The following is a 71731-nucleotide window of genomic DNA, read 5'->3' as shown; positions in this document are numbered from 1 at the left end:
AGCTTTGAATCCCTAACGCCTACAACAGGAGAACTCAACTAGTGTTCAAAATGTGTTTGTACTATTTAATCATCAGATGATAGTCAATATGATTCATTCTTAAGGCTGTGCCAGGTATTAAAATTTCTCTATAGGAACTTAAAATTAAGGTAATTTCTATGGGTTTCTAAAAATGCAGGCAGAAACAGTTTTTTGCAATATATTTTGGGACCATGAAAGTTTACTGTAGGTAAATGGAATAATATGAGAAAAGTTATATAGAGAGAAAACCATAGACTTGTTTTTTTTCTAGAGACAGGCAGTTCTCTCAATTGGATTATTATGTATGTAAAAGCAAAAGTAAGAGACAAGATTGGAAAGTTTGGTTGAGAACCTTGATTGGCTCAGAGCAAACCACTGCCAGTTTGAAGCAAGTGAGCAGTTCGAGTCCCTGCGATTCCACATATCAGGGAGAGCCCAGCCTGGCAGAATATTGCGTGCGTGTCCGTATGCGTCTTAGAGATGGGGAAGGGGGTGGCAATCACGAAGGTAGTTGTGTCTCTAATCTCTGAGTGCAGTGGGACCAGAAATGGTGGGGGAAGGTAAGGAGAGTTTGGAGGGTGGAAAATGAGAGGATATAGCTGCTGACTCAGCGCAGACAACAAGCTCAAGCAAAGAGGCTGAGAGGACTTTGAGGTCTCAACCCTGAGAATAAAGGTACCACCATCAGGAATTAGAAGGTCATAAGGGGGAGTGATTCTGGGGGAGGTGAGAAATTTCCTGGTGGAAATGGTGAGTTTGTTAGACCTCTGCCTTTTTAAAATTAGTAACACTACAACCCACTGTTGGAGGCCGGTTATCATAAAGCTGAAGGCTTGAACCTATGAGATAAATCTCTCCTCAACTTAGGAAGCAGAGTACCTAACATCTTATGAGCCAATACAAGGGACCAGAGCAAAGGGAGAGGGCTTCAAAAACCTCACTTGGAGCTAGTGGACACAGCCTGGCTCAGAATAGCTCTAGCTTAAGGCTTATGAGTGTTCCATGGCCCATAGGATCTATAACTCCATCTGCTCTATAGACAGGCTGGTTGAGAAGAGGGGAATAATTCAGGGAAAGTGTGTTTAGGGAGCTACATAGTAGATCAAAAGGTAACAGGATTTTCACTCATTTATTTATTCAGTATACATTAAGCACCAAGTATTGTTGTGGGCATAGGAGTTATATATAAGGTCTTTGCTTGTGTGCACTTTTTATTCTAATTATTTATTAGAATTTTTATTCTAAATATAATTCTAATGGTAAATACATAAATGGATAAATAACATAATTTTAGAGAGTGATAAGGTCTTCTTGAAGTGCCTCTTCATTCTTAGAAATGACTAGAACTCACCTGGCAATACTCATAACTGAGTTCTCGTCCTTCAGGTGTTACTTTAAGAGAAGCCTTCTTTGCCCCCCACTAAGCAGGGCACCACCGCTGTTCTCCATCCCAGTAATGATCACCCTCTGTAATGACTGATTGTTTATTTTTTCCCTTGTTTAATGTCTGTCTTGCCCACCTGAATGGTATCCCATGACAGCAAGAACCTTGTCTATTTTGTTCTCATTGGGTTCCCGATGCCCTTTCTAGGGCCTAGCCCACAGTAGGTTCTCAGTAAATATCTGTGGAATTAGGGTGGCCAACCATTTCAGTTGGCCAGGAACTGAGGGCTTGCCCAAGACATAGGGCTTTCAGTGCTAAAACCAGGACAGTCCTGGGCAAATTGGGATGGTTGGTCACCATATATGGAATGCGTATCTGTTGGATAAGAAATTAGTCCCAGAAGTAGGCCTTTCGTCATCACAGTTAAATCTCAAGTCTCATTAACCAAACCCAGAGCAGAGGTATCACTACGCCATGGTACACTTAGTTGTAGCCACTACCTCTATTGTAGGCCAAGCCTTAGGGAAGAGTGAAAGCAGATCCCCAGGGACTCTTGCAAGCATCATGATCACGATAGTAAGGCAGACTTTAAACTGCAGGAAAGGGTATGCCAATAATCATAAAATCAGTGGGGTTGGGTCAAGTCTATCACTTCTGGGTTTCCTCAAGCCTCTTGGCTCATTTCTAAGGTATCCAGATGGAACTGGTCTAAAAATTAACAATTTAAACAGTCTTAATATGAAGTAGTAATTGACAGCTAGAAGACACCTCTGAAATCATGTAATCCAATCCACCCTAAATTTTACACTGGAGGAAACTAAGAATCTGAGATGTTAACTTCTCCAAAGGAGAGCCACACTTTATAGGATCCTTTATTGTTCCTACACTGACCAGAGTCCCTTTGCAATACTGGCCAGTTGCTCTTTTTCTGGTCCCCGCTACTCTTTGCTCTGACAGGCTGTCCTGTTTTGCATTTCCTTCCTCATTTTGTGTGCTCTCCAACACGTTCTGCCAGCTTTTTTGCAAATGACTTTTTAAAAAATTATACTGGTTGTTTCTCCCTAAAAGAATGCTTGTTTAACAGGTTTAGACATTCCTTCTTCCTTGAAGGTGGGTTGATGACTCTGAGATTTGGAGTGAAAAAATTTCACCATCTACATAGTTGCCGATCTGAAAGGCAGGCAGGCAGGAAGGGAGCGGGGAAGGAAGGAAGGAAGGGAGGGAGGGAGGGAGGGAGGAAGGAAGGAAGGAAGGAAGGAAGGAAGGAAGGAAGGAAGGAAGGAAGGAAGGAAGGAAGGAAGGAAGGAAGGAAGGAAAGGGAGGGAGGGAGGGAGGGAGGGAGGAAAAGAAAGGGAGGGAGGGAGGGGGGAGGGAGAAAACTGTAGAAATTGTAAAAATTTATGAAGCTTAATAGGCACCTTACTTGTCAGGTGAGATGTTCCTGGAGTTTATGCCATTGTGATATACTCTATTTTTAAAATTTTAAACAATTAATTTTAAAAAATATGTCTTTATTGATTTCAAAGAGAGGAAGGGAGAGGGAGAGAGATAGAAACATCAGTGATGAGAGGGTCATTGAGTGGCTGCCTCCTGCACACCCCTGACTAGGGATGAAGCCCGCAACCTGGGCATGTGCCCTGACTGGGAATCGAACCGCGATCTCCTAGATCATAGATTGATGCTCAACTGCTAAGCCACACCGGCCAGGCAGTATACTTTAAAAGATTGGTTCTGAAAAAATATATATATATTTTCCTCACTAATAGAAAGGCACAGAACAAAATTCACATTCATTTTTTATTTTGTTGTGTGTTCTGAATCAAAAAATGATATGGGTCTGCCATTAGCCTTAATGTAAGAACAGGAGTAGGGCTAACAAGAATTGCACCTATTTAGAGATATTTTCAAAACAGTATGTCCTAGTTTAACTATTTTTGGGGACATATACAGCTTGTTGTTAGCATTTTGGAAGTTAGAAAGGTTGGGTCCATGACTGCCTTTTGTGACAGTTGGTGCTCAGCTTTTGACTTAGGAAGACTGAACTTTAAAAAAGTTTTTAATGAGTTCTTTTAAAAAAAGAAAAAATGGAATTTGAGATGAACGTTTTATTTAGTTGGGAAACTTTATCTAAAGTGAGACATTTCATTTTACCCTTTGTTATGAACTTCATCCCATGAGAGGTGTTAAATCCATACCTCTGTAGAAAGGCCTTGGTCTTTCTTAGGCCTGTTTCTTTATATATGTTTTCTTAGGGGAAAATCCCTTTAAAAATCATTGAGCAATCGCCTGGGCCAGAAAATTCCTCTACTCCTCTTCCAGCTCTTTCCAAACTCTACCTCTACAAGCAACAGCCGCATCCTTCCACCCCACTGACTCATCCATACACATCTCGAAACACACAGCTTGACCCTCTCAACAGACCTGAAAGAAATGGACCATTCCACTAACAGGGACCTTTTATCCATATATTCAACCTCCATTTGCCTCTAGCTCTTGACCACTCTTCAGAGAGAGCTAATTAGAGACAATTACGTGAATAATTGTAGATTCTAAAATTATCACCAGTTAATTCCAGGGCCTAGAAACACTAATCATATGCTCTCGGTGCTGGCCTGTGGGAGATCTGACTTTAAAGCCGGCCTCAGTCAGGAATCAAAGCGCTTTCGTGCATTATTCACAGTACACGTCGCTGTCTCAGGGGGGATACGCAGTCACATCGAAAAGCAAGAGGGGGCTGATGTTGAGAAACTATGTGAGATGCATTATTTTCTTCAATAAACTTTTCACATATAATTTTGTACAGTGGGACCAAATAAAATTCTCTGTACTTTTGATTGACAGTTATACTTTATAAATGTGACTAATCACTAAGCAGCAAAAGGTAAGACAATAACTTTACCAGAATTTATTGCCTTAAAATGTAAGCTTTAAATATAGTGTAAGATTATGCAGTGTAGCTCTATGAAAATATCTAATTTTTATTATAAAATTCTTCTTTTTGAAGAAATTTACAAAATATAAAAGTATAAACACCCGTGTCCCCACCATGCACAGATGATACTAATGAACATTTTGTCACATCTGCTTTATGTTTTGCTTTATGAAAGAGATCAAACACTACACATAAAGTTGAAGTTTCCTTTGTCTTCTGTCCCGTCTCACCTCCACCCCTTCCCAGAGACAGCCATTCTCTCCAATTCTCTAGAGAAATAAAAGTTAAACTATACGATCTGCTCCATGTGTTTTTGTGCAGAAAATATATTTAGCATTATATTTTCCAATAACAATATCTAGCTAAATATATTGTATAGAAATTCTGGTTTTACTATGGAAATAATGATTTCTATGTGCCCAAATGAATGTTTGGACATTTTACAAAATTAACCTTCCCAGAATCATCTAGAAATCACAATGATGTTCTAATACTATTGAAAAATGATAGATTCTTGTGAAAATAAATTATTTTTTAATATATTTTTATCGATTTTAGAAAAAGGAAGGGAGAGGGAGAGAGAGAGAAAGAAACATCAGTGATGAAAGAGTCATCGATCAGCTGCCTCCTGCACGCCCCCGACTGGGGATGGGCATGTGTCCCGACTGGGAATCGAACCCCGATCGCCTGGATCCTAGGTCGACGCTCAACTGCTGAGTCACGCCGGCTGGGCAAAATAAATTATTTTATTATATGGAAGAGAAATACCTTAAGTATGTTTTCATGATGAAAATAGTAAAAGCTTACTAGGTAAGCTTTCTCGGTCAACATAATTTCTTCAATATACTTTATGCAGTCTGGTTAATAGTCCAGACCATGTTACTTTAATGATAAAGCAACCAAGAATTTACTATTTTACTATCTTAAATATTACATAAGATAAATGGTATTAATAATATTTAGAGAATTCTAGCAACATCTAGAGAATACTTTATCATTTTATCAAGAAGTGTTTAATAGAGAATATTTGTCACCAATATTTGAAAACAAATTGTACTTCTATAGTGTCAAAGTAGCTCCATAGATTTCACCCCTGCAGGAATAATTAGGAAGTAAAATCATGTCATGTTTGAAGTCTTGGGCTTATCACCCAGGCTCTTTGACTCATGTAACTTTGCTATTATCTTGTTCGACGGCCATGGAGAGAGATCATTTAATCTCCCTAGGATTCAATTTCCTCATCTCAAAAATGCCTTTTAAGAAAACTGCCTTGGTAGGTGGCATGGGGGTGAGGAAAGATGAAAAGAGATGATCATTAATATTTCTTCCAGCTCTAAAATTTCATTATTCTATTATTCATTTTATCCCTTCTCCCTTCCCACTCAATGTTCTAAGACATAGATTGGTAATTAGTCAACAATGAGGGGATCTTCTAGCAAAATAATCAGGCTTAATATTAAGGTTATAAGAATTTGAAACAGAAAAACCTTTTCTTAATTCATTATAAAATCAATTCATTCATAAGAAATGACAAAAATTGCTAGAAAGGGACATTAGAAATAAAGAAATATATTAATATTCATGATAAACTATATTTTATAGGATGAAGAATATTTATCTAAAAATACTCATGTTAAACATTCTTGAATTTCTAAAACAGTAGGTATGTATGTATCTTATCAAGATGATGCATGTTTAAGGTTATGAATATTTCTTTGTCAGTGCAGAAATAATAATTCACTATGCATTATATAATCAATGAAGATGATGAGACTGTCAAGTTATATTTAATTTCTCAATATCTCTCTTGAGTATATTGCAAATAATTATTTTGTAAGAGTATATAAGAATTGACAAATTAGTGAAATAATAAGGCTTATACAGGGAAAATAGTATATTTGCCTTTCAATAGCTCTTCTATAGATAAAAATATAGTAATTTCTTATATCTTCTTAGGGGACTTTGAAAACCTACCCTGTCTGCTGTGGAATTTTCCAGGCAGCCATTGCATTCTCCTGTACAACTTTAAGGTCTGGGAGATAAAATGTGACAGTGATAAAGGATCAGAGGGACATGGTGGAAGAGAAGACTTCCCTGGAGTTATCTTTTCCTGTCAGTTCCTTCTATTTAGGAGTGTTTTCTTAGCAAATTTAAATGAATGGCTATCTATGATATTTTTAGTGACCCAGGAAAGGAAAATGGATGCCTCTGTTAATGATCACTATTCTAACTGATTGACCCTCACACACCCAATGTTCTCCCTATGAGATAATGGATGTGAAAAAACACTGTAAACTATAACAAATGTTGGGAATTATTATTAAGATGACCATCCCAAGGCTGACCCAATCGTATGTTTCATCACAAAAGTTTCTTCTAAGTGGCAGGACTCATTTTCTAGTTCTGAAGGGATTGATGTGACCTGGCAGGGACCCGGGATCTTAAATATCTAACCTTCCTGTCCTGCCTTCATCATTCTTCTCTCGGGCTCCAGGGAAACGTATGCACAGAGGCCATGCCGAATATACAAACATGCATGTGGTTTTCATGGCCAGGAAACTGCGCTGGGCCGCCCGGGGGCAGCCCCTGGCGCTCAGGCTGGCCGCGGGGAGGGGGCATGAACCAGAGCCGCCAGGCAGCCTCCTCGCCGGCCCCAGGCCCTCCGGCGGTGGCACAGGGACATCAAGAAGCCATGACGAAAGGGGCAAGTAAGGGCTTTCTCCAGGGTCTGTCTGTGCAGGGGCTGGGGCAGGACTGGAATCATTATATTCTTCCTTTTCCTATTCTCTGTGCAATAGACGTCAATGTTTTTCTTTATATAAACACACACTTTGGTGTCTGTGCCATGCTGTAGGTGTTATGGGGTTTTGTTTATTTCCTACCATTAAAAAACAAGATCATGTGTTCCAGAGAGCTGTGATTAGATCAGAGATGCTACGAGACAAGCTAGCCAGCTGCAAAGTCAGATTAACACCTTGCTGACCGGTCACGAGGATACAGTGTTTCTGTGTCCGAACGTTGCTGACCGGTCACAACCTAACTCGTGTCTGCACTGACATTAATTTAAGTAATTTTAAACATCTTGCTGACCAAAGTAGCCAGCTGCACGGGCGAATTCTGGCCTGAAATAGCCAGTCAGTAAGATTAACATACCTTGCTTAGTAACTGTTAAGTGATTTTCTCGAAAATTCATTCTTCATGTTTTTGCTCTATAATTACTCATAATCTTTTGTCAACATATAAGAGTAGCACTTTGCAGCACAGTTATCAGAAATGGGCTTGGCTTCCCTGGCTTTGAAAGTGAGAAGGTGTAGGCTGTGACCTAGGTTGACTGTTGAGTTGTGTGACTAATGCCTTTGTTTTTTCTCGTAAACAAGATTCCATATCCTTGGAGTGTTCATCTCCATACTCAAGAGTGATTCTGAGAAAATAAATGCAAGAAAATGTGGATGTGTTTTGGAGAGTTACTTGGCCATTTCACAAGGTCCTCCCTTTGAGATCCAGAGAGGGAGTTTGACGCTGAAAAAGGCTGTTACCCCACTTTGGACATCTTTAATGTTTTTCTTACACTGAAGCTGTGATCCAATCCCTTACACTTTTTCCTCTTAGGTCCTATCTCGTCTTTCTGAGTCTCATTCCTTTTTCACATGACAAATTTTAAATATTTGAAGGCAGTGATGCTTTGTGAGATTTTCATTTCAAGTTCAAGTGTTTTAAGAATATCATAAGCCACAAAAATGATATTAAACTTGTGTCTGAGACAAATAATAAACATTGCTTTGCAATGCAAACAACTGGTTTTTAGTTTAATTAAATAAACCTATCTACTAGATTTTATTTTACAAAATAAACTTATATTTTGGAATGATTTTCAGTTTACAGAGAAGTTGCCAAAATAGTAGAGAGTTCCCATGTACTCGGCCCCCAGCCTACCCCGAGTCAGCATCTTATACCTTACATGGTATATTTGTCAAAACTAAGAGACTCATCATGGTATGTTATTAAATAAAGTCCAGGCCTTATTCAGAGTTCCAGATTTTCCATTAATGTCCTTTTATTGTTGTTTCAAGATCCAATCCAGGGCATCATACTGCATTTAGAACTATATTCCTTTTAAATTCTATCAGTCACCTCAGTCATTTTTCCCTGGGACAGGGAATGGGTGGGAGACCTATTGTCTTCATTACTGAGCTGGAGAAACTGAGGCTTGAAAACACCAGGAGACTAAGATCCCTGAGCAGGGCAGGGAGAACAAGGTCCGCCTCACTTTGCACCCTTCCTCTACATTTTCCCTCTCCCCAGGACTCGTGGTTTTCAGAGGCCCCTTTGGAATGTCCCACCTGGCCTACCCCACCCCACCAGTGCAGACAATGAGAAATTCCTCTACTAGAGTGGGCCCACCCTTGCTCCATCATTTCTTCCCCTAGATTTGAGGGCCAGAACAATGTTTTAGTGACTTCAGCCTGGGCAGAAGGAGTCTGAGAGAGAGAGAGAAGAGAGGGAGAGAGGGAGAGGGAAACACTGTTATTTGCCTATGCAAATCATTTGTGATAGATGAAATATGACACAAATTATTTTCAGTTTCTCTGAGAGGAATAGTCTGTTTTCTCACCCACTAAATCTGGGCCAGCCTTATGATTTGGTCTGACCCAAAGAACGTAGAAGTGATGTTGTACCATTTCTGGGTTTAGAACTCAAGAAGCCTTGCAGCTGCTGCTCTCATTTTCTTGGAATCTTGAGGTTGTCATGTGATGAAGCCTGAGCTAACCTGCTGGAGAGTCCACATGGAGAAGAATCAAGTCACCCAGCCAATAGCCAGACAAGTGAGTTAGACCATCATAGACCATCTGGCCTCATCTGAGGTGGCAGGTGATTGAATGCAGTCCCTGGAGTGACCCTAGGTGACACCAGCAGAACTGTTCAGACGAGCCCACCCAAATTGCCCACGTACAGCATTGTGGGCAAATAAATGACTCGTTTTTAGCTGCTAAGTTTGGGGATGTTTGTTACACAGCACAGGCTAACGGATGATACACAATTTCTCATTTCTCTCTTGGTAATGATATTCCAATTTTATTTCAGGAGGTAGTGTGCCGGTCCAGGAGATAGGATATGATTGGCTCACTCAATTGTGACAATTCTGTTCCCTGTTGTCTTAGCTTTCTTTGCAGCTTGGGGTGGCAATGGTAGCTGGTTTGGGCCAAGGAGACCTTAGTGGAACTATGCAAGGGAGGGAGTAAGACACAGGCCTCTGACAAAGGTTTGACTTTATGCCAGAAGTTGATAGGTTCAGCTGGCTTGGCTCTTATCCCCCCCCCACACACACACACCCTCCTTTCTTCCTTGAACATAGCTATGATTCCTGGAGGTGCCGCAGTCATCTTATGACCATGACGTAACAAGCAATGAGGGAAAGGCTGGAAGGATCACAGAGAGGGGCATGCTACCTTCGTTGAGTTGTTGAGCCAGTACTATTAGTCACCCATCTCTAAGATTAATGCTATGTGGAAAAACAACCTTCTCTTTGTTTAAACCACTGCCACCTAGGTTTTCTTCATTTACAGCCAGCTGCATTCCACATAATAGGATATACAAAGACAAAAATGCATGGGGAGCCTTGTCCTTGGGAATCCGGAGCCAGCCGCATGTGGCTCTCCAAACCCGTGTCCCTTCTCATTTCATATTTTCAATACTCCCTTGCGAGCAAAGATACGACCCATTTTCACAGTGGTGGGAACTGGGCCTCCCACACTGTTCAGTAGCGAGTCCAAGGTCTTTCAGCCAGCAAACCAAATACTTAGAGTCAGGTCCTCCTTCCAGGTGCAAAGAGAACGTGCCCCTGCTACACCTTCTGCATGGCCCAGCCCTTTGGCGGTCAGGTGTGCCTTCTGGGCTTTGGGGAGTGGTGACAGGTACCAAGGAGACACCTATTGTAAGTCCTGCACGAAGCACCCAGGTATATACCACTAGGGATGGTCTCTCGCTGCAGCTCCTGGTAGGCCGAATAGCAGTGGCAGCCCGAAGGAGTAGAAGTAGTCAGCACCCTGGGGCTCTTTGATCCAGAGGACAGCGATGGGGGCACGCTGTCTGGGTCCTCCAGGATCATGTCCCTGAGGATCTGCACCTTGGCTGGCTTCCAGCGCCGACGGCAGTGGCGGCATGAGCATGCTCAGCAGCGCGCTGGGCGCCGTGGTGAAGCCGCTCTGCCCAGGGCCCGCCGGGCGCTCCCGCGGGCAGCCCACGGTGCTGCGGCCCACGTACCTACTAGTTTTAGCAGCAATGTCTTAGACACACAAATTGAATCCAGTTAATGGTAGAGGAGTTTTTCAGGAATTATTTCATAAATCTTCAGTAAGTAACTATATCCAATTTATAGAGTGGAATATGGGAGCACTGGAATCAGAGATAGGAGTCTAATTCATAGCTTCTCCAGCCGAATGGCCTTGGCAAGTTACTTACCTTCCTAAGCCTCAGCCCTTCCTCTCGGAAATGGAGAGTCGTACCTATATCTCAGGGGTTTGGTGAGGCTAAAAGATAAAGTAAGTAAAGAAACGTAACACAGATATGGTGAAATACTCAACCAGGAGTAAAGGGAGGGAAGGACATAAACATGTCGACATGGATAGATGATCCAAATAGAAAGCTAGAGGGAAACCAGTCAGTGGCAGGACAAGATGGATTACACAGTAACATTTAGGCAAATACACTCATGTGAACTCACACAAAACAATACCATCATTGTTCATGAAAGGTGGACTGTAAAACACACCGAATACAGTGTGAAAGAGTAAGCACTGTTGGGATGGTGAAAACTGGGACTGTAGATGGGAAATGAAAGAGACTGAAGTAGGCTGCAGAGTGTTGGACATGGGTCAGTCCTGATCTTGCTCTAATTGTGTGCACCCGAGGTCCAAGAGGAACGGAAAAGGAAAACAATGTTTCACACAAAGCCTGCCATTTAGCAGAAGCTCAATACAGGCGGCTATTCCTGTTACTCAAGCAAAGTCCTACTCAACAGGGCTTTATTTGCGTCAATTTGACTAGTATTATTGAGCTTACCAACATTTACAGAGATAAGAGTTGAGTTAATGGAGTCAAAAGACCAGAAAGAAACTATTAGAAGTAGAGAAGGTAAAGAAGATCTTTTCATGATAGAGAATAATTGATACATAATCATATTATTTATTGAGTGCTTACCATGTGCTAGGCATTAATTAATTCAACCAACATATATTTATTGAGTGCTCATAATGTGTGAGACACTGTTCTAGACATTGGAAGTACAGCAGGGAAACAACTACAATGTCAACAAACCTGGTTCTTATCAAGCTTATATCATAATATATCAGGTTTGTTGTCATAATATAAGCTTGATAAGGGGGAGGGAGGCAATAGTAAGTAAAATAAACAGTATGTTAAATGGTGGTAAGTTCTATGGAGGAAACAACAAAGAAATAGGGATGGACACCATGGAGTGGTGGTGGTGGGGGGGGGGGGTGACTGTAGTGTTCAATGGAGGGGCCAGGAAAGGCTTCATTGAATGGCATGGTTCCAAACCCATTTCATGTATTATCTCTTTTAATCTTCTTGGCACCCTATTGAGAAAGTAAGTGCCCATCAGTAGATGAGTAGATAAAAAAGCTGTGGCACATTTACACCATAGAATATTATGCAGCCATAAAAAAGAAGGATCTCGTACCCTTTGAGACAGCATGGAGGTATCTGGAGAGTATTATGCTAAGCAAAATATACTAGAGAAAGAAGAATCACATGATCTCACTTATATGTGGAATCTAATGAACAAAATAAACTGATGAACAAAATGGATCCAGAGGCATGGAAGCATGGCACAGACTGATGGATCTCAAAGGGAAGGGGGTAGGGAGGGTGGAAAGAGATTAACCAAAGTACTTATGTGCATATATACATAGCCCATGGACACAGACACTAGTGTGGTGAAGGCCTGGGATGGGGTGGGAACTGTGTGGAGGGGAGCAATGAGGGAAAAATGAGGGACATCTGTAATACTCTCAACAATAAAGATAAATTAAAAAAAGAAGTTACTTATCTAAGCCATGACTGCTATTTTCAGATGAGTAAACCGAGAGTCCTTCGGTGCCTTTTCTAAGGTTTGGTGGCTGGCTAAGCGATAAAGACAGGATTAGGGTTTGGGCCACCTAGCTTTGAAGCTGTCCCCTATGTATCACCTCTCATGTAGGGAGCTGGAAGAGGCCCTGGGGACCCACCAGAATGGGGAGCAGAAATGTGGTTTGGTAAAGCATTGAGCAATATTATCACAGTATCCATTTTGTATTTTGAGAAGCGAAAATAAACATTTTTTTGTTTTGGTGGGAAAAAACTTCAGAAAGTGAAACTAGGCAAATTCTCTTGGGCTGGTGGGTGTATTCAGCGGTTACAAAGGATATGTCAAGTATTTTCCATTAAGAAATCCTGATTTAGTCCAACCCTTTTAATTTATTGCTATAGGATCAGGAATCTCAAGATTGTAGATGACTTGCCCAACTTCTTATGGCTTGTTACAGAATCGGGCTGGAAAATGGAGCATGAAAGACTAACCGACCACAACAGCGGGGCTGCGCTGCCCAGGCCCCTGCGCGTTCCTCCGCACGGCTGGCCCGCGCCAGCCCCTCTGGGCTGTGTGGCTCCTTTAAACCGCAGAGGCTGGGATAAGTGAGAGTGAACTACTGCGCCAGGGAGACCCATCTGCAGAAGAGAAGGAGGGAGTATAATTAGAGGCAGAGAAGCGCGAGGAGGCACAGATGAAAATGAGGGTAGAAACCAGCTAAGAATAGGCAAGGTGAGCTTCAAGATGACTGTTTCCACCTCAGGAAGGAGGAGGGAGAGGCAGAGATGGAGCAGGGACAAAAAAAGGTTCCCATACCTCTGTAATCCTAATTACAGTCCTAAAAGACAGGTATGAATAGTGTTGTTTTATATCTGGGAAAACCGAAGCTCAGAAAAGCTGCTTCGCTTACTCAAGGTCACATAGCCCGCAATATAGTCTCCCGATGTTTCGGGTTTTTTTCTTTCTTTGGGTCTCTTTCTTCCCTTATTTGTTTCCATTGTTTCTTCCCTCCAGCCTCCCTTTATTCGTACCAGTGAAGTACTGAGGATTTTACCTTTTAAAAAAAATAGTTATCAAGTAGCCAATGATAGAGTCTATGGTTACCATGACAACACGGCCTTTCCTGAGGACCGGCCTCCCTTGTTTCTGCCTCCAGAATCATATTTCACAGCACACGTTCCCTTCCTTTGTGGCACTTGTAACAGCCACAATTTCACATCTTGTTTGGGTGACCGTTTGCTTGAAGTCTGTCATCCACCAGACCGTAAGCTTCACGACGGCGGGGACCAGCTTCTGTCGCCTGCAGGGTGCCCCAGCGTTCTGCACGGCGCCCAGTGCGCGGGCTCTCGGAGCGGAGGTTCTGGGGAGTGCAGGCGGCTCGCTTCCAAAGTTGCGCGGACAGTAAGCCTTCGCTCGTAAATGCGTTAATAGACTCGCATAACGAGTCGGGCGGGTATTTACCGGGAGTACCCAGGTAAGCGAACACGCACACACGCGCACACGGGCACACACAGCCCGGGGCAGGTGCGCGCGGGAGGAAGCGCTCGCCCTGGGAGCGCGCCGAGCCTGCGCGGGTAAACACCGCGGCCCCGCTCCGCGCCGCCGCCTCCGCAGCGTGGGAGGGCGCCGGGCCCGCGCCGCAGGAGGCCGGCCCCCGAGGTGCGTGGGCGGGGCGGAGTGGGCGGCTAGCTGCGCCCTGATTGGCCCGCGTCGGCTGGGGCTGGGCGGGGCTTCGGGGGCGGGCTCCGGGCGCTAAGGGGGTGTGCGCCGCAGCTGGGCCGTGGTTTCAGCATAAACAAGGAGCCTGACTGGTTGTGCGGCAATCTTGTCCCACTTCTTCGCGCGCGCTTTCGCTCCCTGTCCTTTGGGTGCGTTTGTGGGCGCGCAGCACGCAGCCGGGAAGGCGAGGACCTGGGGTTCACTGCAGGTAGGTGGTTCCCTGGCCAGGCTCTTCTCCCAGCGAGGACGGAGCGGGGCAGCGGGAACGCACCGTCGCGCTGCGCTTCTCCCGCCGACCCGGGAGCTGCGCGTGGAGCCAGCGCGGCTTAGACTGCGCTCCGGCTGCCGGGTGCGCCCTGGGTGGTGGGAGACCCCGGGGCAAGCGTGGTCTCGGTGGCGCAAAGCGCCGCGTAAAAGCTACGCACCGGGGACTCCCCCTCTCCCGCCGCCGAGGTCGCCTGGGGCTGCCCCCGGCGCGGACCCTGCGCCAACAGGTGCGGGGCCCAGCCTCCGGGGTCCGGGCGGGGACGGGCGTGGGTTTTGCCTCGCCTCCCTCGCTCGGATCCCTGAGTCAGGCGACTGGTCTGTTGCGAGATCTTGGTAGTTTCGAGGATTTTCCGCGCTCTGGCCGCGCTCATCCCTCCTCCACCCCCTCTCCCCGTGCGCAGCTGTGTCGCTCCCTCGCGCTTACTGGCTTGCTTTCGGGTTGTGTGTCTGGGGTGGGGGTGGGGGTCGTTGATTCTTAATGTTGGAGCGGGATAATCTAGGGTCTGGTTTAGGAAGGGACAAGGGAACAGTGAAGCCCCGCGCTCGCCACCGCCGGCGAGGTGGTACCCCTTTACACCTCTCGTTTCACCTGGCGGACTTGGGACACACCGAGTCGCCCTGCTTTTGCCTGAGCCCCGGTGAGTAGCCGCGGGGGACCTGCCGGAAGGTACCGCCAACTGGAGGGTACCTGGGAGCCTCTCGGGCAGCTAGTGGGAGGGAGGCTCCTCTTTTAGGGCACCGGCGGGGACTTCAGTGCCGTGCAACAGAAAAGAGCAAAACGGGGGGCCCGCGTCCCGCCTGAGTGTCGCCTCGCACCTTCCCCCGCGGATCGGCGCGGCCCCGCCAGGGGAGGTCCGGAGGGGGCCACGTGTAAGGGCTGGAGGAGAGCTCTAGGGGGCGCCTTTCTCTGGTGAATGTAGATCTGGCTGTCACCGCCTAATAATTTGGTGGGTATAGTGTTCTATAGATGAAAATACGCTGAAATTTGCGTAGATGTGTTTGGGCCGAAGACATCTCCAAGGAATCCTTCGTCAGCAGCACCATGTGACCGTGGTCAGGAACTGCTGGTGCTCGTACATCTATATTTAGTCCAGGATGAGCTCTAATGACCCAGGGAAGGTCTCTGCACCGGGTGCATTAAAAAGGGGAAGAGTCCGGAGATCGGAGTTTTGCGCTCTTGAACAATGTCTGGTACAGTCAGACTCAGATGGGGGTGAATAGTTATTCTTTCCTCTTGAAAACAGTAGTAGCGAGGGCTTGGCATGTGATGCCTGTGTCTCAATTTAAAACATAGTGGGGCCGTGGGGATGAGCCTAGGCTAAGAAACAGGGAGGTTACAATGAACCAGACAGAGTCTACATGGGGAGGAGATTTGGGAGGAAAATACCAGGTGAGGCAGGTGAGGGTTGGAGCAGATGTAGAACTGATGTCTAGAAAGAAATGACAAAAATAAAAATTCTCGGTGGTTGAGATTTTCATAGGAAAAAAGTGACAGCTTGTTAGACCTTTTCAATTAATGGCTCTCTATTTTGTGGGGAGAGGGTGGTTGAGCCAGTGAGGACCCAGGGCACTGCTGATGGAAATCAGGGTTCACCAGCAGCGCTGTGTTATGCCTTTCAAGCAGATTTTCTTGCAAAGATGAGAAGATCAGCTACTGACTAGCAATTTTCTTGTTGGCATTCTTCCACTACACGCCTGTCAAGCCTTTGTTTTCCTGGAGGTGGCAACATTTCTGGCTACTGAGCATTACTGGCTTTGGACTTTCTGGTTGTCTAATGGAGTGTTAAACTCTGAGAATTTATTTCCCCCATGTGTATTTTCAGTCTTGTCGCTTTTATGTGCTCCATTAGACAGTGAATATGCTGCCACCACACCTGATACCTGGGGACCACACTCTCTTTTGGAGTAGAAAATCACCAGAAACCGTTCGCATTTATCGTATCCACCCCCCTCCCCAGCTTAGCATCTAATTCAACTTATTCTTGGTTATGTATTTCTAAATATTTATTATTTATCATAAGACTTTTCTTATATTGTTACTAACATTAACGTCTTATAATCTGAAATTAACTACTGGCTAATAAACTACAATAAGGCAAAAAAAAAAAAAAATCAGTTGGATAATACCTATCTAAGAAAAAGAGAAATGGCCAGAAAGTTGAAGGGAGAAGCTGGGTTACTGTCTGTGCTAGGCAGGGTAGCTAACATGGCACAGGAAGTGATGGGATCAACTGTATCCATCTCCAAAGAACCTGGGAGAACTCGACTTGGGAGGAGCATTTGGATGACTCCAAAGAGAGTATCTCCATGGACAGGAGATGGAGAAGGAAGGGTATTTTTCCTAATGAGAGAAGAATCTGGAACCTCTGAAGGAGGGATTTAGAATCTTGATTTGGATGCCCAAAATAATCAATGGAAAGGCCCTTATAACATTTTGTGAGATCTTAAAGACACAAATTGTACTGTTGAAAATACTGTGGTTGAATTGAGGAGTTGCCTCCCCAGGCCCTTCACTTTTCAAGAACCACAGTTGTCCTTTCTTGGTCCCCCAGTGAAATCTACAAAAGTTAGATCTGTGCAAGCCTGGGTTATCCTAAAATGACAGATGTTGTAGCCTAGTGCTGTGGACAGATTTCTGCCTCAGAATAGAGAGAGACTTAAGGTTCTTGTTGACCTGGTGCCCTAACAAGTCACTTATTCTCTCCCTGTACCTGCAGTATCTGTAAAATCAGACAGGGTGTTGAACTAGATGATTTACAGGTCTCTTTCAGCTCTGTGATATTTATTTTGCTGTGCTATCACTTCATGCATTTGCACCCTGTGTTCGCAGGGGAAGAATGAAGGTTGAAGTGATCTGCAGTCAGATGTTCATCTACTTTCTGGGTGCATGGAAGTGAGAGGAGAGGGAAGTTTCTTTTTATTGATTAAAACTATGTAAAGATTTAGAATTTTCTTAAACTGGTTTTGTTTCTCTCCTGCAAATATATTTAAAAGTACAAATGATCAAGAAGGTTGAGTCAAGACATTTTTTGGAATTAAGTCAGTGTTACTATTTACTAAATTTTTAACCAGTTTTTTTTACCAGTCATTTTTTTCCCCTTAGGTTTATATATTTACTATTTTATTTCAAGGTATGTCTACATCTGGAAAATCATTCAATTGATAGAAATTTTATTAGGATAGCTGGTATGAAAATTAGTTTATTAACACAGGAAAAGTACAAATGAGCCTTGTAAGAAAGGAAGACACTTTACTGTGGACAGTATCAATATCTCCCTGTTCATCTGAAAGAATGGGGGGGGGGGCATTAGTATAGTTTTTCAAGAACTTGCAGCCAAAAAATAAGATAATCTCAGTAACCATGTTTTATGGTACAATGCAAGTAGGAAATTCTGCTTGTTTACTAAATGTCCTCACTAAGTATCAGGTCATTTACCTGCTGGGGTGAATTGGCTTGAGAAAAATATAACCTTTTTAGTAAAGGGTCCTCCCCCAAATAATATTCTATAACTTGGCTTGGGTTGTATCAAGTATAAATGATGATTCAGCTACTTTCTTTGCCATTCAGTATGACAGCCAATAGCCAATTGGGGGTATTTAAACTGAAGTTCAATTCAATTAAACAAAATAAAGAATTTAGTTTCTCAGTGGTGCTAGCCACATTTGAAGGGCTCAGTGCTCAATGGGCACATGTGGCTAATGGCTGCTGTACTGGACAGTCCTGAAGAAGAACATTTCCAATATCCCAGAAAGTTCTTTTTTGACAGCACATAATTAGCTAATGATGATTTTGATTATCCAGAAGATCACTTTTATTCCTGTGGGAAAACAAAATAATTAAATCTCATCATAGATACCTAAGACCTAGGAAATAGGACTAATTGGCTTTATTAGCCAGTATATATTTTCAGCAGTACAGAATGAACAAGGCGACTTTCCTAAGTTCAATAATATGCCAAGATTACAAACACTTATTTTTCAAATTTTCTTCCTTAAACTGTAATTGTCCTTTTTACTTTTCTGAACCAGCACCAGCTGCTGTTATTGCTGGAAAGCGCCAACCCTTTCACGGACAGGGACGTGGCGCCATCTACTGTTCAACTCGGGAACTGCGTGAAAGTTGTAGATTTAAAAACAACGCGTGATCAGCTTCCACACAGCAAAGATTTATCTCATAGAGAAGTTTTAAATGATTATCCAGGCTCGTTTAGAATTGCCATGTACTGAAATATCGCTTTGTGTTTTCATAAACTGCTAGCAAGATATCCCTAAGAAAAAAGATGGCAAGTTCTAGCTTTGTTTTTCTTCCAAGGAAAACCAGGTAGTAGTTATGTGACTCAGCACCTCTCCTTCCGTCAATTAGGAATTAATAAAGACTTTTTTTTAACTGACATCTAGGACAAATCGAACAAAATGCAAATTCATTTTTTTTGTATGGAAGCCTATATGGCAAATCAGAAAATAATACTGCCATTTCATTACTGTGGAGAGATACAGTACCTTCGTTCCTCAAAAATTCTGACTCCCCCACCCCCATTGACTGAAATCTCAGTGTTTAGGGCTCCTTTCCAAAGAATGTACTTATCTAAGAGTTAGTTACTTTTTGTTCACATGCCAGAGAAGTGAGTTGATTCTGAGTTGTCAGCTCTGTATGTTTGTGCTCAATACAATACCTCTTTTATTCAAGGAGGTGGGCAGAGGTGTAGCATTTCTGCAGTTTCCAGAGCTGTTGCTAGAGATCGCTGCTCTTAGGACTTCCCCTGGCTGAGGAAAGAATTGAGAGCATAATCTTTTAGACATTTTCGAGCTCAAAATAAGCCACATTTTAGGTAGTGTCAGAAACTTCACTTTGGCTTTCACCCTGGCTCACGTCGTAGTTAGGTACACTATGAACTCGCAGGAATCCTTGTGTTCTGAGATCCAGCAGTGCCAGTGAGATAACAGCTGGAGTAAAGCTGAAATACATGAACTCTTTCTCATTCAGATCTCTGGAACCTCGCATGAAAATAGGAAGATTCATCTCAAGTGCAAAGTTCCTTTGGAACCTAGGTGGATATTGGGGGAACCAGTAATTCCAGGATATTAAATTAAGCCTCTCCTCGCTAAACAAATATGCTTTCAAAGTTCAGCTGTGATAGGGAGCCCTTCCTCCGCCTCAGTCATTTTTTGTTTGTTCTTTTAAAATTGGGACCTGTGCTCAGCATTTGAACAGAAGCTAAAAGGTAGTGATCAATGTAAAGGCATTGGATTTATTAAGTATTTGAAAAAACGCTTCCTTTCCCCCTTGACTCCTACCTCTTCTGTCTCGTTCACTTGAGGGTAAAGGGAAACGCTGACTTGACATTCCGGGAGATTTACAATGCAGCTGCAGCAGATGTTGAGGGATAGCTTTTGATTTCGTTCCCACACCCATCTTTTCCTCGACCTCTTTTCCAATTCGAATTGTCACCTGAAACCACCTTTCCCTGGCGCACCTGCCTCATCATAAATAAAGTTGTGCAAAAGCAGCCGCTCATTCAAACGCAGTCTGCTGCTGAGAAAAAGGCAGCTTTTCATCTGGTGCCCTAGCTGGTCTGAAACCATTAGGCATGCCTTTCAGATCCACTCATCCCTTAAATCACCCGGCGCTTGCTTCCTTGCTGCTGGATCAATGTCAGGCGCAACTTTTGCAGGGTCCTTGGAAGAACATGATATATCTTTGTGACTGAATTAGCTGCCCCTGGAAGATACCTGGTCTGTCAGCCAACTTTCCAGCTTACCAAATTGATTTTTAAAAGAACATTCATCTTGTCTACCTGGGCTGGCTATCTCTGTTACTTCCCTTTGGGAAGTCTCCCACAGGACCTGTAGTCTGCATGCTAATTTGGGTGTTGCTAAACTTTCTTCTAGCCTGGTTCATTGTTTAAAAAAGCCCAAATCTGTTTTCCATTGCCTCATTGCGTCCTCTCTGTCCCAAAGGACCTCTCCAATTTAAGGGAGAGAAAATACCTATTTAAAAATTTCTACCCAAACAAGAAGAATGCCCTTTATAATCCTCTTCGACTCCATATGATCGGTACTCCCTGAAAATACAGTGTCCCTTGACTTCTAAGGAGGAGTCTTGAAAGTGTGAGATGTGCTCCTCCTTTGAGGCAGGGTAGACACACATCTAGGCGCTGTGCAGGCCCACAGGTGTGCACCCTAATCTGGGGTCTGAGCTCCATGAAAGTGTGTGCGTGTCTCAGGGGGAGAGGTTTGTGATTTTCCAAAAGAAGTTAAGAGCCACTGGCCAAAGACAATATATTCTGAGTTTCCAGGAACTGGTTTACAAATGAAACTTAGTAAGGTGAGCATTACTTGGAGGTTAACCTGCCCCCTCTGCCTTATCTTACTGGCAGTGGTTTGAATCAAGTCAGCAGCTTGTTCAAGTGTCTCCCATAAATCTCTCCTTTGCCAAAGGAATGAACTACTTTAAAGTTTGACTTAACCGCCAAATTAATGCCAGTATTTAACTTCACGCTGTCACATGTCCTGATTTGGGAAAAGAGTCCATTTTTCCTAAGCAAAGTCTTTGGTGAGCAGGCCCTCATGGTGAGGTATGTTGGATTGGACAAAATCGGTGGTAAAGAAGCATGGGAAACCGTGGGGAAGTTGATTTTAAGATTATGTTGGAAGGGTAGTGAGGACTGTGTTGATAGTTCACAGGGCCCCAGAGACAAAAAATATTAATTGTGAGAGCTGTGAAGAAGTTTGGTGCAAATAAGAAGAAATCAGACCTATCCTGAAATTGAGAGGGAAAAAAAGGAAGCAGCAGTCCTCTGGATCCTCATGTCCAGTACTTGGACTTTGTATTTGTTTTCTTAAACAGGAGTGGAGCCAGTATTTAATCTGAGTCTTGTCCCTTTCAGAACCGGGGCAGGTAGATGTGAAATCTGAGTCGTACTGAACAACAGCAGTTCTTGATGTGGGTGATACTTGGGAGAAAAAAACGTACTGTGTTTACTTCTTAGGGATTTAAAAATACACTTCACAAACAGCACCTTCTGTACCATTCGCTGACCTTTCCTCTTGTTTACCAAACGCATCTAGGCAGCTGATCTTTCCAGAAAATGGCTAGGCAGGCCACTTACTGGAGATTATCCAGAAATGGGGGCTGAATACTGTGACCCATGATCTTTCCTTTGGTCATTTGTCTCATTAAAATTCTTTACTGGAAATCTAGAGAGTACACACAAGCAAATATTTCTGTATTTCATTGACCCTCAGATACCATCCATTGTAAAATGCTCTTTTATTGCATGTATCGCTAAAAAAAAGACTTGAACATGTTTTCTTGTCACTCGACTATTTATGTGCAACCCAATTTCAAAGATACTAAAATATAAAGAAATGTGTATTAGGATCACTGAATCTTTATCTAGACGGGACTATGTTTTGATTGCAAAGGTCAGTAGCTTAAACACTTTTGTTGATAATATTGCTTTGTAAAAAGAGTAATTAATGGCCTTACTACATCTTTGGAGCAAGGATTTATGTACAACAGGTAAAACGTAAATTTTTCTAATAGCCTATAATTAGGGACAGGCTTTTCATTTTATGATTAAACATTAGAAGTTCAAAGACCACTTGCTAGAACGTGAGGTGGTGTAATAAATTTTGAACTTGACATCTGAAGACCTAGGTTAGAAGCCCTGCCCTTTCTGTCCCTTATCTGATGTATAACCCCAGGCGAGTTATTACAGTTTTTCTGAACCTCAGCTTCTCCTGCAGTTAAAACAGAGGGAATTCCTACCAAACAGGGTGGTTGTAGAGTCCAAAGAGGCATCTGTCGGTGGTAGACCTTACGCAGGTGGGGGCTGCTGACATTCTCAGAGCTTCCACTCCGTGCTCTCAGGTGAGGGGCCCTGGGGGGGGTCAGAGCGTACAGGACGGTGGGATATGCAGACCTTTCCCAGCGCACAGGACCCCGTAGCAGAGGAGAGGACAGCTAAGGACAGGGAAGGCCTAAGGGGAGACGACCGTGTGGTGGTGGCACTGGGCTCTGGCGCCTTCCGTGGTCGCCTGGTACTCATTGCTAATGACTTAGGCAGCCTCTGCCTCCTCGCTCACCCTCAGGCCTCTGGGCAACCGCTTCTGCTTGATTGCTGTTAGAAAGTGGAGTGAAATCTGTTTTCCATCCTGGACCTGATGATTTGTATGGTCCTTTTGAACTTTTAACATTTTCTGAGATTCCCAGATCCTGGTCAGCCCTGTCCCCAAAGCACTTTATAAGCATGGTTTCAGCAGTGCGGAGGGAGTGGAGAGACTGAGGAGGTCTCATGGTTCTTGGCAGAGAAGAAGACGTCCCAGGGCGTGACGGTGTGGGCTGCCCTGCCACCCCGTACCTGCCCGCTGTGTGGTCCTCACCATCCAGAGCCAGACGGGGTGTCCCTTTCAGGTGTTCAGAGGAGCTTTTAGGTGCTTCTCTTTTTCAGGGCCTGCATCCCAGTTTAAGGAGTTTCTTTGGGTGAAGGTAGACAGGCTCTTTTTTTTTATTTCCTTCCACCAAGGACAAGCCGTTTGCAAAGATCACGTTGTCATAGTCACGGGACTCAGGCTGGAAGGGGGCAGAGACACACTCCGTGCGCCGCCCGGGGAGGTGCGTGTGCGGTCTCCCCGGTGGAGCGCGGAGCATTTGTGTTAGGGTTACACCCCGTCGCTCCTGGTCCTTTGCCCGTGACCTTGTCCTGCCTGAGCAGAGGCACAGCAGCGATGCCCCCGACATTAACCAGTCTCCCCGGACAGCGGCTCTCGGCGACCGCTTGGCGCCCACGTGTGGCCGGGTTTTCAGGTGTCCCTTTGCCGTCTCCCTGGGCACCGGCGTGTGGGTGGGATCGAGGACACAGGGCTGAAGCTTTTTCTCTATTTCTTTCTGGGTGCTGCTGCTCCTAAATGCTCTTTCCACCTGCCAGGTTGGCCGTATCATGGGTGTTGTTTTTCCCAGTGCCACGCCCCTGGCACCTCCTGCCAGGCCCCTGCACACACTGTGAGGCTGGGGCCCCGCTGGCTGGAGCTGGGACAGATGGCCCGGCGGGCAGGAGTGTGTCCCCTCAGACAGGGTGCCACGGCCCTGCCCATGCGGGCGCACGTGACCCTCGGCATCTTGAAAAGAAGGGTTGGCCCAGGGTGTCCTGCAGCCTCCACGTGCCCTGTCCCTACCAGCCAGGGCTGGAGCTGGGCTTCCTCCCATTGTGTGATCTCTGCCGCCCTCGGTCTGGGCAGCTCCTGAGTGCCCCGTGTCCGGACCCGCCGCCAGTGCCAGGGGCTGTTCTCGGGGGGAGCTCTGCCCTGGGAATCGAGTATTAACTTCATGGCCTCCGGCCCCTGCCGAGCCCCCTCCCCCAGGCTGTGGGCCGCGGAGCGCGCAGGCGGAGGGGACTGGCCCAGCGCCCCCCGAGTCCCCTGCCCTGTCCGCCTGTGCGCTGAGGACTGAGGCCCCGCAGAGCTCCGCACCCCCGATGGCATTTAACACAAGGGTGACAATCAGCGGCATCCCCGGACCTTCCAGGGACAGCTGAGGAGTCAGCACTGACTCTCCATACCGCTCACACCCGTGAACACACACACTGTGTACTTTCATTCTAGGCCACTTTTACAGTGTCGCTTTTTCAACTTTTACTTCAGTTATCTCCCAGCCTGTGCCCGCTGCTCGTGGGATATTTCTTAAGTGCTAGGTAACGCTCCCGGTGAGCTTCGAAGGCTTACACGTCGCTCCTTAGGATAGTACGTGAAGCAGTGACCAGATGCGAGGGACTGGTGCCTAAACGTGGCAGCCAGGGACTCGAGTTTAAGCCCAGGTTGGAGCCTTTGAGCTAAGCATTTTGTGGTATTTGCCTGAATGAGATTGGTACTCAAAAGTGTGCATGTACGTGTTGCTCCAAGAGCGCTTTGCTGGTTGATGGGCTGATACTGCGTCAGAAACAACGGTTTCTGAAGCCGCCTGCTCCCGCCGTGCTGTCGAGGCCCGGTGCCTGGTAAAGCTTGCTCTTCTCTCGACTGCATACTACTAACCCTGCGTGTTCCCCCTTTTGATTTGCTTTAGGAAAGCATGCCTCAGACGCCTCCCTTCTCAGCAATGTTTGACAGCAGTGGCTACAACCGGAACCTCTATCAGTCCGCGGAGGACGGCTGTGGCGGCTTGTGTTACCATGACAACAACCTCCTCTCCGGGTCCCTGGAAGCCCTCATCCAGCACTTGGTACCCAACGTGGATTACTATCCCGATGTAGGTGTCCGTGTTCCTGTGAAACGCTCCCTTGGTTTCTAGTTCAGCGGAAGTTATGCTGTAGTGGCCAGGGACCCTAGATACTCCAGATTTATATCTGGGATGTAAGGATTTTTCCAGTAAGGAATTGCATATGATTATTGACTGCTTTGGGATTAAAGTGAGCCTGGGTGGGATTCAGAGTTTGGTTGCTGTCTGCGTGTCAGTTTCTTTCCAGGGTGGGCACCACATTGTAGGCAGTCAGATACCATCTAGATGAAGTGCTGTATCCGTAGGCTTGATTCAGGCCGAACCCGGTCCTCAAATAGACGTGCCAGAGAACATTGGGTGCGCTCCGAGTATTGGATGCCTTTTTGTTTCCAAGACCATCACTGTGCTGGGAAAAGTAAAGTTAGGGACCTGTCATAGCAAAGAGAACGAGTGTTATATTCAAGATGCAACTCTTTGTGATTGGACATCAGGTGACGTGCTTGCGTATGTTTTACTTCGATAACGGACATTTGTATAGATCATACTTTCTCATCGAAGCAACTCGTTTACATTTGCTCAGTCTTTACAGCAATTCCAGAGGCCAGAGAAGAGAAAACAAATTCATAATTTGCACATAGTCTCACTCCTGGTATCAGCAATCAGACCCAACTTTTCTAATTCTGGGGAAGGGACGTTTTACGCCCTTCCTTTGTCCTGCAGCTACCCCTGCCAACCAGTAGCTGGTTGTTGATAATGATTTCGTGAAAATATCTAGACAGTAGACTCATATGTTTTTATAAATATAATAACGGCCTTTGGTGTGCAAAGGATAGTGTGTGCTCGCAACTGTAATTCAACCTAGTGTTTCTTACTGAGTTTTCTCTCTGTGTGTGATTTGTTGCATAGCATTTTCAAATATGTTGCCACACAGGGAAAACTTGTAATCAGAAGTAAAAGGCGTCCCTTGTTCAGCCCTGTGAGTGTTTATAAGCTACTAAAGGCTCCCAAGGTGGGGGGAAAAAACCCAGGGCTGAACATTCTTTTCATTGGGAGCCTGAAACTATTATAACAAATAAGCACTACTTCATTACCGGCTTCTTGGGAGACAATGCGGTTAAAGAAAAGTATATAGTGCGGTATTGTATTTCGTCAAATTGCTTAGCCTTTGAGCAAGTAAATAGATGACTTGAAAGCCCGCCTTTGACTGTTCTGACACAGCACACAGACACCTCAGTGTGCTACGCGGGGCGCTCCGGAGAACGCGGAGCTGGTGTTGATAGGGCGTTTTTTTGGTGTCTGTTGAGTTACCATAATATTTGGACACAGAACACGATTTGGTATGGGTAATATGTTTCAGATAGATTTATCTCCCTGGACGGAATTTCATTCTTTTTAAAAGAGTGAGTTTTATGTCCTGGTGTCCTGGCTCCCAGAGGATGGGCGTGAAAGAACGTGCTATGAATGATTTCAAGTAGCTAAACTTCTCCTGCACTTCGATCATTTTTCATGTGATTTACAGGAAAAGATACATGAGAAGGTAAAGGAGGAATTCATCTTGTGGTGGTGTACTACTAGTAAGCATCGTGTTTGAAACTGCAGCATGTTAACTCTGATTGAGGGAACGTAAAGAAATAAGATGTGTGATACAGAGGAAAGATACTAGTTTCAGAGAGAATATAACCGTGTGATTTTTTTTTTCTCTTGCCACAGAGAACGTACATATTTACCTTCCTACTCAGTTCTCGGTTATTTATGCACCCGTATGAGCTAATGGGCAAAGTCTGCCACCTATGTGTTGAGCACCAGAGACTAAATGATCCGAACAGCGACAAGGTAATGATACGGTTTGAACGTTAGTTTTTTTCTGTTAGGTTAGGTAACTCTGCCGCTTAGATTTGGTGACGCTGGTTTCCTTAAGTAACCCTCGCCTGTCCCCTGGCGGAGTGTGTGAGTGGGTCATGGCGATGAAGAGAGGACTGGGAACGGCGTAAAGAGCACAGTGCGCGTCTAACGCCGTGGAAGAGTCCAGATCCCGCCTTAAGTTGGTGACACTTGGCGTTGGCTCGGGAGGAAGGCTAGAGCTGCTTCTTTAACCCCAAAAACTTTGCACTAGGAGTTTATCAGTGACACTGTAATTATTTATTTGATGTAGTCCACGGCGATCGGCATCACTGAATTAGATTTTGCTTTTTCTCCCTAGAACCAGATAAGAAAAATTGCACCCAAAATCCTCCAACTCCTGACAGAGTGGACGGAAACATTTCCTTACGACTTTCGGGATGACAGAATGATGAGAAACCTAAAAGACCTGGCTCACCGGATCGCCAGCGGCGAGGAGGTGGGTGGCCTGCGCCTAGCGTGAGGGCCGGATCGCCAGCGGAGCCCCGGGGGCACAGTGCCGGACTGGCGTCGGAATCCCCACGGCTTCCCTTTACCTTTGGGCGAGCTCTCCGCTAGCCTGTTGGTCTGTTCGGCGTGTTAAACGGGGGTGATTACAATCCCACCTCAAAGGGTATGGTCCAGGGTTTGATGTGATTGATTTCGGGGTCTGTGTGTCAGTTCATGCCCGGGATTCCTGTTGCAAGCGTGGGGTTTTCTTTGTCTCTCTTATTTTTTAAAAATTTTCTATTTAAATTCAATTTATTGGGATAACATTGGTTAAGGACCTTCTGTAAGTTTCAGGGGTGCATCTCTATAATACATCATCTGTATATTCCATGCTCACCTAAGGGGAGTCTCCCTCCATCACCGTATATTTGACCCCGTTTACCCTCTTCACCCTTGCGAATGTTTTCATTTGACTTGACTTGTACCTTCCAGAAAGGTTTGACATGTCAAGTTAGATATTAAGTATCATATTAGTAGATATAAACACTAATAGATATAAAATATATTAACATATTAACAGACAGAAGTAGTATATGAATAAATTATAAATAGAAATAGAGTTTGTACCATGGAAATGAGAAAACATTGAGAACCAGTCCAATAGGACAGGATTGCTGTGATTTGAGTGTAAGCTCCAGATAAAAGGGAAATACAGTTGGTTATACAATTTTTACTGTCAGGAAAAAGAAAGCATTCTAATTTTTCAGGGCATTAAATTAAATGTGATTTTTAAAAACCTTTGTAAGAGAGACTTTGTTCAGGGTCCATGGAATCAGATCAGGGAAACTGCTCTGTGTAGTGTTTACAACAAATGCTCCTTGATAAAAAACGGAGGCCGTAGGATTAATGTGTAAATCGGCAAAGGTGAACTTTTGTGAGAGGAGAAGATAGAGCGAAGGATCCAAGTCTCCGGAAGTTCATTCAAGGCTAGCACCTATAATAGGTGGAGGTGGAAAGTAAGTCTCTTAGATAATCTTTCATAAATATCGCTTCCCTCAGGTGAGCCTTTGATACGAGCTAACTAGCTGTGACAAATTCAAGGCTATCTTTGAAGCAGCCTGGAGGCTGGTATTCTGTGTTGAGGCTTGTTGGGCCAAGATGTCTTTGTAATTTCTCTGTTGCTGGTGAGCTCCTGGGAGCAGGTTCCTTAGGCACAGAGATAACATTTTCACATAGAAAGAGAGAGCGGAAGCGCTTGGCCCTTGCAGTGATGTCTTGTTTCATTCGTCTTACAATGCATTTCCCATTTATGAATAACCTTTCTCGAGAACTCAGTCTTTCAGGGGCGTGCGGTAAAGATCATGTAACAAGACATCGTCTGTCTGCTTCTCGCGAATACGTTTTAATACCATTACCCCTGACTTAAAAATCAGAATGAAATTTTTTAAGATTGGCGCTCGAGAAATTTGCACTTGCTTTCCCTCACTATATTCTCACCAAAATGGGATTAACCCTTTTACTGTTTCCCTGTGACATTATATTGAATCTGCTGCTGAAGACAGCCATGGTTTCCATAGGCTGAGTGGGTGGTTGCCTGCGTCATTTTATAAGTCCTGTCTGTTACAATCATTCTGCCAGTTAGTGTGTGACGGGTTTGAGCAGGATGTGACTTGGTAAGTCCCTCCCTCACAAAGGCACAAGTTAAGCATCGCAGTTCACTTTGTAGTAAATGTTTTATTAGAGGCTTGGCTGTTGGGTTGCTGGTGGGGTCCGTGCGGGCTCGGGGACTTGATTATGAGAAGCTGCTCAGAAGGTTCGTGACTTCATAGGAACTTTTTCTCATAGGAAGGCTGAGCCTGAGCCTGTCTGTACTTCATTCCAGTTACGTTGTGTTTGGGTTCTTGACATGGCTGTTGGCCTACCTTCCCTGTACTGCTTTTTTAAAAGGTAGAAATGGTGATTTGGTTCTCCCAAAAGGAACAGTTTTCCTAGTCAAATGTTCGTGTTTTGAAAATGCCAAATGGATGGCTTCTTCTCCTCATGGGAGAAACAGAGATGGTTTCTGTGTGACCAGGTGGATCTTTTTTTACTATAATACCAAAGCACTCAAGGGTTGGATGGAACTGTGCAAAGAGCCAAACAGCCCTCTGACCTGGCTTCTTACCAGCTCTCCTGTGTTAATAACAAATCCTTGATAGACCTTGAGCGTTTCAGATGCTCTTGAGTGTGAAAAGAGAACAGAAGCCAAGTCTACCTGAGGAATTGATTAACCTCTGGGTTGAGTGGAGAGATTAACCTGCCTTGATCAGGTTGGGATTATAGTGAGATGTTCCTTCTCTTTCTGTCCAGTGTTCAGAATCGGGTCCATACTTGGCTGCTGGTCGATCTGCGTGTGCTTTGGCCAGTCCCTAAATTCCTTGTCTGTGAATCATAGAGGTGACTGTCCCGTGGTAATGTCCCTTTCAGCTCTAACATTTTGGGATGGATGCTCTTTCCTCAGTTGTTCGCGTGACATGCCACTCACCTGTCATGTGCTCTCAGAGACCTCCCCTCACCACCCCGACCACAGTCACCGCCCCCTGCGCCGCTGTTGGCTTTCACTGTTTCCTTCAAGCACTCTGTGATTAGTGATCACTTGCTGCGTTTATGGCTCTTTTTTCTGTGCTAAACCCCATGCTTTGCCCCCTTCGCTCACTGTAGCGTCTTGAACTCCTAGCTCAATACCCGGCACTTGATAGGCACTCAGTTCTGTTTGAATGAATGAATGAACAAATGAAACATTGGCTTCCTATTCAATTACTGGAATAGGAAATAAAATATCTCCCTCCCCTGAAAAATTATTTCCCTCCACAGGCAGGCGCGTGGGCTGGGACTGGAACTTGCTGCTTCTTGCCTGGGACTTTACAGAGTTTTTTGGCAGTCAGTGAACCCAGGTGTGCCCCATATATAATTTATCCAGGTTCTTCTGAATCTGCCAGGACAGTTCCACATAATTTGGCTTAATATGTTTCCCCCCTGGGGATTTGCTCAAAATAAAGCGGTTTATTAGGACTTGCCCGCAAGAAACATGAAATGAAACTAACGAGTGAATTACATGACAAATGACTATCGTGGGTAGAATGCGGTTTTCTCTTCCTTAAGGGGCCGGTCGTTACTCTGTCTTTATTTGCCAGGTAATTACTGTCAATGGCATCTGAAGTTATAAAAAAGAATAAGTATGTCTTTAGCAATTCATGACTCAGTGAGGGAGCGCACTTAACACAAAGCTTGGTTTCTTAAGGAGTCAAATGGCAAAAGGAAACTTTTAAAAGTGGTCATACACACACATATGTGCCCTTTCTCTCTCTGTCACACACACAAAGAGACTAGTTCTTCCTTGTTTGAATAGCTTCCCCCGCACTGTTGTATACGTTTCCTTGGCTGTCCGCCCCCCGCCGCCTCTTCCCGCAAGCGCCCCGCGCGCGCCCCGAGCGTGGAGGAAGAGCCTGGCCCGAGTGCTCGCCGAGCGCGGGCCCTCACGCCCGCCGCGGGCCGGAGTCACATGGGCGCGTCCACTGGACGTGCGAGGCAGAAGACTGAGGACACCATCTGAAGTTCATAAACTTCTGTCGTAGCCCAAGATTATGAAAGTAGAAAAGGCGAGGGAAATAGGGCCAGGGGCTTTATTTTTATTTATTTATTGTTATTGAGGTATGATTGACATAAAACATTCTATTAGTTTCAGGTGTGCAGAGCAATGATTTAATATTTGTCTGTGTTGTGAAATGATCACCATAGTGAGTCTGTCCAGTATTCAGAGTTGTCACCATACGTAGTTACAAAATTTTTTTCTTGTGATAAGGTTCAAGATCTACTCTCTTAGCAACTTTCTAATATGCAAAAGATGATTAATTATAGTCGCCATGCTATCCATTACACTCCCAGAGCTTATTTATTTATAACTGGAAGTTGGTACCTTTTGACCTTCCTCTCCCACCTGCCCCCTCCCCATCACGCAAGATTTGAAATAGCCCTTAATTCAGCCTTGAGCTGCTTTGAATTCCAAAGAAAGAGGCATATTCTTTGTGTGACACCCATCCTACCCGATAGACAGCACCTTCAAAACTGGTCATCTCCATGCTGTGGGGAAGGTAGGTTTTTGAAGGTTCCTTTTTTTATTTAAACAGGTATTTCATTAGTGGTTTTAGGGTGGTCTGTGAATGTCGAGAGAAAAGAGGGTCATCTAATGGACCCGTTTAAAGAACTCGGTAGAATGTACAGCAGACAAGCCAAGAGGAACACAAAAATAAGAAGCCTGCATAGGCCTCTTTGCCTTGACTATGTGAGAACTGATCATTTCCAGATGCGGTTTTCCTTGGCTTAAGTATGCAAATATCTATTCATTTGAGTTTTTAATATGCCCTGGTAATCAAATCGTGTCTGTAAAATAATATGGTTCTTATACTCATAGGCCAGATGACATTTAATTTTCAGGTAACTAATCTCAGGAGACGATTTTGTGGTAACCTTTTAGAAAGGAGCTGATTAGGCAATGAAGCGTACAGGCCTTTCTACATCTGGCAGTTCACAGGGACTGTCCCCTTTCGGAGCTGTTAACCTAGGACCGTGCTGGCATCGCAGCGGCCTGCGTGCCGTGCTCTGGCACGGCCTCATAATTGACCGAGAGGGACAATGGTTTGGCAGTTTGGTGCAAGAAAAGGAAGACTGAAAGAATCCCGTAACTTACATCAAGATAACTGTACCTCAGAGACTGATAAACTGTGAAGTTATTCCTTTGACTTAACAAGTGTTTTGAAAGTCAAGGAATTGACATTTATTGATACTACATGCATTGCTTTTAAGACCAGTTTCTCTTAAGCATTGTGGCTGTGGCATAATTGCAGTAGCGAACAGGTGGCAGCTGGTGGTAGCCTCGTGGGGACACTTGCCATGTGGAAGAGTTTGGTTGTGAACTCCGGCACTGACTCATGAGTGCGAAAGAAATGGGCATGAGTCAAGGGAAGGTCAGGTAGAGAACTGAATGCCCACGGCTTCCTCGGGTCACCCACGCTGTGTGGGAGTCAGGAAGGTGGTTGAGGGGCGAGTGGGAAGTAGTGGTGTGTTTCCATCACATAGCTGTTTGTGCCCTTAGACTAATGAGTTGGGCCTGGGGGAGTCACGAAGGTAGCCCGAAAGAAAAAGTGTTAGGAAAAGCGTGCTCTGACTTGAGATCAATGCATTTTAATCCACCAAAATTAAACCAGTACATCCCTATGCAGCCCAGAGAACATTTAGTTATACGTGGTTCTTAGTACACTGGGTTTCTTCCATAGCTAATCTCAGATGTCACGGTGGTGTTTTCTTGGCCCAGTCTGTGAATTGTACTCTCAAGAGCAGCTCAGTAAAAGAACCAAATCTGACAAGTCTTGAGAAGACACCTCTTGTGTATGTGTCTCTTTTAAACTGTCAGACCTTGGCTGAATCTTCCCGTAACTGCCCGGGGCCAAGGTGGTCCTCCGCCGTCCAGGTGGAATTTAAGTCCACAGTCTGTGAGTTTGCGCCGTGGCGAAATGGCTTGCAGAGTGAGGCCGTAACCTTCTGCTTCTTCCCTGCAGACGTACAGGAAGAACGTCCAGCAGATGATCCAGTGTCTAATCCGCAAACTTGCCGCCCTCAGCCAGTACGAGGAGGTCCTGGCAAAAATCAGCTCCACCTCTACAGATCGGCTCACGGTTCTCAAGAACAAGCCCCAGTCCATACAGAGGGACATCATCACTGTCTGCAGTGACCCCTACACGCTGGCCCAGCAGCTGACTCACATAGAGCTGGTACGGCTATTGTCACCCTGTTCTTTGCGGCCACAGACTCACTTTGCTGCGACAACCAGACAGTATGTTTGTCAGCAGCAGTGTCGGGGGAGAGGTTAGAGCAATCCAACTGGAAACTGATCTGTGAAATAGCTGGAAAGGGTTTTGTTTAGATGTTTGAATATGAATGTTTCTGTTATTCTGGGAATTCGCTTTAAACTAAATATTAAGCAAGATTGAAAGAGCAAAGAGTTCATTGACCTTCCTCATCTTGCCCCTCTAATTAATTTTCCTGTAACTCGTTCAGCCTTTCACTATCTAGTGTAGCTTTGACTGAGGCAGAACATTGCCTCCGCTTAGAGTTAAAGGCTCATTTTACAAGCTGCATAAAAAAGGGGGGTAGTGCCAAAAGTCAATAAGTTGAAAGTCCATTTCTTTTCTCTCTCTTTTTTTAATACTGTTGACCTGCTGGGTTTGTGTTCCAGGAAAGGCTCAATTACATCGGACCCGAAGAATTTGTTCAGGCATTTGTGCAGAAGGACCCGTTGGACAACGACAAGGTAATCAGTCTGCCCAGAGGTCAGCCCTGAGATCAGAAATGGAACTCCTTAGCCTGTGATAGTCAGTCTAGGAGACAGAAGTTGGAACTACTTTGTTTTAGGTTTTAAAATCAGAAAGGTTTTTAAAAATTTTTTAATTTCATTATCCATGTCATTATCCACAGCACTGCAGTTTTTCTGGAACCAGGTGTCCAAGTGCCTCTATCCTGTCCTCGCCCTGTCTAGCACCAGCTTTGAGTCTCTTCTTCCTTACTGGGAAATGTAATAAGCAGGGAGATGCAGGCATTTGTGGTGACGAAGTTAGGAGATACAAGCCTAATGGTTTTAGCAGATTAAGTGAGAAAGAAAACACAAGAGAATGCTCTGCTCATGACTCAGCAGTCCCAGGGGTGGTAAAGACAGGATGCACACCCAGTGTGGTGAGCAAGGGTCTTTCCTGCTTGGCCCCTTGTTTCAGGGTGAACCCCCCGTGAAGGTTGGTTGCCTCAGTGAAGCCCACGTGCAAGGAAAATAGCAATGGGCATGGACTGTAAAATCAGTGTACACACATAAGAAATTTTTTCCCCCCAGTGACTGCCAGAAGCATTTCAAATTATTAGGCAAAGACCGTATCACCCACTAATGAAAACTCCCCTCTGGGAGCCGGGGCAACAGCTGTTTTCCGGCCTTAGAATAGTTCCCGCAGTACAGGAAGTGAAGATTAAGTCTTGGCAATCGATAGAAGGCTAGTGGACTTTTTTGTGTATTTGTTGCCTTCAAAAGGAAGGAAAGAGGGGTGTAATTGGCCTGTTCAGGCTTGGCCTTGAACTTGGAGATGAGCTTAACTCCTTTGATTTTTGAACAAGATGTTACTACCCCCCCTAAGGACCATGATGGTATAGACTTCCATTTATCTGCCTTGGAAGATACTCAGTTTCTTGCTACATGATGCTCCTAAAGTTTGTCCTAGACTTAATTTTTCGAAAAAATTGCCTAGTCTCTGGCACTCTGAATTTCCGCTTGCTGTGTTGGTAGCAATTGTTATCCACAGTCCATGCATCAGGCAAGATGGTCTTAGATTGCAGCCAAAACCTTTCCTTTGACTTGTGTTTTTGATGACAGCTTCTCCTAGAGTAACTTAGTTTCCTGGGAGGGAAGAGCACTGCAATGAATGCATCAGAGTACATTTCTAGACCTTAGGGGTTTCACTGAACTATACACTAAGAGATTCTGGTATTTCTGTAAGGAGAGTCAAGAATGTTAGTGTCTCTGTCTGCCTCTCCATCTCTCTTTTTTCCTATAAAGCTTTCCTAATCCATAAACTGAGAATAAAGCCCACATCTGACAAAAATGAGAGCCTAATGCACTCTTTCTTTTCTCCCTCCAACTCATCTGCTCACTTTGCCTTTTTTTTGTTGTTTTTTTTTAAGAGCTGCTACAGTGAACGGAAGAAAACACGAAATTTAGAGGCTTATGTGGAATGGTTTAATCGCCTCAGCTACTTGGTTGCTACGGAAATCTGCATGGTGAGAAGAACATGAATTTTCTGTTTCCTAGCTCTCTTTAATACTTTTCTATAGTTATTTTATATCTGTTGGACTTGCCTGTTGGATAATTTTCCTCGTTTCTCTCTTTCTATACAGCCTGTAAAGAAGAAGCACCGGGCAAGAATGATTGAGTATTTCATCGATGTCGCTCGGGAGTGTTTTAACATCGGCAACTTTAATTCCTTGATGGCGATAATTTGTGAGTGTTTTCTGAAAGCTACATGTCCTTCATTTCTATGAGTTCATTTTTATAGGCCCTATGAAATGTATCCACTGAAAATTTGCAAATAATACAGTTTTGTTAATGAAAACTGTACTTTTTGATCCTGAATTGTTTCAGAATGTTCAGAATGCTTTAAATACCCAAAGCGGTACAAGCATGTATGATCTTTTATAAGTACATTAGAATCCATGGAATACATTTAGCCACTTTATTCTCATCTGAATATTTACCAGTCAAAGCTTATAAGTAAGATATTTGTCTAAATTGTGTTTAAAAAGTGTTTGGACAGCTTGTGTATCCAGCATTATAGAAATACTGGATCTGAGACTAAATTATATGATCCCATCAGCATGGACAAGAGGGTGGCTTGAGAAACTGGGATGTTTTCTGACTGCCTTGCCCATCTCCTGGTACCTACCAATACAGACCTATTACCCTGAAATACAGGCTTTGCTCCTCTGTATCACAGGGATTTAAGTGCCAGTGGCCATGTGTCTTTCTATTCATCCTATCAGCATAGGCATGGGGTTAGCTTTCCCAAATTGTACCTCTTGTCTTGCCACATTGACACTGACTGTCATTTAAAAGTGTCCTAATTCATATGATAAATGATATGGCTGTCCTACACATTGTAGGCACTCAGTAAATATTTGAATATTTACCTGGCTCTTTAGAGTCAGGGTCGGTTTGAAGCCAGAGAATCTACCAAATTTAATTCAGTGATTTTGATCCTAATAAATTTCTCCTCTCACCAATTTCTCTTTCCATTTTCTTTTCATATCATTTCCCCTTTGTCTTTGCCATAAAAATCCTGGCCAAGTTTTAGCTCTTTGTCTGACTCACTCCATGAAAACAGTGAACAGAATGACATCTAAATAAGGGACCTGCAAGGTCCATGGAGGTCTAGGTAATAGATGATTACTTAGTTTTAAGGACACGAGAATTCATGGGATACATTTAGTATTTATTTTTCCTCTTCTTATACCATTGAAAATGTTAAGATAAGCTAATCATGGGAGAAAACATTTATGTTATGTATAGTTGAAAAAGAACTTGTATCTAGAATTAAAACACCCTGCAAGTCAATAGTAAGAAATAACCCAGCGGGGGAAAAAGGCAAGATACTGGACAGATATTTCTCAAAAGAAGCTGTACTAGTGGACAGTAATTATATGAAAAGATGCTTTCTCCACATCGTCAACAGAGAAATACAAATTAAAATCACACTTAAATACTACTTCACACACTGGGCTTAGCGAAATGAAAAAGATTGGTTGCACCCAATATTGGCAAGGCTGTGGAGCAAGTGGGACTGAGTGTTATTGGTGGGAGTGTAAAATAGTAATGCTACTTTGCAGAACTGTTTGGAAGGTTTTAATAAAGTGTCACTTACACTTAGTTGTGAACCTTTTTTCAGAGTAACAATTAGAATAACTTTTCTTATTTCTCTCTGTCAACTTTCTTTCCACTCCCTCCCCATTTTAAACGTGAAGCTGGAATGAACATGAGCCCAGTGTCTCGGCTAAAGAAAACTTGGGCCAAAGTGAAGACTGCGAAGTTTGACATTCTCGAGGTGTGTGAGGCTGATGTTTCGCTGTTGAGTAACATTTTATGCCTGGCAAGTGGAATTCCTCTGGGTGACCTTGTCTCTCCGTCAGATAGTTCTACGACCCACCCTACAGACCCAGGGAAAGGAAAGGGAGTAGAGTTGGAGGGGGGGTAATCGGGTTGTAGACGGGTCCTTTCACCAAGAGGACAGAGGAACGGTGACCTGTCAGTCACCTCACGTATGCCAGGGTGGAATTTGGGTCCCGACCCGTTGGGAGTTCTACTTCCGTGTGTGCCCACTGACTCGATTTACTCACAGTGTCCCAGGGGAGGGGTACCCCAGCCCCACGGAACTACTCATTCTCCATCCTTTTAGCACATTTATCTAACCTGTGGAGAGGCCCTCCCATGTAGCTCAGGATAGTAAGACTTAAACATAAAGGCATTTGTGTGTGAGTCGCACATCATTAGTACCTTGGTGTTTTTGTGCTTTGCATCTACTATCTTTGGAGATACTAAGAAAATATTTTTTTCCTAGGTTTTCTTCCAAATTGGGGATTAACATAGGGTGTGTAATTTTACTTTATTCAGATTGTGTAATAAACTTACTTTCCTTCTTGTGAGGTAGCACGCCTCAATTATTCGTGAATGATTGGTTACCTACAGCAAAGCACGAGTTCACTCTAAAGTGTCGGATCACTGTGGGATGGCTGACCATCAGCTGACACAGTAACCTTCAGATGGAACCGGGAAACGGTTTCTTATGTTGGTGTTTGACTCTTTGTTGTCGGTTTTAAGTCTAATCTCAGCAGTCAACCTGGAAAGAATTTGGTCTGGGTTTAGCATCATCGCAGCTGACATCAGCTTATGTAAATAAACCAAACCTCAGGAAAGAAAACATTTGTGTTCTTCTGTGTTTCATGCCCGTGTGTGTGTATGAGAGACAAATGACATTCTTGATGAATTCCCTAATTATTCTGAATTTTCTATGTAGAGTTAAAAGTATGATCTTGTGAACTTCCTGCCAGTGAGAAGTCAATAGTTCATACTCTCCTCTCTTTTGTCCATAGCATCAGATGGACCCTTCCAGTAATTTCTATAATTACCGAACAGCTCTTCGTGGAGCAGCACAGAGGTCTTTAACTGCTCACAGTAGCAGAGAGAAGGTATGTGTGTAAAGGAGTTTTACTCGTGGTAGATGCTGCACTGAGATGCAGTTAGCTGCACTGAGCTGCTTTTGCCTGTGCAAATGGGAGAAAGCTGACGCTGTAGAAATCGTATCGCGGGCCGCACGGGGAAGGGGAGTGCTAAAGGAAAGCTGAACTGTGAGAGGGAAAGGGCAACTTGGTGTAGAATTTTGCAAATGTATATTACTGTGTTGTTATTGCATTATTTAAATGATTATTTGGTAACGTGTCTTAGTTGCATTTCAAGCAGTGATCTAAGTCATCCGTTAAGATGACTAATGGTATTAGGGAGTAATTTGATTGAATGGAGAATAGATGTTTAAGCTCTGCACAAGGTAGCTGACTTAACTGTAGCCTTTCCTCTTAAAAGGACCAGCTTACCTCCCGTGGTTAAGTCATTTGTTTTCAGAAAGTAGGTTAGTTGCTGTAGCATTAGGCCTGCTATTACTCATGGATATGTGGGTGGCAGAAAAAGTACAGAAAAATGCCCGAGAAAAAAATGATTCTTATTCTATCTACCCTACCCTTAAACAATTTCACACTGTCCTGGATCCACCAAGCTCTTGATTCTGAGGGTCCTTTCTTGGCACATTTCAGTGTCGTGTTTCCTTACCTGGGAAGGATAAGCCATTTTGACATTGGGAGATCACGTTGTCTCAGAAGTAAATACCTGGTTCTGGGAAAGGGCTGATGAAGGTTGCTTGATGAGAGTTGTTTTCTCTATAGATTCTGTCCGTCTTTTAACTTAAACTGTATCTTCAACAAATAGAAGAAAATGAAGTTTAGAAAAATAGTTCAGGGCATCTCAATCACTTCCCCCCAGAAAATGTCAGCCTCAGTAAAACAAATGCAAAAATATCCCCCATCTTTTAAAAAGGTTAAATTGGGTCTCAGCAGAATCTGAAATAGCAGTCCTGATCATGTTGGAGAGCTATTGTAAATACGTTAACTTCTCTTTAACTAAAGAAACAGGGTTGGAGAGGCGGTGAGGCAGAATCCACTTTCTCTACCTTAGCCCGATGGAGTTCACCAGCTTTTCAGTTTTACTTGCCCAAGTCCCTGTACTCCTGTGACTAGATCAAGGAAAGATCTAATCAGAAGTTTTTCAAGCTCTGGAAGAGAGCAGAGGTGTGGGAGGATCGGGCACCCTGAGCGCGAGGATGTGCTGGCGCCGGGAGCCTCTGCGGCTTCTCGCTCACCTCCGTGTTGGATGCAAGGCTCCTTCTTTGCAGCTGCATGGCCCTCACTGAGAGCCTGGCGGGCTCCCCCAGGGAGGCGGCCGCAGAATCATCTCTCTCAGTAGGGAGCTGCAGCACTGGCCGAAATAATTCTGAGTCTAATCCCCACCCCCCTGAAAACCTCATTGATGATTATATTTGTGGGCCTCTAGTTGCTTTTTCGAGGAACAAAACAAAACACCAAAGTATTTACCCTTTACGTCATTTAATAAATTCTGTCTGCTTAGTTTTCTATTTAAAAAGACAGTTCTGTGTGAGCGTATGAATTGTACTCTCAAGTTCATAAAACAAATGAAATCACCACCATTTAAAAAAATACGCTGTTTCTTTTTCACACTTGGTCTCAAAGGCTGTGAATGTAAACATTTCTAGATAAATCCATCTTTTATTCCAGAGAATTGGGATTCTTTGTTCTTTTTTGAAGTGAGGGAAACTCCCTTTGTGCCCGAATAATTTCCTGTTCTAAAGTCCTCCTGGCCCCATGACTAGAGTAATAGAATCTTTGGTGTGCTTTCAGATCTCGAGTTTATGCGGCCGGGTGGCGCATCTAGCAGCGCCTTACAGAGCAGAAGGAACCTGCCTTCCGCACGGGCCCCGCGGCCTCCAGATAGTTACTGCTTCTCCCCCGGGAACGCGCGCCCAGGTTTTAACCACTCCAGATACGATCGCGTGGTTATGAACCCTTTCCCCATTCTCCCTGTGTTCCTGGGAACTTGTTCGCGCCTCAGCCTTCATTTGTAGGTGTGGGACTGATAATGCCTTTAAGGCGTAGCGGCTGGGGAGTTATTATTTGAGAAATCCTGCCTCGAAAGACAGCATTGGCCAGACCTCCTAGAAACGAGACTTTAGCTCACAGAAATGCAAAGTCCTGTGACTCTCATGATTTTTACTGTTAGATTTAGAGAGAGGGGCTAGAGAGCTGAAGGGACTTGATCCAGGAGTAAACGGGAGGTTGAAGAAGCCTGCAAAGAAGACTTTTTTTTTTCTTGCATGTGGGCATAAGGAACAGAGCAGGGAAGTGCCTTATGGAAGGTTACTTATATTTCTCTTTTTCTGGAAAAGTGATTCAATCCATAGTGGAGCATCATGTGGGCACCATGAATGCAAATATCACATAAGGTACAGCCTTTGCCACCCAACAAGAGGCACAGGACATGAGCTTATGAAAAGTTTAAATATCGGTATGAGACAGTAAATCCTCAACACCCCATGACTCTGACAGCCCAGCAGGACAGAATAGAGCACAGAAATAGAGTTGTTGCTCAAAAGCTGTCCCACTGTGTAAATATATATATATATTTTTAAATGTATATTGACTTCTGAGAGAGGAAGGGACAGGGAGAGAGAGTTGAAGCATCAGTGATGCGAGAGAGTCATTGACTGGCTGCCTCCTGCACGCCCCGACTGGGGATTGAGTCCGCAGCCCAGGCATGTGCCCTGACCGGGACTCGAACCCCGATCTCCTGGATCCTAGGTCGATGCCCAACCACTGAGCCACGCCCGCTGGGCCCACCATGTAAATATTGCGTCTCATTTATACTGTTTCCTCACTTCCCAGCAGCTGCCTTACGATGATGTATTCTTATTATCTTTCAAGTGCATCATTAATATATTTGTCCTTTGTATGGGGCCCATTGGTTTTGGGGAGTGCTTCATTGAAGTCAAACCTGTCTTATTTATTTTAATCCTTACCACAACCCAGTGAGGAAGTTTCTGCTGTTTCCATTTTAAGGTGAGGACACTAGGCTTTCTTAGCATGTTAGGCTTTTCCAGGGGTTGGCAAATGTTTTCCATTAAGGACCGGAGCAGAAATATTTTAGGCCCTGTGGACCGTACTGTTCCTGTTGCAGCTACTGAACTCTGATATTGTAGCACAAAAGCAGACAGAGACAGTACGTGGGTGAGCAAGCGTAGCTGTTTTTCGGTAAAGCTGTGTGGCTGCTGTAATTGGAATTTCATATCATTTTCATGCTCACAAAATATTATTCATTTGATACTTTTCCATTCCCTTAAAACTGTAAACTGTGTGGCTCGCAGGCTATCCCAAAACAGGTGGTGGGCCCGGGCCAGGCCACGGGTCACAGTTCCCAGACCCCTGGCTCACGCTGCCAGTAAATTGTGGAGCCAGATTTTAAAATGATGTCTGGCAGATCCCCAAGTCCAGCGCTTCCCAGTCACAAGTGGTTTTTCCAAGAAATGAGGTACAGGTGTGCTTTTGTCATTGGTACTGTGTCTGTTTAATTCTAAAATTAACAGAAACAGTAACATTTGAAGGAGGGGGAATCTTTAATAATTCAGCTTAAGAAACTTCCACCACAGACAATAGCAAATGACAAAGTATATTCAAAGAGGCTGTCAGAGCCAAGATTCACTTTGGCTATTTTCAGAGATCAATGGAACAAAAAATAATCAGGTTTTTTTAAATGGCTTTAGGGGAAAATATGAATTTCTCTCTAGAAGTGGAAATTAATCCTTAGTATTTGGGGGTATGAGCCAAAATGTATGTTTCGCAGCCCTTTCAGTAGTACAGGAGTGTTTCATGAGTCATAAGCTTGGGGGAACTTCAGAAGCCCACTCGGGAAAACAACATAGGCCCGCAGTTAGCGTTTGGAGCACTCTTTCCTTGTAGCAAATACAGAATCTGTAAGACCATGTTGGCACTTGAGAGAAGTGGAAGTTACCGTGCCCAAGCCTTGTCCTGTATTCATCAGGGGCTTAGCAGGATTTAGGGGACTCTTAGAGATTATTATTATTTTAGGATAATTAATACCACCTCATCATCATCAAGGCAGGAACGTCTTACTAAAGAAGGCTCATTGTGTTTTAAATAACCATTAATTTTAATATGCATATTTATATTCCTCCTTCACTTGGGTGCATCTCACAGCATATTGTGTAAGGTACTTTGGTGATTTCCCATGAGAACAGGTGCGAACTTGTTCTGTCATCTGAAGGCCAGGTTTACTGGATTGGAAGTTTGTGGCAACTAATACCTAAAACACTGAGCTCTGACATTACCCTCTCGGGCAGTGTCTTCTAGAGTAAAATGAAATGTTCATCTAAAAAAAAATCATCTAAAATGTAGAAATCTAAATGATACAACAGTACAGATTCTAGCAGGGAGATGGTCACACCTCTTAAAATCTTGGTACCTACGATGCCAGGTATTCTATTAATAATTTACTAAATGAAAAGCAGGAGTTCTTTTAGATCTTTTTCCTTTGATTATAGTTAGAACTTCCAGATTTTATTATATGGCTACTGCATTAAGAAAACTAGGAAAACTGTAGGAATGACATAAAGCCATCCGCTTTCCAGTGGTATGTGTCTTGGCTGTGGCTTGGTTATTAATAGCGTTTGTGTCTGAAGCAAAATTTTGTAAGGGAGGAAAATGCGGTCATGGGAGGTAAACAAAACACTGTATCTTAATTCACTGGCTTTTTATGTAATCCAGAGTTAATGATGTTCATTAATTTCTTGTATTGTTTGATAAGAGGCTAAATGTTTACTAGCCCAAAATAAACCAGAATCTTTTGTTTTCTTTAGATTGTGATACCATTCTTCAGTCTTCTAATCAAAGATATTTATTTCCTCAACGAGGGCTGTGCCAACCGCCTTCCAAATGGCCACGTCAACTTTGAGGTAAGGGTAAAAAATCTGAGAACAGAGAGGGTGAGCTACTCTAGCATCGCACCTCAGGTCAGGCAGACAAAGCTAATCCTGAAGTTCTAGAACCAAGTGTTCTCTTTACCTACATTTGTAAGAAAATAATAATAATACCCAGTAGAATAAATTAGCTGCAGCACTGTTATTAATTATTTGGAAGTACTTAAGTACATTTTTCCTATACCTAGCAGGTACCTTAATTTTATTAAATTAAGAAAATGATGTAGTTCAGAAGATTAGAAGCCAGAGAAAAACATTAAAGGGAATTAATTGGCTCTTCCAAGCTTATAATTTTTGATGACTGCTTTTAAATTCTTTAATTGATTCTTTTGTAGAAATTTTGGGAACTGGCCAAACAAGTGAGTGAATTCATGACGTGGAAACAGGTGGAATGCCCGTTCGAGAGGGACCGGAAGATCTTGCAGTACCTGCTCACAGCACCAGTCTTCAGTGAAGATTGTGAGTTGGCCATCCAGCTGGCATTGCCACCCATGTCCCCAGACCTACTGTTGGGAAACAGTGTATAAATGCTTGGTGCCTGGTTCTTCATATAGTATGAAGCCTGTCTTCTGACCTATTCCTTCCTAAGAATTTTCTGTTAAGAAATCCGTATGATATATCCCTAACATATTTTCCACATACTCATTTAATAGTCACCCATAAAGAGTATGTTTCTGGGGTTAAACATTCTTTATAACGTGACACCTGCAGAGGTTTGGAGAGGTTTTGGAGAATTTTCTTCCTTGTTTGGGCTTGCTTCTGTGGAGAAAGAGAGATGTTTTGTGGTACATTGATATTCAAGGTAATTTGAGTAAACAACCAGTTCATTGCTATACCCTCCTGTTTGAAAAAATAGTGGAAAGTCTTTACCTATTAAAACATTAGGGAATTTGAGGCAGATAAAGTAATTGACGATATACAGAAAAAATTGACCAAAAGAGAGTTAAGTTTATAAAAGACTTGAGGATTTTTTCTATTGATTTGTTATATCCTAATATTATAGAAATCGGTAGTGTCTATTAATAATTTCCTATAGTAGATGGATAGTGTTCATGATAATGACTGAAGAACATTTTGAATTAATATTACCATTCTAGAGGGTACTTGGTAATTTTAAACCTCTATATAGGATTAATAATAAACTTTTAAGTCTTTGGATGAAGATGCTTTTTGATTTAAAAAGAAAAAATATGTATTTTAGAAGGATGGAGAATTAGCCTTGAAAATCGGGCTATTTACCTAAGGTTTTTTTTTTAAAAAATCAAGGCTACCAGGAGTGAATCCCCTTCCCGTCCCCTTCTTTGTAAAGAACATAAACGTGAGTGTACAATAGCATCATTTGGCTTGCATTTGTAAGGCTTTTTTTTTGGCCTCATAAATTGTCTCACAGGTAATTAAGTTTCACTTTGGCATAGAGGCCCTTGAGTTTTTGTTGAGATTGTCAAAGGCAAAGTGACACTCTGTTCTTAATAAAACTATGGTGCTTCTCAGTCATAAGTGATTGGCTGAGGAGTGTGTTCGCTAATAGGGTTTGGCTCGTGTTGAACAGGAATGGGTGGTGGTGGGTGATCTATCAGGAGAAGGCTCCGATGTTAATGCATTCTTACTTTTGCTTGATTGTAGCTCTGTACTTGGCTTCCTATGAGAGTGAAGGACCTGAAAATCATATAGAGAAAGACAGATGGAAGTCCTTAAGGTGGGTCTCGTTGCTTCTCATTGAAAGTGTTGCCTCATCTAGAGAGGGCCCATGCTTTCTGCCAGAAGCCCTCTGCATCTTTCTCCTGTTCACTGAATCTTTGTGGCTTAAAATCCTCATTCCCATCGTTCAGTTCTATTGTCTTTCTTTTTTTGTGTATTGGCAGATATACACTGTGTCTGTTTTTCTTTCTGTCTCCCATTATTTTATGGAATGAGGAACTGAAATTCTCCTTGGTGTGGGAAGAACAACACTGACTCATTGTCTTTGTCTGAAAGAAGTTCAGACTAGATTTCTGAGCTAAAATTTTATTGGACCTGAGATAAAAGAGACCTAAGTGCCAGCTAGTTCAGTAAATTGGAGGGAGTCACATACCAACTAGATCTTGGTCCCTACTTTGGTTTGAGAAGGAGAGAATTAGGACTTGAAGCATAACCTAGAATCTCTTCAAGGTAAAAAATTCTGTTAATCTATTAATATTTTCAAATAAATGTATTTTCAAACAAAACTAGGACAGGTAAATTTGTATTTTAACCGTTTAAGATACTTTAATAGGCAGTAGCATGCCAGGATATAATAGTAATATAATCAAACTTGCTCTACTTGCATTTCTACTAAGATATACTGGGAATATGTACCTTTTTATACCAAGGTTCATAAGCATGTTTTCTCTTCTTCCCACAGTCATTTGGGAGCCTTCATTAAACGATATAAGACTAGTTCTCATGAACTAGGATACATATCTAAGATGTATTTGGTTTTGTGCAATTTTGTTTGTTTCAATGAAACAGGCCTTCCTTATACTTCTCAGTGAGGAGATATGAGGTACATTGGCACTGGGAGTATTATCCTTAGAACAAGTTGGGGTGATAAGTATTGGAGGTGCTCCTTTTATCCCCCACACAAACGTGAAGAAGGTTGGCCAACACCTGGACTCATGGGAATGGAGCAGCTTGCTGGGCTGATGGCCAGTTCTGCTTCTATGAAAGTTTGTGCCTGCTAGTGGCACATTTACCTTAAAACTTACATTAATTTGTGTTGATATTAAAAGATATTAATGCCACTCTTAAATATTACTCAGGTGTAAACCTGAGCTTCAGAGTACACATCTTGCTGGGTAAAAGGTTTGGGAATCAGTCCCTTTAGCTATTCTTGTTAGATAGCATTTGCCTTCCCTGTTTCTCCCCTTTAATCCCCCCTTTCTCTTTTTTAAAAACATAAGTTGGCACAACCCCTGAGTACAACTTAGCTGTTGTTACTTTTCTTACAGATTTTTTTAAAAAAAAAACTGTTAAGCAGCTGAGTTCACTATACATAAATGATACCTGGCACCTGCATCACCTGTGAAATCCAGACGTGCTAAAGTAATGCAAACCTATCACAGACTTTTCTAATCGCCATTTCCTTCTAATTGTTATTCTTCTAGGCCATATTTCTGTTTAGTAGTGGTTCATTTGGAAGGGCTTATAAGTAAAAAGACTGATAGTGAAAACTAAAGATTGAATTATGTAATTTCTCCCCATATTTGTATGTACTGTACACACAGTATACAATAACAGTTAACGTTCAATTGGTTGAAATGTGACCCAAGAATTTAGTAGAGAATTTAGAAATGTGAAGTGAATGAGAGGTTGCTCTGTACTGGCATAAATTCAGATGCAAAGCCATAAATTCATCCACCCTCGTACCCAACTCAGAAGTGCTCAGTAATAACATCCTGGTAAGAATTCATTGAGAGACTAGCAGTCGCACACTTAGAATGAATGGTATATGAGGGATTATGTACGTAAACACAGTAGAGATGCATTCTTGGTGTAAAAGACTAGTTTCCACGTTACAATTTTTTGTAAGGGCCTTGAAGAACAAACCCTCCTTTGCGTCTGGGTTTAAGCCATGAACTCTGCCTCTTCCATCTCTGTCCAGTCTCAGGGCCCCACTGGAGCACCTCCTGCTCCCTGATCCATCTCTGTCCTAACCCATGGACTCTCCGGCCGTCCTCCTCGCCTGTTACAGACCCCGTGCTATTTTGCCATATATGTGCTGCTTTTTCCTACTACTGGGTTAAGCCGTGAGGGCAGGGTCTTGCCTCAGGTCGGCCCAGTGCTGGGCACCCGCGCCTGCAGCGTTGAGGACTGAGGTCGGGTCCCTGCAGGTGTTGGCCGGGGCATAGCAGCCACAGAGATGATAAGAAAATAGGTCATGGTCATTGGCAAAGCCACACGTGAAGTGGATTCTGAGACTAATTACTCTACCTAAAACCTTGTATGTATATTAGCTTTGAGGGCAGTAAGATATTTGTACATGGACACTTTTCCCGCTGCCCCTGGAGCCATTCATTCAGACACTTCAGTTTAGCAGTGGGAGCGAGAAATGCACCTCTGAGGGCAAACACCTTTCTTGTCACTTGCTCTTTAAATTCCCTCAATGGGCAGGAATGTGAAAATGCTTATATTTACTAAATAAACCCACCTGTGATAAGACCAGTACATATCTAGCAGCTTTTTATCATTAATGACCTTTTTTTTTTAAAAAATATAAAGCCATTCATGATACAGAGTTATTTATAAACAAAGCTTTTGCCGTCTCCATTAATGTATGTGTCTCTTAAGTGACTAGCAGTTCTCCCCAAAAAACAGGACTACAACACTTGATGTATTTCTGCTTTCTCTTTTTAAATATATGGGGGGTGGGGGAGACTTAACACAGGAAAAATGAAACTAGTATTACTCAAGGCATTTTAATCCTATTTCAAATAATTGTACATATTCTCATATTGTCTTTGTTACTCAGGTCAAGCCTCTTAGGCAGAGTTTAACAACTGGGCTGCTGGCTGCTGCACCGTCAGGCGATCGTTGAGGGGTGGCCTTCGTCGTCTCGCATCTAGGACCACAAAAAGCTAGGAAGTCCCTGCAAGCAGGCTCGCTCAGGAGCATTTGGGGGACTTGTTCCTGCAGCTGACAGACTGACTCGGATTCTGTGAGACTGAAATGTTCACTGAGGACACTGGAGAAAGACTCCTCTGAAGGTCCCAGCTCTGCACATGATTCATCTCCTGGAATTTCCATGTGACTCACAGCTCTGCACCTGGATGGAGCTTCCTTTTGTGTGTGTGTTTTTATTATTTGGTTGAACATTTGCTGCTAATGGGACTTGCCCAGCTGAGTGCTGGCTCTTAGGAAGCCCATGTTTCTTTGTTAACTTAAATGAAAAAGGGAGAGGAGGGAGAGGAAAAATCCCTCCAGTTAGATCCCCGACTTCAGCCCGGCGAATGGCCAGGAGGAGAAGACTGGTTGAAAGCCGGCTGTGGACTTCGTTTCCCTTTGTATGTGCCGTGTTGTGAATTCCTCTCCTCCCTCTTCCAACAAGGTTTTGAGTTGGCTGCTGGTTAGCAAACTCCTTTTTACCCATATAAGTTATTTAATATAATAATGAAGCTCAACACTGTGGTAGGAAAATAGCCACTAGAAAAAAGAAAAGGCAGAGTTTGTCATTGGACTGCTTAGCATTCTAGAAGGAGTTTTTGTTTCCTTTATCCCTCTTGAGCTGTTTACAGCTGACCACTGTGTTGGACAGATGTATTTTTCAGTAGTTTTTTTGTTACTTAGTTTTCCATGACGCATATTTTTTTCTCTTGTAAATTTAAATTATCTTACTTTTAAGGGTCTTGGAAAAACCCATGGCCTAATCACAACTTAATTTTCTTAGCAGACTGTTACTTTTCATTGCCTTTCGGAGGCTGTTGGTGACTAAACATGAACAAAGAATAAGTTGGAAAAGTTACCACCACCCCCACACCACCCCCACTACAGCAGTGAACAAAGTAAATGAAAAACATCTTGCTGTTAACTCAAAGGTCAACCTAATTGTGAAGTAGTTCACCCTGTTAAACATCTCAGTAAGTCTGTAGTTGCTCTGCAAAAAGCCATTATATGTATTTACTCTAGGAGAAGCTGTAGAGTAGTAAACCGTGCTAATGAAAAAAACAAAATGTCATGTTCAAAACAGAGATGCATTTGAAAACTTTATGACATGGTTTCAAAAAACAGAGCATGTATATGTGCTGCACGCCACCTCCGCAGCCTACAGTGTCTCCCAGCTGTCCCTCTACCACCGTCAATATAGTTCACACTCTGCAGCCAGCCGTGTGGAGTCCTTCTTTCCTTCGATGGATGGGATCATTGCGTGGGGGTGGGCCGCAGTTGCAGAAGTCAACCCAAGTGCCTGGCTAAACGTGTTTCCTTAGGACGTGGCCTCTGGGAGTGTGTGTGTGGGCATTGATTTTATGAAAATGAATCATAGTTAGCATTTAATAAACATCACCTGCCAGGCACTAAGTGTTTAGCATAGATGATCATCCCCACTTTTTAGGTGTGGAAACAGGTGTATGAATAATAATGATGATTTGTTCAAGGCCACATAGCTAATGAGAGGCCCAGTGATTTGAATTAAGCCTTCAATTTCCAGATCCCAAGCTTTCCACCACACTGCCAGGCCTTCTCAGAGTTCAACATAACCTTCATACTTGTAGGTAACCTCAGGATCTTCTTTTCATGCATATTTGGATTGTGTAGATCTGGGGTGAGGCCAGGGGGGTGGGGTGCTGATGCTGCTGATCTTGGAATGGGCTTAGAATAGTAAGACACCCCAAAATGCCTCCTATCCCCCTGCACTGCCTGTCCCTGAACTTTGTGGCTCTAGTTTTTGCTGTGACAGCACTGATATTTATCTTTCAATCATCCATGTCAAGGGCCAGCAAGCCATGGGCTGCTGGTCAAATCTGCCCATTCCCTACAGCCCACAAGGTAACAGTGGTTGAAAAAACAAATCAAAAGAAATATATTTCATAATACATGAAAAGCATATGAAACTCAAATTTTAGTGTCCATAAGTAAAGTTTTATTGGAACACAGCCACACTCATTTGTTTATGCATTTTCTTGTGGCTGCTTCTGGCTACAGAGCCTTGTAGTTGCGACAGAGACTGGATGGCCAGCCCGCAAGGCCTCAAATATTTACTCTCTGGCCCTTTACAGAAAGTTTGCTGACTCCTGATCTAAGTGGTTCTTTTGAACATCACAATGAGTTTGCAAAAATGCTATCAGGTCTCTATTATGACATTAGGTATATAAATGTGGCTACTGAAAAAAATTTCCTAAAGTATTAGGCCGAAAAAATGTGATTCTGAGGCGATGTAATCAAGAAATCTTCACAGTTACCATTCTTATGCATAGCCGCCTCTTTTAATGTGCAGATAAGCCAGCAGTTTAGCCCATGTAGTAACTCGTCTGGAAATTACTCACCCTCCTGAGGGCTGCCTGTGGACGTGGACTCCCAGGGGCAATGGGTGCACTCCCAACTCGTGTGGCTGGCTGGCAGCCCGTGTAAACAAGCGCGAGCGGCGGTGGGCGGTGAGCCCGAGCTCCGTCCAGGGTGGGCCCGTCCAGGCTCGCCCTGCCTTCCTAGGCAGCAGGCTTTGAGCCGAGGCCCGGTCCCGGAGCCTCAGGACCTGCTGGGCTTGGTAAGGAAAGAAGAGCGCATCTTTCACTCTTTGAAGTGTCCCTTGTTTTTGAGGACATGGGTTCCCCATGGGTGGCCTTTCATCTAACAAAGACCATCATCCGGAGACGAGACGGGTTGTCTTGCCCGCGTTTGAAGGTTTCCAGCTTTGCCTCTCCACTTGGCCCGGCTCTGGCACCCCTGCCCTTTCCTCACCTCTCCTGTACTTCTAGCTCACCTTCACTTCTTTCTCTTCCCAACTGCTGTGCATATGCCTCTGCGCTTAGAATCTCAGGAAGGCACAGCCCCCACTGGAAGCTAAGTTGCTAAACTGCAGGAATGCTGAACTGTAGGTTATTGACACTCTGCCTTCTGCTTGGGTGCGTTTTGTTTACCCTGTGGCCTGTCTCAACAAAAGACAGTGCCTGCTTCGATTCCAGACGTGTCCTTAGCATTCTCATGAATAGAAAACAGGGTTAGAATAATTTTCAAAGGGATTCCTGAATTCAGTTCCTGGGGAAGAAAAATGTGGTTAGTGACCTGGACACCGCTAACCAAACGTATAGAACTTGAAGATATTCTGATGGCAGCTCTATTAGCCTCACCCTAAGGCATTTTAAAAGGACGAACTTCTGTCAAACTTGGGCTTCTAGAGGTTTAATAGTAAACGGGCACCTTTCTAATGGGGCCACTTTCTGGATAATTCAAGCCAAATTTGTTTTCTAAGTACGAACGATCAGAAAATTGCCCTAAGTCTCTGCTTTACAAAATCAAACTGTTCAAAGCCAACAAAAGAGGTGTTGGGGTTTGTGTATCCAAACCTTCCAGGTTACAGACCTGTCATTTAGAACTAGCATATAAGGCTAACTCCACACAAAGGAGACCCTGGCATCAATTCTGTGGTCTCAACTCCCCTTAAACAACACATTTTTTTTTTTTTTTTTACTTAATTCAGTGAGGAAATTCCCAGGTAGCCAATTCCTATTTGAGTGCTGGCAGCCTCCAGCAGACTTAAACCCCACTCTGCCAGCCTGAAACCCTGTTCCCTTCCTCTAAGATTCCATGTAAATAAGGCAGGAAACATCCAAATGTGTGTGAGTGTTGGACAGTGTGAGGCGGCTGTCTTAGAGTATTGTTAACATACTGAAATTTCAATGTGCACATAACCCAACATTTTAGGGTTCCTAAGTACTGATTTATAGAGATCATAATTTCGGGAATTAAAGAGGAAGAAGGGAACTGATATGTCTTAGGATAAACGAGAATTAGGTACCCACCCTTTGAAGGGTGCCAACAAGTGGGTTTTCTACTGTGAAACAAAGTTTGCTTTCTTTCCCTCCTCCCACCTACGCTGCTTGGAGAAAATGAAAGTTAGGGTGAAATCATCTTTCTTGGGGTGAATCATTGTGGGAAAGTAAGTTCAGCAGAATGTGCTGTCAACTTGGTTGAGACCTGGCAGTGTGGAGGCCCTTGGGCGTAGTGAATTGTTTCACAATGCAATTACGAATCCTAAATGCAGGTGGGCTGTGTGGGGAGTGAATGTGTGCTCAGTAAGTATATATTGAGTCCACATGCCTGCCTGTTATCAGTCTGGTTTTTGGAGATCACAGGTTTTTGCTTTATTTGGGTTGAATTAATATCAAATATCCCCCAAAGATATCTGGATTTTGGAAATGAGTAGAAATTTAAGTGATTCTGATCCATTCCTATGATGGCGCTATCCCCAGAGATCAGCAAAAGAAATCTAAGTCTCTGTGTCTATTATTATTATTAGTTAGATTGGTAACACTCCCAATAATTATTAGTATTTATTACTGACTTTTAGTTACATGTTTATTAGTTCCAATAATTATGACAAATCTATCTTCTAAGATAATATAAAAAAATCTATCAAAAAAAAAAACTGGGACCAATATTATTTAAGGTCATAGGATAAGTCTTAAATACACCCTATGAAATTATTAGATGTGGAATGTGAGAGCTAAGGGCTAAACCTCACTGTCCCCAGATTTCTGGGGCTTTGGGGCCATGTCCCCTCCTTTTCCACCTCAGTGTCCTCATCATAAGTAATGGGTATGGACTACATGAGGTGGAAAGGCCGTGTAAGAGTCTGTGGTTTGGGACAGCACTTTCTCAGCTCGCTGGACTGAAAGGTGAATTAGCAAACACAACATCCTGCATTTGCACTTCCAACCTTCTCTTCTTCCTGCCTGGCACTTTTCTGTTTAGTTTCATTGTGTTTGGAGAGAGAAGGGATAAGAGGCTAATTGCTACTAGGTAGGAGACGAAGGAATGCTAAGCGCTCATAGCTCGCCCCTCTAGTTGCATTCCGTGCCACACAACAGGATAGAGTTCTTTATAGTAACGAATGATTGCTCCCCAGGCCAAAACCCAGAAAATGCCTCTTGTGCAAGGCCAGCTGTAAGGTGTCAAAGGGGCTAGATTAAGAAAGCACAGTTTCCAAAGACTACAAAAATAACTTTTCTGTGTAGACTACATTTTTGCCACAGCAGCTATTATAGTTGCTCTTGTTTATAGAGGTAAAATCACATACAAAGTGCCTGTTCATCCCTAGTCATTGATAAATGAGTCACTCTTTGGCTTCAGTAGTAATGATCAGAGTCCCCTTCTGCCTTTTGTCAACTTTCCTTCCTTGGCCCAGGAGGTCAGTGGTCACATGCCCCACCCACCCTTGCAGAGGGGGGGTGGGTAAAAGCAGAAACTGGGCTCTGCTGGCCACAGACGGTGCTGGTAACAGACCTACTGTTCCCAGGATGACGTGAGTTCCCAGCTCCCATCCTACCTTCTCATCAAGCTTTGTACCTTCTCTCTTCTCTCTCCAAATCCAGAGGTCATTTCTTCAGGGTCTAGTGACCTTAGCAAGCAAGTCAAAGGTTTACATTTGTTAATTAATTTTTGCTATTAAGTGATTGAGAATCATTTCATGCTAGCTTTCTAGGGCATAGAGTGAAATGTAAAAATGTAAGCAGCCAGAGAAGACATGTGGACAAGACCTTGTAAAGCCATAAAATGTAAGAGCTTTAAAGATATCACCAAATGACTGATTCATTCAGCCATCAAACTGGTTGGTGACTGACCTGGGACGTGAGCCGCAATCTAGGACTGTTCCCTTGCTTTAAGCAGATTCCCTCCAAAGCAGGCCAGCCTGCCTGGGACTCTGCCCAGGTCCATACCCCTTGGTTACACTTGGTGTTTTCAGTGATTCCAAGATTTTGAATTCACTCGTCCTCTAATTATTAAAAAAAAAAAAAGGAAAACTTTCATTTAAGATTTACTGAGTACCTACATTGCTGTACAGCATGCAGAACGCCAGAGCTCCTGGGTTCTAACTCCCAGCACCCACGCAAAGGAGCTCACCTTCTGAGGAAATCACCCCTATGGAGCAACAGGTGTTGGGAGTAGGTCTCTCCTTGGCGCTCCCATTAAATCTTCTATTCTTAGCTAATCAGCTTGGGAGATCAGAGAACTATTCAGGGTAGATGCACACCTGAGATTTTATGGAGGCTTGCCTGGGGAAGTCCTACTGCGTGTGGGTGCAGGGCCGGGCAGCCCTATGTGGATGTATCATTCTGCCCTGGGGGAGGAAGATGGCTGGGGCCTGAAATCCACCCAGCCTTCACTCATGCTTGTTTGGGCTGAGTTAGGGTTTAAGCTGAGGCTTGGGAGGTGGTCGGCATCCAGATGGAGAAAAGACTTGGGCTCTGTGCTAAGAAATAGCACTTTATGCTAAAGGTCTATGTGGAGCCACTGGTGGATTTTCAGCTGTGAGGTGCCACGGTCAGGGGTGCATTCTAACAAGGTAACACTGGCCTCAGTGGGGGATGAATCTGTGTGGGGGTCGTTGGGGGGAGGTGATGATTACGATGGTCACTTAGAGGAAGTGGGTAGGAGATCCTTGTCTTAGGCCAGATGATAGATCAGGGGGACCTGAGCCCAAACAGGAGGGCGTACGTTTATAAAGTGTTAAGAAGACATAGATGAAGGCCCAGGGTGGAGCTGACTGAGTGTGTAGACACCCTGGAGAATGAAGAGAAACTTAGGCTGGGAGTAGCAGTGTTAAGCAGGCCTGTATTATGGGCTGCATTGTGTCCCCCCATTAAGATATCTGGGAGTCCTGACCCCAGTACCTCAGAATGTGACCTTACTTGGAGAGAGGGCCCTTACAGAGATAACTAAATTAAAGTGAGGTTATTAGTATGGGCCCTAAAACAGTACCAGTGGCATTCTTTAACAAGGGGGGGAATGTGGACACAGAGACAGACATGCACACAGGGAAAGCGCCCTGTGAAGCTGGAGTCGGGTGGCCACCAGCCAAGGGACTCCCAGGAGTCAGGAGCGGGGCTGGCCGCTGGTCTTCCCCTAGTGTCTTCCTAGGGAGCCTGGCCCTGCGACCGCTCCATCTCAGACCTCCAGCCTCCAGGCCTCGAAGGCGATACATTTCTGTTGTTTAAGCTACGCAGTTTGTGCTTCCTTGTAGCGGCAATCCTAAAAAACTGTCTGTCTCTTTTATGATTAAATTATTTATTAGCTGAAGTCTGCCATTAATTAAATCCCTCTAATAAAGAGGAGGTTTTAAAGGAGTTAGGTAATTGCTCCTACACTTTACCTTGAACTCCACAGCCATAAGCATTCCCTTGGATTGCCAAATGCCCTTTTCTGGTTCCACATTTCATGTATCCTATCTTAATCAATGTAAAACGAATAGGGAACTTGACATGTTTCCACAAATCAGTGGCTACAATTAAATGCATACGATGAAAATTGATGCGACCCAGTCCCGAGGTCCAGCCCCCAGTGAGGTAGAATATGTGGGTAAATGTGGAATGGGAAGAATCTGGAGAGAAATTAGACCCCTCACTTTACAGCTGCGCACACTAAGGTGCGGGGAGTTTATGTGCCCTCGCTAGTGACTTCACAAATGGGCGGCAGGGCTAGCGGTTAAGATTTAGCCTCTTGACCAGCAGTGAGTTCTTTCTCCCCGCATTGCTGGCGAGTGCCGAACTTCCCCTCGATCTGAACGGACCTGCTGCTACCCCCAGCCTCTGAATGCAGGTGTTAAAAGTCAGTGACCTGACACTCCCACCCTGCAGTGGTCCAAGGAAAGGGAAATAATAATAAATAGCAGCCGATAGCAGAGCAAGCACAGGGTACACGCAAAGAGAAAGGAAGTTATTTTGTTATTGAATCTATCTCACTGGCTACTTCTCAGTCTCAAAACACTGGATTCCCCGGGGTTCAGGGACTCCTTTGTTGACATTCACTTCATAGATGACTTCATTCAGACCTGTTACTTTAAAATCCTCTCCTACCTGGCCACTTCCCCATTGGTAGCTCTAGGCCCTTCTCACCCACAGGTGGAGTCACCTTAAAGCTTCCAGAGCTTAAACTTTAGGGTCTCTCACTTGCACAGCCCTGCCTAAGACGCTGTTCCTAACTTTGTATTGAGTCTTGAGTTCTGTATCTTAAAGAACCCTCCCCTAAAATGATATAAACTTTGGGTCCCACAGGCCCAGACCCACCCCTTGCACACTAAACCTCCCCTTAGAAGGTCTTGCCCAAAAAAGGAAAACTGCAGACCTCCTGATTTTCCCGCCAAGGGTGGTCAGGGGTGCCAGCCGCCCAGGATTTCCAGCCCTCTCATTTCCTGGCCTGGGGTGGGACTGCACTTGCCACTGTCCCCTTTGGAGTTGCGCAGAGCTCCGCGGTGGCTTTGTCTGAGGCAGCCGTGGAAGTGACCGCTGTGTGGTAGGGGAAGTGTCACCAGGAAGCCTCTGTCCCCTGGGGCCCTGAGTGAATGCTCTGAACAGAGCTCCCTGGGACAGGCAACCGACATAGACTTAGAATGGAAAAGATTTCTGTGGGTGAGGCCGGTGAAACTTGCGGGGGTGGTGGGGGGGTGTTACCACAAGCAGCAGAGCCTGGCCTCCGATGGCTGACACTCCCGAGCCTCTGCCCTTCCCACCGTCCCGCCTCGGGAGACACCCACCGGGTCCTCCCAGCCCTCCCAGCCCTCCTGCGCTCAGGCTGCCGCTTGGCCTCCCCCGAGTCCTCTGGCTGCACAGCCCCAGTCCCGCAGGGGCCCGAGTGTGTGCAGAAACCGGCCACGTCTCGCCACCTTCCCATCAGCCACCTCATCTTCTGCAGGGTCATCGCAACAGCCTCCCAGGCCCTTGCTTGCTGTGGCCTGTGCAGCACAGAGCAGCCGGGTGGTCATTTAGAACCAGCCTGTCATCGTGCACACCTCTTACTGACATTAATGTAACAGTTCCTCGTGTCACTCACGGGGAGCCTGAGGTCCCGGGAGCTCTGGCCCCGCCACCTTCCAGCCTCCTCTCCCCTCATTCCCCCCTTTTCCCCCCCCAGCTCGTTCAGGCCCAGTCCCGCTCCCCTCCCTCGTCTGGGTGCACCCGAAGCCTTGTCCTGACCCACCCCTTGGTCTGGAACGTTCCTCCCCAGACGGCCCCACGGCTCATCTCTTCATCAGCCCCCTGAGATGTCTTCTCAGCGAGGCCTTCTGCTCGGTCCCCCTTAAATCAGTAGCCGCCTCCCCCCATGTCCATTGCTTTGTAATAACAGGTACTGAATTCATTACTCCATGTGCTAGGTTCTCTGTTAAACCCTTGATAGAAATAAACTCACTTCCAACTATCCTATGAAACGAAACCATTATTATTTTTATTTAAGGGGCAGAGAAACCATGGAATGGAGATGTTGGAAACTTACTTAACTCATCACAAAACTAGTAAGTGGTGCAACTCTGATGATCTGCGTCAGACTAAGTCATGCTCTCAATTTCTATGTAATTTTGCTTTGTAGATTAGGAAGATTCCAAAGACATGTTAAAAGTTGATTTGGGGCCATTTTAAAAATAAGTATTTCTGTCATCCTGTTGGCAAACAAATTCAGACTGGATCACAGCACAGGGGAATTCCGAGCTCAGCGCTCCCTGAGCGCTGGTTCCCGAGACTGGGGGCTAGCCAGTCAGTGTCTGCCTGGATGGGTGCATCGTGGGCTGGCAGCCTTCTGACTCTGTCCTGGTCTTGCTCTCGTTTTTATCACGGGCCAACATGAAGACTGAAAAATTCACAAAATGAACGTGGTATCAGTATTCAAAAAATTTTTTTTAGCTGCAATAATAAATTAAACCAAATCAGATGAAACTTGACAGACTAAAGTTAGGTTCAAAACTCACTCATGGAAATTCAGGTGAAAGAAAATGGGTCTTACAAAAATTCACGGAAAGGACCCTAATGACTTTAACTGACCCCTCTCTCCATGGGCTCCATAGTAAACAGCATATAGGTGTTTTTAGCAGCCGCCTCGCCTCATTAAGAAAAATTCTGCGCTTGAATGGAGGGAGACTAGAAGTCTATAGTCAGTTGGGCTGTTAAACTGCATCTTTTAAATTTTATTCCATTGTTTTGCCAGCTTATTTTTTTTAGTGCCAGACTTTAAGATGGATATTGACAATTTCAGGAGCGCCAAGAAGACGGTACTAAGGACAGTGAAGTTTTAGGAATCGAGGCCACGAGAGGCTTTGGCGGGACCCAGAGCTGTTAAGCCCGAAGGGAAGACTTGGTGGGAAAGAGCCGTCGTTAGGGGGCTGATTCTATTGTACAAAAGAGAAAAAATAGGGCCAAAAAGCGAAAATTACAAGAAGGCAGATGTCAAGTCAATGTGAAGAATTTTCTAATCCACAAACAGGTACTGTCTCTGATGGTGGCAGGAGCGTCCCAGGGCCTCACAGCCCACCCCTGCCTTCATCGCGCACGCTGGCCGGTCGGAGGGACAGCTGCTGACTCGCAGGGCTGACCTGGTAAACGCGACCCTGGGAGTCCCTCAGGGGAAGGAGTGACTGATTCTCTCCCTGGGTGGTAAGGGCCACTTCACAGGAGGGTAATTGAGCATAACTTCAAAGCAGGCATACAGGCCAGGGCAGGGCCTCCCGGAGCACCCAGGGAGGGAGTTGGGGATACCACGAGGGGTGGGAAGAAGCGAGGCAAGGGTGTGATTTCAGGTGAAGTCCCTGGTCCAGCCCGATCCCATGGGAGCACTGGGGCATGAATTACACCCAGAGCTTGTCCCCCTTGAGGCAAGAGAGCTGGGCTTTTGTGCTTCCACACAGCCGGTCGCTGGTTCTGGCTACTCTGATGGAAGAGCCAGGAGAGCAGGAGTAGGCAGGGCATCCCCAGAGAATTCCTCTGAGGTCCTAGGTGCTGGCGTGAGCCACTCGCGGCAGAGCGTGGAGAAGCTGGGGGAATGGAGCGAGATGTGGTTGAACGATCAGGCGTGGTGAAGGCGACCTGGCTCTGCAGTGTCCTCTCTCAGACATGGAAAGGAGGGCCTTCCAGCAAAAGGCTTTACTGAGCAAAGGTATGAAAAGTGATGCTTATAGGAAGAGATGCAGTATCGGTCCACATAAAAGGTGAATGGAACATAAGAAGGAAAAAGCTTAAAGGCTAGGGTGGTGGACTTTTGTGGTACCAAGGGGAAGAGTTCCAGCAGGCTGGCTCGGGAGAGGCAGGAATGGCAAGGAGCTCTAAGAAGAATTAGCACATCAGCCCCCAGGGAGGCGGACTCCGGGGGGTGGTTCAGAATCCAAGGATGCTCTGGGGAGCACATAGGTGGGAGGTAATGGATTATTCGTTTAGTTCTCTGACAGATTTTCTCTACATTTCCTGGTTCAAAATCCAAGGTCAAGAATCTCTTGGCCTACCTGACATCACTGACCTTGTCTGAACAGAACTTTATGTTATCAGCACACTTCTTAATTTTTTGTAAAGCTTTGGGCAGGTGCCTGACCCTGGTGCCTGAGTACAGGGCAGTAGGTCACAGGACATGGCTACCTGGACACATCCTAGGACATAGCAGGGAGACTAACGGAGTGGTGGCCATGGGTCAGGTGCTGTGATTTCCAGAATAAACTCCCTAGGAGCCAAATCAAGATCCTCGTATCAGTCATCCATGGCTATGTAAGCAACCACACAGGGCCAGGGCCAGGGCCAGGGCCAGGGCCAGGGCCAGGGCCAGGCAAGTCAGGCACCTTGGACACAAAATTTAAGGGGTGCTCACTCTCAAGACCTTCAAAACAATTTGGACATTTTATATAAATAAGGTGTTCAATTATGAGGTTTCTTTGTCCCTGTTTCCAATTTGGGAGCTGTATGAAAATGGTTAACTCTCCCCTGAGTCTATACACCCTATTTTTCTTCTGGGTACCTTTGATATTTTGCCTGAGACAATAAATTGTCAGTGAGGTGTTCTGGGGCCTAGAAAGAAATGGAAATGCTGGAAGGAGATCAGAGAGTAAGGGCAGACATGACTGAGGGAGTGGGAGGGATTCATCTATGTGGAAACATGAAATAGAACTAACTAGCAATGACTAATGATATGATAACTGTCTACAAACACCCAGTGTGTATGGTGCGAGTGCCAAGAAGTCATTGCTTCATTCGGCACAGAGATACAAACTGAGCAGTCACACGCGAGGCGAAAGAAACAGTGCGTCCTGGATTACAGAAAAGAAAGCGTAGGGACTGAAATGATTTTATGAAGACTACTTTTTCTCTGAGGACGACTCCTATTCATTCATTCATTCATTCATTCATTCACTCACTCATTTCTTTCTCCCACAAACTTTAAGTACTTGAGGAGCCAGACAGACACCTTCTCTTCAGCTTCCCCCATTCCCACCTCAGAGGTGCCCCCCTCTGGCCTTCTCTTCATTTCCTGAGTTACCTTCCTAAATCCCCTTCATTGGTTCTTTCCAACAATGTTTGGCCAAGAAATTATTGCTAAAAAGGCCAAAGTGATAGCATCCCGATGCATAATGTAACCCATCTCAGGGGAGAATTTTCCACAGTAGGCATTCAAGCCAACTGCTGATCCTGGAGGCTCACCAGCCTAGAGAGAGGGAGGTTCAGTGTGGGCCATCACCTCTGCTGTAAAAGTCACCAGGAGCTGTGTCGTGGACTCGAGTCTGCACACTGTGCTCACAGCACTCTCCCCTTGCTCATGAACTCTCCCCTTCTCCTCCATGACATTGACTCACCCCTACTATCACCATGGGTCACCAGGGCCAGCAGTAGGCCTGTGTCAAAGCACAGGTCCTGAAAGTGTCCCTTTCTAAGAAATTTATCATCAGTGTCACTGAGGCAAAGGAACTCACCATTTCACAATTACCCATTCTTTCAATAACCCCACACGGAGTGTGTTGTGCTAGGCTCTTTGGTGAAAGCTTAAATCTGGCCTCAGAAAGAATGCCCAAGGCATGGTCTCAGCTTCAAGGAGCTGTCTAGGGGCTGCTTGCACCACTAGACGTATTTCGCAGAGTGTGAGTGTCTAAGGCCCTGTGGAATGGTGGGTGACGGAGGATCTTGGTGGTGCAGGTGCAGGTGTGCCAGGCCAAACAGGTAGGCATTGGTCATTCAGAAGCTATCTGAAGGACGAAGCAGAGAAGGCTTAATTAAGTCTGGAGGGATGGGGGTTAGAGGTGGAAAATCACTGAAAGTGTTAGACCAACAGCAGAGAAAGAGTGAGTCTGTGAATCCCCCAGTGACAGCTCAGAGAGAGGCAATGGGCCCGGCACATGATCAGAGCGGCCTTCCCACACTAGCTTAAGTGGAATGGAACTGGAACCCTGGATAAAGGCATAGGCCTCTGGGCTTCTGGGACAGAATGACCATCTTTCAGGGAAGAGAATGGGTATTGGGTGTTTAAGGGGTCTGTATTGCCACCAAGTGGTGGAAACAAGGATGGCTCTAAAATGACCCATTAGGAATTAATTTTTCTAAGCAGCAGAGAAGCTGGATGCTATTACATTGGAAAGCAATGACTGGGTTTGAAACCCTTTATTGTATTAGGGCACCATCACGATTTTGGAACTTTTTTTCTTTTTACACGTTCAGTATCAGTTCCCTGATTTTCTACTTTAGTTCTATTGTCCAGTTCCTCTGGCTTTAGCTGCTGACAACTGTATCTGTGGAGACATGCTGCCACCTCGTGGGAGACGTAAGAAGCAGCACCCAGGGCAAGCCAGAAACGGTTTAACTGAGCGAGAAGTCTGGACCCTTAAAAGTAGGATTTTATCCCTGAGCAAAACTGTGAAGTCAGCAGCATTCATCTCTGACATTCCTATCCTTTTTTGTAAGGAAAGGGCATGCACTATTTTTGAACCGTAGCTTGGTAATATCTGTGTGATTATAGTAAATTAATTTGCCAGCTTCAGTTTTTATCTGTAAAATGGACATAATACATATAGAATACAATAAATATTGCTTTCCTTTACTCTTTGCCTCCTTACGCATGAGAGCTTCTTGTATTTGTCTATCCCCCAGATAGAAAAACAACCCCACGCCCTGCTTACATTAATTCACACTAAAGTATGTATGACTGCTGCGCTCTGTTATAGTTATGGCAGTCCATAAAACACAGGGATACAAAAACAAGTCTTTATTTTTATAACTGAACATAATTTTCCAGACCTTGGAGCCGTCTCCCTCCCTCCCTTTGGCAATTCCTAGTGTTTCCAGCTCAACTTGGTAGAATTCCAGTCAAACTGAAGATTCATTTAACATTGTCCCTGTTTCAAGCCTCCGCTGCCACTTCCCCCACTGGCCATGTTGTGCAGCTCATCACTTACTTCAGTATTCGCCCTACACACAGGACCACAAAACACAGGTTTCCCCGAAGAGAGTCCAAGGATGCCGCCTGAATCTTACCTACTTAAGAATGTGGGAGCCCTGCTTATGTGTCCCTTTCTTCCTGTGTCTTCACCGTGGTAAAGGGAGCCGTAGATGATAAAATTGGAAAAATACTTTTATGAAGTCTTATTTTTGACAATGAATAAGAAACAGAGTCATTGATGTCCATTTTCCAAAGTAAACTTGAAGAAAGATGGTAAGCCAGCACCCCAAACCTAGGAAGTTCCTCTCTGACTTAAATTTTTTGAAGGTTATAGCTCATGCTCTGCAGGCCCCACCTGCTTGCGTTAGTAGTACTGCAGTTAAAGGGAAACACAGATTCCCATGTCACCCTGTCTGGTGGGTCCCGAGGGCTCTGAATCTCCTGGGGAAATGCTCCCCCCTCACAGGCGGCCAGGAGGGGGAGGCCCGCAGCCTGCTGGGTGAGAGGACTGCTCTCCCCAGCCTTAGACCAACCCCCTTTCCATTTGCACAAAACTTTCTCCCTGCATGATTTTTAGCTTTGCTTATCTTCAATTTACAACACAGAAGAACTGTAGGATCATAGATTTTTCAGCTTGACAGGGCCCAGTTGTATTTATAAATATATATCTTAGAAAACATTTAGAAGGCCTCAGCCTTGAATTTTAGGGAAATGCACAAGAAAGAGCCGTTACACATTAAAGGAATTTTTGTGTCAAGTGTCGTCATTACTGAGAGGTGAGGACTGTGTCCAGGTGGGATTTTCAAAAAGTTTCTGAATATTACTTCACAAAGTTTAGCGCAATAGATGAGGCGGGCAGCTACACTTCTGCTATCCCTGTGCATGTCAACTTTACACACAGGGTCACCTTTAGTACCACGCTCTTTGTTCAAGGGACTCATCTTAAATAGTATGCCATTCCAGTGGGTTCGGTGAATGAAGACCTATTTTCACATTGGAAATGGGCATCTCACTTCAGAGACATTTAATCGGGACATCCGGCTGACCTTCAGTAAGCAGTGGCTCTTGCCTCTAAGTTGATTTACCCCTGCCAATTTCTTCATTACATTTTCCATCCTGGAGATACTTCCTGCATTTCAAGAAATCAGAAGTTCAGTGACTTTAGCCCTTAAGACCTGAGACCACTGAGAGCAGCTGAGTTACTGCCCGAGGCCTGAACACTTGCGCTATGTGTCTGCACTGACTACTTAAAGGATAGTAGTTTAGATTTAAAAGGGAATCACTGAGTTAGATGCAATGTATCTTTTCACGAGGGAAGCTCTTGCATGGGCTATTCTGGTACAAGAACACAGCAAGGTCGCTGGGGCTCATTGCTCCCAGGTCAGAGCTCCCCCTGTGTCCCTTGTCACCTGAACCAGGAGAAGAACCCATTGGGCAATCCTTTGGCAGGAACCCCCTTAGTATGTCTCTAGTGACATCATTTGTGGGACCTGCCACCAATGTGTTCTATGGCCTTGGACAATTTGTCAGTGTCTCTAGTTTTCTCTTTCACTCATTCATGTGTAGGACTGGTAAAGAAAACATTTCCCCCTTTTTTGAAAAAGTTAGCTGCTTAATTTAAGGAATTCAGTTCCAACATCTACCACGTGTATGTAAAACACTGTAGTAGACCCTGGGGTAGAGGGAAGGAGATACAAACTAAAGAAAGGAACTAAGACCTTTTGATGAAGGTGTTATCCCCATTTTACACAGAAGTAAACTGAGCCTTGGAGAAGCTAATTAAATTGCACAAGGCCACCTGTCTAGGAAGATCTAGCATTGAAACACAAGTCAATTTGGTATCCAAAGCTTTGTTCTTCTTGTCTCGTATTTGCCAAAAAGATGATTAAAATGTGGCTTCTGCCCACAAGGGGCTTTCAGTGTAAGATGAGAAATAATACGTATACAATAAAGACAATTCAAGGTACAGTCTTTAAATTCTGCGTAACAGAAAAAACACATAAGGCTACCGGAGAATGGTAAATGCAAAAATTATTTGGGGTTATGTTTGGGTTTTTGCTATTGGTAGTGTTGTTACCATAGTTACAGCTTGAAACTCTTTTATAATTCTGAATTAAAGCTGCACAGATGTCTCTGAGGACCCTCTGACATTACTGGATAAATCCATGCCGCACATCACAGCAAATGCTGGTGTCAGAGGTATTCGGGGAGCTGTAAATCATTCCAACAGTTGTGAGGATCAATTTCCCAACTTTACCTCACCCTATCTACCCATGGCTCACAATTTAGCCCTCTCTGCAGCTCAGTGACACAGCCAATGCCTCTAGGAATCAGTGTTGATCTGAGCTTGTCCTGCCCGTGTGTGCTACCAAAGGGCAAGTTAACATCATTCCCCAAGTGTGGGAATGAAGGATTTCAGAATTCCCCCTGCAACGTCCCATAAGGAACCAAACACTCATGCACAGTATAGGTTAAATCCCAGGCCAGATTCCAGATTCTTATCCTCTGAAGTTCTATGAGAGAGTTATTGCTGAGTTCAGAGAATGAGGGTCTGGCCCAATAAAAACAAACCAGTTTATAACTGTGTTACAGACACATTCCACTTGTAACTCTCGACTAAGAGACATTACATGCTAGATGTGCAGCCCAGTTACCATCGTTACTGCCAGACCCAAAGCAGAGTCATGTGAGTTGTAGATATGGGGTTCTCGGGATCAGACCCACCAAGTTCTGCACACCCAGAAGGCTGCTCAGGTTGGAACACTTGTAGCCACTACTCTGGGGCTTGAGAAGCTCCTTTTTCAGCTGTAAACGTTGCCAAACGCATCCATGCCACAGCCACGAGAACCGGCCAGCTTGAGTCACACTCTTCCAGGCTTAATCTGCTCAGCAACCAAAGTGGAAACAGCTTTCCCCCCACTCGTGGCCAACTGAGCGTGCAATGTAGTCCGCTGTCGCCACATAGTAGGTTTAATGGCAACTAGCTCTGCACCATGTTGCCCCAGAGAGCTACTGAGGACCTCCCTGAGGACATGAGTTTGGGGACAGCGGTTCTTTAACAGGAAGGAGAATCATCTAATGTGCAGCTGGAAAAAGGTAGAACTTTCAATGGCAATGACAGTTTAGTTAATATTTATCTTTAAATTGCTTCCTTTATGTAGCGGAACAGATAAGAAAGTATAGATGTGACATAATACAGAACAAGTGGTTCTGGGACTTCTATTTACCCTTCAAGCGGCGTCCCGTTGGACAGGCAGACGGGTAGGCTCCTCAGTGGCTCTCGCCGTGACTTTATTCCTAGGAGCAGGAACTGGGAGAGGCAGCTTGAAGCTGACTTAGCAAAGCGTAGCCAATTGCACGCTCGGAATCAGCTCCAGGAGAGGTGGAGCCCTGATTGTGGTCTTCCCGCTTATGCTTTCCGGCCTCTCTCCGCCTCCGCCTGGAGGAGGGCAATTCAGAGATGAGTGCCAGGTGTCAGCTGGTGTGTGTTTAGTAGTTTTTTGGTGCTAAATTCATACTTTCAAAAATTAATATTATTTTAAAATTTATCTTTAGTTGAAAGTATTATAGGTGTCCCACTTTTTCCCCCCAATTAACCCCCTCCACCTCGCTCCCATCCCCTCCCCAGGCCATCACCCCATTATTGACTGTGTCCATGGGTTATGCATATATGCACTAACTTCTTTGGTTAATCTCTTCCCACCCTCCATCCCCCTTCCCTCTTTCCTCTGAAATATAATTGTTGCATGCATCAATGTCTCTGGATCTATTGAGTTTGTCAGATTCTTTTGTTCATTAGCTTCTTCTTAAAGAAGACCGTTCAACTTTTCCTGTAGTGCTGGTCTGGTGGTGATGAACTTCTTTAGCTTTTTCTTATCTGTGAAGCTCTTTATCTGACCTTCAGTTCTAAATGATAGCTTTGCTGAGTAGAGCAATCTCGGTTGTAGTTCCATGTTTTTTATCACATTGAATATTTCTTGCCACTCCCTTCTGGCCTGCAAGGTTTCTGTTGAGAAATCAGATAACTGTCGTATGGGTGCTCCTTTGTAGGTAACTAATTGCTTTTCTCTTGCTGCTTTTAAGGTTCTCTCTTTGTCTTTAATCTTTGGCATTTTAATTATGATGTGTCTTGCTGTGAGCCTCTTTGGGTTCCTCTTGTTTAGGACCCTCTGTGCTTCCTGGACTTGTAAGTCTATTTCTTTCCTCAGGTAGGGGAAGCTTTCTGTAATTATTGTTTCCAATAGGTTTCCAATTTCTTGGTATTTTTCTTCCCCTTCTGGCACCCCAATAATACAAATGTTGAGCTTCTTGAAGTTGTCCCAGAGGTTCCTTATACTAGCTTCATATTTCTGGATTCTTTTTTCTTTTTGCTCTTCTGGTTGGGTGTTTTTTGTTTCCTCATGTTCCAAATTGCTGATTTGATTCTCAGCGTCCTCTACTCTACTGTTGATTCCCTGTAAATTATTCTTCATTTCAGTTTGTGTAGCCTTCATTTCAAATTGGTTCTTTATTATGTTATCGATTTTCTCAGTTGTTTTCATAATAATATGCTTGAGCATCCTTATAAACAAGATTCTGAACTCTATATCTGTTAGCTTGCTTGGATCTATCTCATTTAGTTCCTCTTTTAGAGATTTCTTCTGTTCTTTCCTTTGTGACATGTTTCTTTGCCTCCACATTTTGGCTGCTTCCAGGTGTTTATTTCTATGTATTAGGTAGAGCTGCTATGTCTCCTGGAATCTGTAGAGTGACTTTGTTAGTAGGTGTCCTGTAGGGTCCAGTGGCTCAGCCTCCCCAGTCACCTGAGCTGGGCCTTCTAGGTGCTCCCCTGTGTGGGCTGTGTGCACTGTCCCTTTGTAGTTGAGCCTGGGCACTGTTGGCGTCACTGGGAGGAACTGACCCCCAGGCCAATCAGCTGTGAGGACCAGCTGCAACTGCAGCCAGAGAGCTGCTGTGCTGGAGACACCCCTATGGAGCAGGATTTACTTCAGTGGGGCTTTGGTGTTCACCAAGTGCACCCCTTGAGTGTGTCACTCGTGGATGTGGCAGGGTTGTGATCCAGCGTGGTCGAGTCTGAGCACCAGGTGCACTGTCTCTGGGGCCTCCCGGGAGGTGCAAAGTCAGCCTGTGCCAGTGCCTTGCCCAGGGCCACCCAGCATGAGCTACACAGCAAACCGTAGTTGGCTGCTACTTGTGCTGGGCTTGGAGGTGCCCAGGAGAGGCCCAGCTATGAGCCAGTGCAGCTGCCGCTAGTGCCAGGCCTGGGGCCACTAATCAAGCCATGTGGGGCCCGCTGCTGCTTGTTTGAGAGATTTTAGGAAAGTCCTAAGCATGAGGCTCGAGAGGCCACTTGCACAGAAAAGCCCCTGGAAATGGCCGGGATGAGCTGCAGGTGGGGGGGGCGGGGCCTCCGGGAATCACGGGGCGGGGCCAAAGGTGCGAGTCAGGTGCTGGCGATTCAAACATGGCGCCTGCCTGCCGGCTGTGTGCAGGGAGGACTCGCCACAGGAGCCATGGCCTCCGCCAGCCCTTCTGCCTGGGAGGAAGCTGCCCTCCGCCTCTCGCCCTGATCTCAGGCAGGTTAGTTCCTCCCGAGTGTCCCGGGTCCTTTCAGGCTGCTGCCCGGTGCTGGGCTCAGAGGGAGCGTCCGAGTGAGTCCGCGCCGGGCCCTTTAGAGGAGCTGCTGGGGCTCCCGCGGCCTCCGCGACCCTCAGGGACAGTCCCCGCTGGTTTCACAGCCCGGAGTTGTGGGGACATCTCTTCCCGGCCCTGGAGCCCTGGGCTGGGGGCCTGCTGTGGGGCTGGGACCCCTCCCTCCTCCAGGAAACCCCCACCGCCGAGATTCCCTCCCGGGTTTAACCGGCGGCACCGGGTGTGGGCCTGCTGCTGTGTCTCCGGGATTCAGCCCCGACCCGCCCGCGTCTCCGCCCCTCCTCCCGCTCTCGGTGCTCCTTCAGCTCCCTGGCTGTGGGGCTTCTGTGCAGCTCAGGAGGCTCTGAGTGACGATGGTTCTGTACTTTAGTTGTGATTGTGATGTGGTTGCGGGAGGCGGCGGGTGCAGCTGTTACCTACGCCGCCAGCTTGTTTCAATGCCTCCCAAAATTATTTTTAATAAGAGCCCTTTTGCTACCTAACCTGTCTCACTTTAATCTCCTATATCCCCATTTCTTCTTTCTTCAGAGATAATATGAGACTTGGACCTGACTTTTTTTCTAAACTGATTGAGGAGAAACCAAGAAAAATAAATTTCATTTAAGTTTTTAAAAGTATTTTCTCCCTTATTAAAAATGGTGGGTTAAATTTACCTTTGGGCATACTATCCTTTTGTTCTGGGCAAATCTAAAACAAAACAGAAATATTTTATTTGTTTACAGTTTAGTTATGCAAAATTATTCATCATTATTCTTGGGAGAAAAACTAAATGCAGTGAAGGAACCCAAAACTGAGAAATTAAATGTTCTGTTGGAAATGCTGCCAGTGAACTTGAGGTTTAGTAACATTGCCTCTCTTGCTGTACCTAGACATAGAAAAGGTGTAGTGTCTGGGACAGAACAGGCACCCAGCAAATATCTGTTGACTGATGGACTAACTTGTTGCTAGGACCTTAGAAATTATGGGTTTCTTTTTTCCAAATTGGATTGGTCTCTCATCTTGGACTGCAATGGGATGGGCCTTACTCTAAGCAAACGGTATGTATTTCTCGAATGGTGTGTGACTTAAATTCTTATAATCATTTAAAATGCACCAGGGAAAACCATGTAGAGAACCCCACTGTGAAATTTTTGTAGTGATTGTCTTAGAAAGATAAAAGTGGAATATGTATTATTTGTTCTCATTTTTTTTTTAAAGCAGACCACTTTTGCAATTAGTAAGGGCTACTAAAGCTGATGTAATTGACACGGTCTCTTCCTGCTGAAAAAGTCTGTGTTGGTTTTGTTTCTTACACTTACATTGTTGGAAATGATCGTATCTCACACTACAAACTACCCTGAGTATCCCTGCTGAGGTTTAACAGGGAAATCTGTTCAGCATATATGCAACTTCTGTTCATATTTTCTGTGCAAAGGGAGCTCCCTCAAGCCCCCTCCAGAAGATAGAGAGGGGAAGGTTCTGGAAAGACTGTGAGTTTTGGTTTGTTCTGTTTTCCGAATAACCCCTATATAAGTGTTGTGAGGCAGGGAGCAAGCAGGTGGAAAACAACTCTATGTTGGAAGAAATGATTCAGACCCCTAAGTAAGAGAGATCAAGTAAAGAAAAGGCCCCAGGACTACTGAAATCATCATATATATTAAAAAACAACAATGCCATATTCATGCCTAAAAGATATGCTGTATTACTGAAGGAATGTATTACAGTAAAATATATGGTTTCTCAGTGAAGAAGAAATAGGAGGGAGGAGGGAGAGGGAGGAGGCAGGGGAGGAGGGGAAGAAAAAAATCCTATCAGCCCAAATCAATAAAATTGTTTGGTTACATAGATAGTATGTATGGTTACTTAGATATGTTTGGTTTTAGGCAATATTCCCCCTCCTCCCCCCCAAAAAAAGAAGACTCTTGTCATAACAGCTATTTATTATATGGGTTCAAAACCCTATAGGTCTTGTAATGTTTTTTCCCCCTTTATTTTTCAATTCCTGTTGATATACACTATTATGTTAGTTTCAGGTGTACGACATAGTGATTAGACATTTATATACCTTATGAAGTGTTCAACCCAATAATTCTAGTAGCCACCTGGCACCATTCATAGTAGTTACAATATCATTGACTATGTTCCCTATGCTGTACTTTACATCCCCATGGCTATTTTTAAAATTAAATTTATTGGGGTGACATTGGTTAATAGGATCATATAGGTTTCTATGATACAAAATCTGTATTTGTACTGTGTGCCCAGTACCCCAAATCAAACCATCTTCCATCACCATATGTTAGGCCCCCTCCAACCCCTACCACCCCAGGATGCCCTTCCCTCCAGTAACCACCACACTGTTGTGTGTCCACGAGTTTCAGTTTTATAGCCCGCAGATGAGTGAAGTCATGTGGTTCTTAGCTTTCTCTGACTTATTTCACTTAGCATAATATTCCCAGGGTTCATCCATGATGTCACAAAAGGCAGTATTTCGTCTTTTCTTACTGCTGAGTAGCGTTCCATTGTATGTCTGCACCACATCTTCTTTATCCAGTCATCTGTTGAAGGACATTTCGGTTGTTTCCACGTCTTGGCCACTGTGAATAGTACTGTGATGAGCATAGGGGTGCATATATATTTGCGAATGCATGTTTTTGAATTTTTCGGGTAGATACCCAGGAGAGGGATTGCTGGATTACATGGTAACTCTATTCTTAATTTTTTGAGAAACTGCCAGACTATTTTTTATAGTGTCTGTACCAGTCTACATTCCCACCAGCAGTGAATGAGTGTTTTTTCCACAACCTCTCCAGCACTTATCATTACCTGTCTTATTGATAATAGCCATTCTAACAGGTGTGAGGTGGAATCTCATTGTACTTTTGATTAGTGTTTCCCGAATAGCTAGTGAAGTTGAACAACTTTTCATATAACTGCTGCCATTTGCATGCCTTCTTGGGAGAGGTGTATGCTCAGGTCCTCTGCCCATTTTTTAATTGGATTGTTTGTTTGTTTGGTGTTGAGTTTTATGAATTCTTTATATATTTTGGACATTAAATCTTTGTCAGAGCTGTCGTTTGCAAATATCATCTCCCATTAGGTCGGCTGCCTTTTTGTTTTATTGTTGGTCTCTTTTGCTGTGCAGAAGCCTTTTAGTTTGATATAGTCCCATTCATTTATTTTAGCCTTTACTTCCCTTGCCTTTGGAGTCAAATTCATAAAATATTCTCTATGACCAAGGTCCTTAAGTTTACTACCTATATTTACTTTTATGTAATATATTGTTTCAGATCTTATATTTAGGTCTTTGATCCATTTTGGATTAATTCTTTACATGAGGACAAACTGTAATCTAGTTTCATTCTTTTGCATGTGGCTTTCCAGTTTCCCCAGCACCATTTATTGAAGGGGCTTTCTTTTCTCCATTGTGTGTTTCTGGCTCTTTTGTCGAAAATTACCTTCCATATACATGTGATCTTATTTCTGGGCTCACAAGTCTGTTCTGTGTGTCTGTTTTTCTGCCAACACCACGCTGTTTTGATTACCGTAGCTCTGTAGTAAAAGTTGAAGTCAGTTAGTGTGATGCCTCCGGCTTTGTTCTTTTTTCTCAAGATTGCTTTGGCGGTTCAGGGTCTTTTGTGGTTCCATACAAGCTGATGATTTTTTGTTCTATTTCTTTAAAAAATGGCATTGGAATTTTGATGAAGATTGCATTGAATCTGTATATTGCTTTGGGTAATGTGGCCATTTTAACTATCTTGATTCTTCCAGTCCATGAACACAGAATATCTTTTCATTTTGTTGTGTCTTTTTCAATCTCTTTTAATAATGCTTTGCAGTTTTCAGTATATAGGTCTTTCACATTCTTTGTTAATTCTTATGTATTTTATTCTTTTGGTTGCAACTCTTTTACTCATTTCTTTTTCTGAAGTTTCATTGGTAGTAGATAGGAAAGCAGTGGATTTTTGTACATTGATTTTATAACCTGCAACTTTACTGTATTTGTTTATTGTTTCTAATAGTTTTGTGGTGGAATCTTTAGGGTTTTCTATATACAGAGTCATGTCGTCCACAGAAAGTGACAGTTTTACTTCTTCCTTCCCTATTTGGAGGCCTTTAATTTCTTTCTCTTGACTTATTGCTCTGGCTAGGACTTCCAGGACTATGTTGAATAAGAGTGGTGAGAGTGGGCATCCTTGTCCTGTTCCTGATTTTAGAGGAAAAGCTTTCACTTTTTCACCATTGAATATGTATTGGCTGAGGGTTTATCATCTATGGCCTTTATTATGTTGAGATACTTTCCTTCTGTACATATTTTGAGTGTTTTAATCATAAATGGATGTTGTAACTTACCAGATGCTTTTCCTGCATCTATTGATAAGATCATATAATTGTTATCTGATCTTTTGTTAATGTGGCCTATTACATTGATTGATTTGCATATGTTGAACCATCCTTGTGCCCCTGGAATGAACTCCACTTGATTGTGATGTATCTTTTTTTTAATGTATTGTTGTATTCAATTTGCTAATATTTTTATAGGTTACTTTCTTTTTTCCTTGGCTGCTTTGAGGATCCT

General features: G+C 44.2%; 1 protein-coding gene across 1 annotated transcript; it reads left to right on the top strand.

Moving 5' to 3' along the window:
- Nucleotides 1–14169: 14169 nt before the first annotated feature.
- On the top strand, nucleotides 14170–48515 carry RASGEF1B (RasGEF domain family member 1B). The gene is made up of 14 exons (XM_081148314.1): nucleotides 14170–14350; nucleotides 24470–24652; nucleotides 26333–26455; nucleotides 26823–26960; nucleotides 32545–32757; nucleotides 33222–33296; nucleotides 34706–34801; nucleotides 34919–35021; nucleotides 36539–36618; nucleotides 37664–37759; nucleotides 42565–42660; nucleotides 43020–43143; nucleotides 44308–44380; nucleotides 47171–48515. Exons 2-14 carry the CDS (start codon nucleotides 24476–24478, stop codon nucleotides 47193–47195), a joined length of 1419 nt encoding a protein of 472 aa, XP_081004440.1. The 5' UTR covers nucleotides 14170–14350; nucleotides 24470–24475; the 3' UTR covers nucleotides 47196–48515.
- The last annotated feature ends 23216 nt before the right edge of the window (nucleotides 48516–71731 follow it).

The sequence above is a fragment of the Miniopterus schreibersii genome (assembly GCF_964146895.1).
Source record: "Miniopterus schreibersii genome assembly, chromosome: 1".
Taxonomy (NCBI): Eukaryota; Metazoa; Chordata; class Mammalia; order Chiroptera; family Miniopteridae; genus Miniopterus; species Miniopterus schreibersii.
Note: the sequence above shows the minus strand (reverse complement) of the source record. Positions and strands in the feature narration are given on the sequence as shown.

Coding starts and splice junctions, on each gene's coding strand:
- RASGEF1B (XM_081148314.1), top strand. CDS start 24,476: ATGCCTCAGACGCCTCCCTTCTCAGCAATGTTTGACAGCAGTGGCTAC. Junction 36,619..37,663: donor CGAAGTTTGACATTCTCGAG/GTGTGTGAGGCT, acceptor TTTTGTCCATAG/CATCAGATGGACCCTTCCAG. Junction 37,760..42,564: donor CTCACAGTAGCAGAGAGAAG/GTATGTGTGTAA, acceptor TGTTTTCTTTAG/ATTGTGATACCATTCTTCAG.